Genomic DNA, 72,089 nt, shown 5'->3' with positions numbered 1-72,089 from the left:
TTAAAAGAAAGATGTTGGGGCAATACAAGAGAGGGTTTGGAAGGAGAAAAGGGAAGGGGGAAAGAATGTAGTTATATGATAATCTCCGAAATTTTAAATACACACACACACACACACACACACACATATATTTAAAAAAGAACAGAATATATATATATATATATAACAGATTAACTCTGAAAAGATAAAGATTTGGGGCCTGCTAGATGTCCCAGCAGGTAGAGGCACTGTGGGCATAGGCCTGATGATCTGCATCCCATCCTGAAACGCCCCACGTTAATAGGAAAGAACTGAATCACTAGAGTTGTCCTCAGCTACCACCTGCTCCCTGCTCACGTGTGCATCTGGACACACACACGCACAAAACTTAGTAAAATAAATAAAAAGATAAGATAGCATTCAGTTAACTCACAGGAAAGTATTCAAATCCAAACCTCTGTCTCAACAGAGTGGTTTGTTTCCTGAGCTTCATCTTTCTGCTACTAGAATGAAAATTCGCCTCTTTGAAGGAATTTCATACACCAGTAGACAGCTATTACAGGGAATAAACTATCTTTCCTTAACTCCTATATAAACATAGCCTGGCCTGACTAATGGGTAAAGAGAGTTTGAGGGGACATCACAAGTTATATTATAATCACAGTCACGATTGTCTGATAGCTTGCGTTTTAAATATGTACCAGTTGGGACCCACTCTCAGCTCAGATAGGTAGCATGGACTCTGAAATAACAGAAACCACACAGTAACTGCATCCTTTTCCTTTTCGGGACAAGTTTATCAAAACCTGGCAGGACATCAGCCCCAATTGAATAAACAAAACTAAGATCAGTGTCTTTTCCTCGGGGTATTCTGTCTTTGCCACAGGAAGCTGTCAAGCTGACACATTTATTCACAGTGCTGATAACCCAGCAACTTTCCTCAGCATCTGTGCCCCTCAGGGGAAAGATTATTTGACAGTGTCTCACTTCTTGTTTTCACTCTTGGTCCAGAACAAGCATCCTGAGATAGTCTACTCCTGTTATCTGTCTTGACCCCTCCTTGAGGGACCCTCACTGTCTGAAGGCTTGGCTGCAAGTTTTTTTTAATGGAACACCCCACCTGCAAGTCAGCCCCTGTTCATTCTTTTTCATGCAGGAAGTTTTGCCTCTGTAATTGCCTCAGGGACGAGAAAAGCTCCAAAAGGAAAAGAGACAGCACTTTGATCCTAAATGACTCTGCTGGGAAGTTTAAACATAATCTCCTCATTGAGAATTTCATTACATTTTACCTGGCTCCCTCCCAGGGAACATGCCAGGCCCAGCTGATATGTCACCTCTCTGGAAGTTTCCTGACCCTTAAGCAGCTACTAGGTTGCTCTTCTCCATGGTTCTGAACCCCCCACTCATTGTTGCTTTTATCTTCCTGGATTTTAATTTGCTGATTATCTGCCCTGTCGGATTGTAAGGTCTTGAGAGCAAGGACTGTGTCTGGATTACATATCCCTAGTATCTAACTCTGCTCAGCAAAGAACATCTCATTGAAAGAAAATAATAAATGGTGTATTTCTTTTTTTTTTTTTTTCGAGACAGGGTTTCTCTGTGTAGTTTTGCACCTTTCCTGGGACTCACTTGGTAGCCCAGGCTGGCCTCGAACTCACAGAGATCCGCCTGGCTCTGCCTCCCGAGTGCTGGGATTAAAGGCGTGCGCCACCACCGCCCGGCTAAATGGTGTATTTCTATCTCCCAACAGAATTCAGAAGGAAAGTCAGGTCAGGATAAGTGAGACCAGTTCATCCCCATCTTGACCTTAATATCTTTAAGTCATTTCTGGATCTGTTCTGAAACCTCAGTGATATCAGAGAGTATTTTAATTGCAGCACTTTTTTAAACTAAATCTTGATTATAGGATTTCTTATTCCCTTTAAGTCCTTGTTTCTTGAAAATAATACATTACCTCTAGATGTAACAGTGACCCAGAAGTAAAGAGAACAAAATTACAGTGTTTGTCTTTGGTTTTGCTTATAATCATAAATAATTCCATAATCACAACTAATTTTAAAACTCAAGTATAAGTTAAAGATAGGAAGAAGAAAAAAATCCTGCATCTTAGAATTTTCTTCTTTCTTTTGGTTAAAATTAAGAAGGGTATCTAACTAGTTCAACCAGATACCAACAAAGAAAGATGTATGTAATAACAAGTATACAAAGTAAAGGTCACAAGTTCTTTATGAGGAGTATGAGTACTGCTTCCAGTTGCAGCTCTTGACTGTTCCTTGTTGAGCTATGAGAACTCAGAAGCTACCTATAACACATAAACGTAGAACAAAAAGACAGGCATTGCTAGCTTTGAAAGAAAATTCAACACGGAACAAAGCACCGAATGAGTGATGGTAATGAACTCTCTGAAGTTAATAATGGGCAAAGGGGAGTGAAGGAAGCTGCAAATACAGCCAGGAATAGAATTCTAAGGAACTACTGGACATTGGCCTCATTAACTGTCAGATGGTCAAGTGTTCATAGTTGCAGAAGAGGTGGCTCCTGACATCTGTGACTGCCTAGCTCTACAGTGCCAGTGGCCGATGTCCTTGTAGTACCCCAGAAAAGAAAGCACACTACAGCATGAAGAGCCAGGATCACAAGCCAGTAGACTCTCAGATTAAGCCACAGAATCCACTTTCCTACAATCCAATTTTCAGCTTGAAAATGAAGTATTTTAAATAAATATACTACATGCAGGTCATGCACACGCACTACACAAAGTATGCAAGAAATACAAAATCTACCAAGAAAGAGGAGGAAGTTTGTTTAAATCAGGAATTTTCACGTGAAAACTATAGCAAGGTTAATAATCAGAAAATGATTAAACTTCTTAAGCTATCATGTTAAAATTATCAAATTTAATATCATGTACCAAAAGGGAAAGAATAGACATAACTTGAAGAAAAGGTTAGACTCACTTTGAACATATCTTGAAAAAGAAATTAATTCATCATCTTTGAAGTATAAGGTCATAAAAATACAATTATATAAAGTTATTACAGCATTCCTTTGATTCATAGCACTTTATTCATTCGCATTTTATTTTTTAGGATTAAGTGATTGCCAGCTCTAAAATTAGAGTGCTCATCTTCTATCATCTATCATTATAGTCCCCATTTTTAATTATAGTAGGACTGTTATAGTTTCAAAATTCATGATTGTGTATGGAAATGTCAACCCAAGTGGCTAAACAAATGCTCAAACTCAAAACCCTGATAGTGGCCTAAAAAACTTAGCCATTATTTGCTTGTACAATTTTTTTTTCTTTCAAGACAGGCTTTATCTGTGTAGTTTTGGTGCCTGTCTTGGATCTCACTCTATAGACCTGGCTGGCTTCAAACTCACAGAGGTCTGCCTGGCTCTTCCTCCTGAGTGCTGGGATTAAAGTTATGCACCACTACTGCATGGCTTGCATAATTTTAGCCTAATATTTTGTTGAGTAAATATGTTCCATGGACTTTGGATTATGTCTTAGAATCCTTGGTTTGTATTCCAACCAAACTGCAGGTGTTCAAATATAAATCTGCCACCTCAGAGTTGTAGAAAGGTGGACACACTAATTAATCTCAGTAAGCAATAGTTTCTTTCCCCTTCTACAAGATAGAAACAAGAAAGTACCTATGTAACTATTTCAGTCTAATTTTTCCTTGTTGTGACCACAACCTGACAAGAAGCACCTTGGAGAAGGATGCATTCTATGTCAAGTTTCAGAGCAAGGAAGGTATGGTAGTTGGCCCAGCTTCTATCCTGACTGATATGTTCTTGTCATTGTCTTGGCTACCTCTCCAAGGACCAGGAGGGAGAGAACTGAACTGAATGCCATGGGTTAGAACCCACAAGCTCTCCTCCCATAGCCTCTCTGTGAGTTTGGTTCCACAATCCCTCCCAAAAAGTTGCAGATCAGGTGTTCAAACACATGAGCCTGTGGCAATCATTCCACATTCAAATATTAGCAAGACTTCATTGGGTTTACGAAAAAAGTAAATGATATGACTTACATATATCTAGTACATAGCATAGTGTTAATAATAGTATGCAACAACCAACAACTATGTCTTTCTTGTTGTTATTTTAATAGTAATATTTTAAAACTTTTATTTATTTATTCATATGTGTGCATATGTTTCTGTGACTATAGTTACACATATGTACACTTGTATAGGCTCTCCCAAGGCCAGAGGAGGGTGTTAATTACCTCCTTTATTACTCAGCACCTAGTCTCTCAAAGGAGATTCTCTTCCTAGACCTAGAGCTTGGTTTTCCTCACCTCAGGTTATTTAGCAGGCCCTACTGAGCCACATGTTTATACCTTACTTGGAGTTTAGAGTCATAGACATACTTGCGATGCCCTGATTGTTATTACATGGGTGTAGACAAATTGCTAAATGGTCTTATTAAATAAAAAACATGGAGCCAGATATAGGGGTGAAAACCAGAGAGATCAGGGAAATAGGAAAAGCCACAAACTAACCTTACCTCATCGACACCTCAGCCACCAAAGAGAGCTACTTCCTGTATACTCATGCTTATATGCCTTTCTGTTCTATTCTCTCATTTGCTCTCTCAGCCCAGCTACATCACTTTCTCTTCCTGCCCAGTTCTGTTACTTTCTGTCTGTCTTTACAGAACTCCAGACCTCTATGGTTAGTGCTAGGATTCAAGGCATGTATCCCCATTCCTGGCTCTGTTCCCCAGTGTGGCCTTGAACTCACAGAGATCCAGACAGATCCCTGGCACCCAAGTGATAGGATTAAAGGCGTGTGCTACCATTGCCTGACTTCTTTGTTTACTATAGTAGCCTGCTTTTTCCTCTGATCCTCAGATAAATTTTATTGGGGGACACAGTATATTGGGGGACACAATACATCACCACACATGGGTACTAGAATCTGAACTCTAGTCTCCATGATTACACAGCAAGCATTCTTTACCACTGAACCATCTCTTCATCCTTTTTTCTTTTCATATGCTCTGTCCCCCTGTTTGTCCAATCTAACTTTCTAGAACATTTATTGCAAAGTAGAACTCAGTGGTTCTGATATCTGGGAGTATCAGAAAATTCCACTTTCTCAAACCCTCTATACTTAGCACAAGATCTTTTAGGAATCTCTTTGATACACTCTCAGCTGAGAAACATTTATTTGCCTTTAAGAACCTCTCCTTTTGACTTCTCTTTTATTCCACAGTCTTAAATCATGGCTTATCACACCAGGTCCTCTTTCACACTCTTCATGTCAGTATCCCCTCTAACCATTAATATGTTCAAAGAAGAATGGTACTATCAACATCATCTCAGCCCTCCACACCATCACCATTGCCATCATTTTCATTAATATAAGGATGACAGTGGAGAAAAAATTTATTGTATTTAGTATTTAAGCTTCGCTTTTTAATATACATATATATTTATTAAATCAATAATAGACCTGACTGGTTGTTTCCAGGGCTATTATATTATCTCCATATTAAAGCATGCAAAAGGAGGTACATGAATTTTTGGACTTGCCCCAAAGTATCCTACAGCAAAGATAAATAAAGATATGGTTTATTCCAGAACCAAATTTCTTAATACCATTGTGACTACAACAAAAACTCCAATGTTTTATAAATAGTGAGTATGTAACACCTAAGGTATTTTTAAGATATAAACAATATTTCTAAAGTATGTATTAGGGAAAAACATAAACCATGTAGCCCCACGGAGGAAAAAACTGAATTTCTACATAAGCTGAAGATACTTAAGCATCTCAGAACTTGCATGAAGAAACAATTTCAGTCTAGGCAGATGGCTTGGTGAGTACAGTGCTTGCCATACATGCATGCGGACTAGAATAGAACCCCAACACTCAAATACCAAAGCCAGAGGGGCACGATACATCAACAGTCTTGACACTGGGAATTGGAGAAAGGACAATCCTAGTAGACTTATTTATGCAAATCTGCATAAAATCGCAAGCTTCAGGGTCAGCATCTAAATTACTCAAAGAGCAAGATGATTGAGGGAACACCCCAAACATCCACCTCAGACTGCCACATGCATGTGCATGAGCTACTTCACATACAAAAACACATATTCACATATGCATGCACCATATACACACCCACATGGGACACACACAGAGGGAAAAGGAAAAAAGCCTAGTATATATGTAAAGAGTAGATGTTAGAGGTACACTGAAATGTAAACATTCAATGACTACCCAAGAATCTTGAGTATTCTGTTATTTTTAAAGGTGGACTAATGTGTTAAGCTCTACTTAAAAATTCTTCCCTGGTTCAAGGAGCAATGCTGTGTTCTCCAGTTTCTAGGAGGCAGAAAGATAGGCAAACTATTCAAACAGTTTCAAAAATCATTATCATGTCATGGAGTACAAGTTCTTGAAATAATTTTTATGTTTTGTCTTTGAGCATAAGTGGAGAATATAAACATTCTATCACTATTTAACAATATTTTTCTTGGGCTGTTGAGATAGCCAAATGGGTAAGGACGCTTGAATCCAAGTCCAATGACATGAGTTTGAACCTCAGTACTCATGTAAAGGTAAAAGGAAAGAACTCATTGTGCAAAGTTGCCTGTTGACCCCACATGTGCATACATACACAAACATGTATAACCTGTATATATTGAATAAATAAATAAATGAAGTAATAAAAATATACTGCCCTAGTTTCTTTTCTTTTGTTTTTTTGTGGGGGAGAGTTGTTTCTTTGTGTTGCCTTGGCTGTCTTGGAACTCACTCTGTAGACCAGATTGGCCTCGAACTCACAGAGATCTGCCTGCCTCTGCCTCCCGAGTGCTGGGATTAAAGGCGTGTACCAACACTACCCAGCTATTGCCCTAGTTTTGCAATGACTTACAGTGAAAATTTGCCTTTATTTGTGATGTTTTGTGATTTATTACCCATTACTTAAGCATCATAGATGTCATAAGAGGACTGTAATATGAGCATTCTAACCATGAGCATGTTAGGAATTTATATTTGGGTTGTTTCCTTCAATAGTTAATACAATGTTTAATATAGAAGAGCAAGAGAGAAATCTCAGAGAAAAATCATCTAATATGGTGATCCCAGTGAAGATTCTTTCAAATATGTCCAAGCCTTAGACTAGAGAGATGGTTCAATAAATAAAGATCCTTGTTGCTATTTCAGAGGACCTGAGTTTAGTTTCCAATATCTGCATCAGGAGGCTCACAGGGCAAGTTGCAACTGGCTGTAACATCAGCTCCAGAGATCTGAAACCATATTCTGACCTCTATGAGAGCCTAAACCTGGTCCTTACATACATGCACATATATACATAAATGCAGATATACAAATATAGGCATAATCTAAATTTAAAAATATTAAACTACCTATGATATGTAGTCCAAAATTGTATTATATATGTTCTATATTATACATATATTTTAATTACTTGAATTATAGGTCTCAGTGCAATTTTTAATTGGTTATATGGGATATACATCATATAAAATATATATGAATATTTTAAACAAGTAATCATGTTGCTACATATTAAGAGGAAATAAAGTTTTCAACCCACATTAAGAAGATTCTAAAAACAATTCTAACAAAACTGAAATGTTAAAACTGAGATAAAGAAAAGAGAGCCCTTAAATTTCTGACAATTTGTGTCATATTTTCCACCAGTCCTAGAGACAAATGATCATTCCCAAAGCACTGTATTTTTATTAGACCTAAATCAGAATTAAATATGACTATCCCATACTAAAAGTGGATAATTTAAAAGCTCACAATAATATCATAGTAAACAAATTCATACACATTTTTCTATTTCCTAGAATTACTGAAGCAAATCTTTTTTTGTTTGTTTGTTTGTTTTTTTTAGTTGTTGTTGTTAATCCTGACCAAACTCAATACTTTGTTCAAGTTCAGATCTCAGATAAGATGATGGACTTGAAATACATCTTAGCATGCTAAGAAAGTTTGCTATGTGGTTATCTTGTATGTGTGTCAATGTGTTTGAATTTCCATTTCTCCTGACTGACATATTATCTTCTGTTGTTCAGTTCTCAAATCAAATATTGATAGATACATTGGATTGACTAAATGAATTGTGTTGAAATTTCTATTGATAAATTAAGTATTTCCTTTAAAACTACATTTGAATATCAATTTTTCTGCACTATTCTTTCATGAGTAAAAGTGACAAGAGATGTGTTCATGGACGTTCTAAACTGAAGAATGAATTTTCATCTTGCAGCAGTGACAAATTTAAGCTGTTTCCTCTTTGAGTACCAGAAATAAGTCAGTGATGTTGAATTGAACACAAAAATAGAAAAGTGTCTACATCTGTATCATTTCAGTATTCCACAAATGAATTCAGTGAGTTCCAGGAGAGGCGCAAAGCTACACAGAGAAACCCTGTCTCGAAAAACCAAAAAAAAAAAAAAAAAAAAAAAAAAAAGTTGCAAAATCTATGAATGATATGTGTGCATGCATGTGCATATGTACTTGTCATTGAGTATTTGTGTATGTGTTGCATATCTACATGTGTATTTGTATGCATGCACATGTGTGTGCATTTGTACATCTATATGTATTTGCATGTATGTGTGTGTTCCTTTTGTGTGTGAAACAATGAACATAAAAATGAGAATATCAGAGAAAAGAGAAATATTCCCTTGAAAGAGTTGTCAAGATTAGAAAGTCTGGAAAATGAAATTTTAGGATTGGTTTTCTTGCAGGATACAACATGGTCTTGAGTTAGTTAGAAATCATAGATCAGTTTTAAAAGCTTTTCTCTTCTTTTTAAAATATGACTTATAATTTTTATTCACGCATTTATATGTGTGTTACTTGAGAAGGCCAGAATTGAGTGCTGGATTCCCTGGAGCTGGAGTTATGGGCAGTTGCATACTGCCTGATATGGGTTCTGGGAAACAAATTCCAATTTTGTAGAAGAACAAGACATTCTGAGAACCATTGAACCATTTCTCCTGCACCTCCCCCCAGTGCAAAAAAAAAAAAAAAAAAACTGTTTAACTAGAAAATATGGGCTGACTATTTTTAAAGTTAAATTTATTCATTTATTTTATATTCCAACTGCAGTTTCCCCTCCCTTTTTCTTCCCCCACCTCTACTGTAATTCCTCCCCCCATTATACCCCTCCACTGGGTATGTTCAGAGAGGGGCAGGCTTCTTATGGATGTCATCAAAGCATGGCATATTAAGTAGGACTAAGCTCCTCCTCTCATATTAAGGCTAAACTAGGCAACCCAGTATGAGCAGGCTTTTGGGCTTACTTTAATACCTCAACCTGATTACTGTTTGACTCAAAAAATATAGAGCACAAGAAGCAATCTGCATGACAGTGAGAAAGCAAGTGGATTAAATGAACTGACAGGTTATTAAAATAGTCAACCTTAAAAAATTGTCAATTATTGAATAAAAGAGGTAAACTTCTGCTAATCATTTTCCTTATTTTCTCTCTTATAGTCAATGTTCTTCAATGAGTCTTCATTGGTCTCTACTCACAGTATTATTTTTTCTTTATAAACAGTCATGAGATCAGGGAGGATGACAGAATCTCCCAAGAAAGGGGAAATAGGATAGAGAGTTATATAAAGAGGCAACTAGAGTAGGAGAATTAAATGAGTAAAGGAATGGGAGAGAAAGTTGAAAGAGAAAATACAGGGATGGATAACTAACACAAAAGGTCTTTTGATTGGACTCCCAGAGATCCACCTGGGGCCTAGTCATGGATCTCTGCATCCAGATCCCTCAGTAGTTGGATGAGGTTTCTAGCACGACAATTAGGGTGTTTGGCCATCCCATCACCAGAGTAGGTCAATTCAGACTGTCTCTCGACCATTGCCAGCAGTCTGTTGTGGGGGTATCTTTGTGGATTTCTGTGGGCCTCTCTAGCACTTTGTTTCTTCCTATTCTCACGTGGTCTTCATTTACCATGGTCTCCTATTCCTTGTTCTCCCTCTCTGTTGTTGATCCAGCTGGGAGTCCAATTAGTGAGAATGAGGAGGGTTTATATGAGAGAGAATTGTTGAGACCAAGGTCGGATAAAGCACAGAGACAAATAGCCAAACAAACGGAAACACATGAAATATGAACCAATGGCTGAGGGGTCACCAACTGGATCAGGCCCTCTGAGTGGGTGAGACAGTTGATTGGCCTGATCTGTTTGGGAGGCATCCAGGCAGTGGCACCGGGTCCTGTGCTCATTGCATGAGTCGGCTGTTTGAAACCTGGGGCCTATGCAGGGTCCCTTGGCTCGGCCTGGGAGGAGGGGACTGGACTTACCTGGACTGAGTCCACCAGGTTGATCTCAGTCTGTGGGGAAGGCTTTGCCCTGGAGGAGATTGGAATGGGGGGCGGGCTGGGGGGGAAGGTGAGGGGGGCGGGAGGGGGGAGAACAAGGGAATCTGTGCCTGTATGTAGAACTTAATTGTATTGCAAAATAAAAATTTTAAAAAAAAAAAAAAGGTCTTTTGAAATAATCATACAGCCGGGCGGTGGTGGCACACGCCTTTAATCCCAGCACTCAGGAGGCAGAGGCAGGTGGATCTCTGTGAGTTCGAGGCCAGCCTGGGCTACCAAGCAAGTTCCAGGAAAAGGCGCAAAGCTACACAGAGAAATCCTGTCTTGAAAAACCAAAAAAAAAAAAAAAAAAAAAAAAAAAAAAAAAAAAAAAAAAAAGAAAGAAAAAAAAAGAAAAAGAAATAATCATACAGAAAACTATGACTGCTGGACTGTGGTGGTGCATGCCTTTAATCCCAGCACTTGGGAGGCAGAGGGAGGTGGATCTCTGTGAGTTCAAGGGCAGCCTGGTCTACAGAATGAGTTCCAGGACAGGCTCCAAAGTTACACAGAGGAAACTCTTTCTTGAAAAAAACTAAATAAATAAATAAGAAACCTACTAATTGTGAAGATTCCTGTATTATACGAAAGCACTATAAATGGAGTTACCCCATAATAATAAAGACGATGCCCCAAATAGACATCTTATAGCACTAATTTAAACTTCCAGTGCCAGAAACAGGCTACATTTTATTGAGTCATTGGTTAAAGCCATACCATGAACCTCCCAAACATCACAGGCTATGGCAAAGTCTATTGCGTGCTCTCCAGAATCTGATCCTATTGCTGAAAAGATTACTTACTCATGAAACACAAAGAAGTTGAGCTGGTGTCAAACAAGAAGCTTCACCCCTACTAACTAGCATTCATTGTCCTGAAAGGTACTCTTCATACTACCAGAGGAGAAAGGTAATTGCCAGTATCACCAGCTTTAAATCCTGTGAACTGTAACAGTGACCTGCCTGCAAGATATACTCGTGCTACAGTGGCACCAGTTATGGGAATAATAAACCACCTTTTGATTGTATTTAAAGCCCACTTCATGAGATGAAATCCACATTTAATACTGTTAAAGTGGCCAGGAGCCTAAGATAAGACAGGTCATTGACCTAGGAGAAAATCTACTACTACTGTTCTGCTAAAGGAATTCTCTAAAACAAAATACTCCTAGTGATATATTGCTCAATCTTCATCAGAAAAGCTTCTGCAGTAGATGAGAATCAACACAAAAACCCACAACAGGAAGATGTTCAGAGATTTAGAAGCTTTGGAGCATTCAGTCCTAACTGGTATTTTCCATCCCCTCTTCTCAAGTCTCAGGAATCTACAAAGAAGAGAAGGCGTAACAGTTGCCAAGATCCAGAGAGATGGATGACTCCAAGGAAACATTGTCTCCCAGAGAACAGGATTGACACACTATGAGGTCACAGAGGCTATGGCAGCCCATACAAGACCTGGACGTGTTCACACAAGACAGGGTCTTAATACTGAGAGAGAAGTGGACACTCAGTTTCACCCAAACCAATGAGCTATCTGCAACTGTTAACTGCTGGGAAAGGAAAAAAATGTATTCAATCCAGTGGAGTGCCTGTGAGTATATCAACCACACTCTAAGGCAGCCTAGTTTTCAGGAGTAGTTGGCTAACACAGAACAAACTCTCTGATTTATGTTTAATATTTGTGAGGTCTTTTTTATGTAGATAGATAGACAGATAGATAGATAGGCAGACAGACAGATAGATAGATAGGTGATGGATGGATGGATGGGTGGGGGGTGGGCATAGAATATAATGTTGAGTGAATGGAAGACAGGAAGGACCTGGGAGGAGTTGGTGGAGGGGAAAACAAATATATGAAAAATATAAATAAAATAAAGTAATAACTAGAGAAGTAATGGATTCAAAAATATACAATAATTGAATCGGAATATAGCACAGTAGTAAAGTATTATACTAGTATTTAAAAGGTCTGCTGTTCAGTCCCCAGTATAATTAAATAAATAGTATTTTAAAAATAAAATAAGATTGTGAAGTTTCTATCAATTAAAGAATGTCCTAAAGAAAACTTAGGTTATGTTTTTCTATCTTAAATCACTAGCTCCACAAATAAGCCATCTTAGCATATTCTAAGATGATTAGATAGTTTTATTCAACAACTTGATCAAAATGGACCATATCAGATATCAGTTGTCTTAGAATCAAGCCCTAATTTATCATTTTATAAAGCAACTCATTGACAAAATATTTGGCTTCAACTGTCTGGCCCAATATTATTACTTGGAAGTTATTCGTTAAGCTACTTTTCTGTATTTAGAAAATAATTTTAAAACACATTAAGTGTAGCTAGAGTTTTCCTGCCTGGCCCACAGTCAGGACAAATCTCTCTCACCTGCCAGACCCACAGCCGCTCAGACCCGACCAAGTAAACACAGAGACTTATTTTGCTTACAAACTGTATGGCCGTGGCAGGCTTCTTGCTAACTGTTCTTACAGCTTAAATTAATCCATTTTCATTAATCTATACCTTGCCACATGGCTCGTGGCTTACCGGGATCTTCCCATGCGGCTTGTCATGGCGGTGGCTGGCAGTCTCTCTGACTCAGCCTTCCACTTCCCAGAATTCTTCTCCTTGTCCCGCCTATACTTCCTGCCTAGCCAATGGCCAATCAGTGATTTATTTACTGACCAATCAGCAACACACTTGACGTACAGACCATCCCACAGCAATTAAGTCTTTTCAGCATACTAGTTGCATCATTAATTTAAAGGTAGTGTAGCAATGACTTTATCTTTTTTGAATGAATAATTGAAATGATGGATCCATCACTAATAAAGACAGAAGTCCCATTGCTTAGTGACAAAGATACCAAGAATATTTTTAAGTCCATCTATAAACTGAGTCATCAATCCCTATAGCTATACAAAATGTCTACCTGTATTACTGTGAGAAGAAAAGACAAGGAAAACTGAGACCCAAACACATGTAATTTGCTTGATAGCAAATAAAGTATAAATGAGAGAGCCAAATTTGAAGTCTATATGATTTGGCTCTAAATACTAAGTTCTCAAAAACGCTAACAATATATTATATCAGCACCAACAGAACCAAAAAAAAATTGAAAGAACAAGTTTTAGAAAAATGAATCAGAAACCATAGAAACTAAAAAGAAAATATTTAAATATTTGTGCCTTCACCAAACACCATTGTAGAGAATAGTCAAGGAATTTAGGAAGAATGTAAGCGTGTCATGTTCATAACTTTTTATTAAACGTATTCAAATGTGTTGAGATAAAACTATCTTAAAAGGACTTTTTAGTGGTTTAGATATTAAGTAAAGAAGGCTGAAGATCAGATTAGTGAAAATACCAAGGAAGACATTTCTGTGTAGCAGAAGGTCACCGGGGCCACATCCAATGTGTTTATATATTGAGTCCTTGATTCATTCAATACCAGTTAAACAATTAAATATTTTCCCTCACTACAAATATTTTACAATCATTCTTTTACAGCACAGAAATGAAAACAATGGCACAAGAGAGCAACTTGTTCAAATTGGAACAACATTCCACGATGTAAATTAGACCTGTGAAGTTCTACATTTAAGATACTCTACTATCCTGATGAACTGCCTTTGGATTTTTCAGTGGGGTTCAAACCATTGTTAACAAACATTATGAGAAGTTGTTATTTTGGACTGAGCTCCTGTAATAAGCACCAACAGACTAGATCATTTTATATGCACATAACCAAACTGGCACATGGAGAATTGAAGAGACCCCTAGAGAGACAAAGTTTCCCATTAAAGCCATAAAACTCCAGTCTTCTTGAATACATTCAAGAAGTAAAGACTGTTTAACTCATAAAAAGCATTGTCTGACATACAGATCTCTTTCTTATTGTCCTGTTTTCTTGTTCTTGCACTACAAAGCCTACTATTCTGTCAATCCTAGCGAGTCTTTAGTATGTTTTATAGATATGAGATCGATGGGGTTCGTAAATCCCAAATGTAAACCAATTAGATTTATATATAAATTTGTTGTGATTCTTGGCAGTAATGATCTGCTGAGTGTTCTAACTTGCAGATGCTCTTTATGACTTAGATGCAACTGCTGACTCAGGGAAGGTTGACGAAGGAGTTCATTGACATCATGAGTTATTGGCCCATCATGTACACAGCCAGTGTGTCCCTAATGGTCAACAGTAACCTGGCATGGATTTATGAGAGGCCATTGATTCCCTTAACCTGACATTCCCTTGAGTTTTCTATAGATATAGAGCATCATGTCAAAGAAAAGATAAATTGATAGCCACTTTTAACACTAAAAGTAACACTTTTTCAGAGTAGTTTTAGACAGAATTTTGTTGATGGAAATGACCATTATTCTGAATAAATTTTGCATAAATATAACCCATGCAAACAGTAAAATAAGAAATGAAGAAAGGATAATGACAATGAAATAATAAAGGTCTCCTTCCTTTCTCTATTTTTTTAAAGGTTTCTTTACTTCTCAAGGCACTTCGAATACAATTTCTTTTACCTTATCATTTTTTTATATCCATATAAACAGGGCCCATTCTGCTTGATGTTAGGATCCAATACTTAGCTGTCAATCTGAAAAGATTGATTTTTAAGACAAAGGTGACAGAAAAAACAATATCATCTAACAGAAAAGCAGTAGATATTCTTCTCTTTGAAGAAGCTCCATGCAAGTCCCCTTATTCCACTTAGAGTAACTTGACTGCTTTATTCATGAAGGTGGCTTTTAAATTCCTCAAAGACCATCCTTTGTTTTCAGAGCTTCAGAGAAGCCTTCTAATACCCAGTGTCAAGGGCAAAGCAGAATCTGTGATCTGCAAGCAACCCAACTCATCAGCATTAATTATTTCTGAGCCAGACTTGTAAACAAATGCAATCAGATATTTCAAGCATCAGCCTCAGTGAGGATGCCACCTATTTTTCTGGCTGCTCATTCCCAGTCTGCCTACAGCTCTCTTCTCACCCATGAACGGTTGGCTTTCATGCTTCTAAGCACTTCTGATTTATATCTTGTGTTTTGCTTTCTCTCTGGGTGGGCACATCTGCTTCCCGGCTTTAGCTAAATTCTCTATTAAAATGAATTCTAATTAAACATTTCAGCTATCCTACACCTGTATTTCTGACTGCCACCAGTGAAACTAAAACCACCATTTGGATATGGGTTCATGCTCGTCTTCCTTCTGATTGATGTGTGCTACTACCCTCCAGCCCTCTTTCTGATTCTTGGCCAATGTCACCACATGACTTAACTGAAGTTTCTAAAAAGGAAACTTCAGGGGTAACCATGACTCTAGGAGCTCCCTTCTTTCCACACTATTCCACCACACACAGTCATCAAATCACCTCAACGTAGTCACAGAACTCTCTAGAAATTTTTTTCTAATTAGTTGACTACTACTTAATGTCAGCTTCTTCCAATGACTAACCTGAATGATTCCTACCCCTAATCAGTCTGTCCCTAACCTCGCTCAGCACATTCAAACAAGTGTTATCTTTTTAAACACCAAAATTTTCTGGGCAGGGAAGATGGCTTTTATCCTAAACTATTTGATGTAAGTGAATGAGACCCTGAGTTCTATCTGTAGAAGTCTTATTTTAAAAAAAAACCAGATGGCCATGCAAGCAGATCCCTGGGACTCCCTGGCCAACTAGCCTTGTCCACTTGGTGAAATGCAGGCCAGTGAGAGATATTGATTCAAAAAGCAAGGTAGACAGCTTGTGAGAGGACACTTATAATTGAACTCTGGTCTCTGAACATGAGCATGCATACACACTCACACACACACACACACACACACACACACACACACACACCACAAACTGAAAATTAAATACCTTACACCTTCATTTTCATAATCGTATTGAGTAATCAAGTTTTCATTTGGAATATTGACAAATTGCTTTTGTGAATGTAAGTTTGCTTGATGTTGATGTCGACTTAAAGAAGTTTAGCCTAGAATTCAAGAAAATGTTTAGGAACTACACAATAGATAATTTCTTATGATGTTATTCATAAATTTTACAATTTGGACTAACTGAAAATTATTCACTGCTCATGATGAGTGCCTCAACAATTATTGGCATAGAGCATGAGAGAAACACATGCAAAATAGGTGAATACATGAGATATTTCCTGCAGACTACACTTGCAAACATAAAGCATCCTTCTCACCTGCTTTTAGAGAAGCTTCTCTGTCTACTTGGTGTTGTGTTCTTGCTCTTCTGTGCCTGGCTAAGCCTTACTTCATTTTCTTCAAAATTCAGCTTGTTTGACCTTTGAATGTTCACTTGCTGCTCAGTAACTTGACAAATATACACTGAACAAATGCTCAAAACCTTGTTATGTAGCAGAGAGGGAACGCAATTTAATATGAACAATTGCATATTCCTATGTGTTTTTTCTTACATATTCACATACAGAAAACACGTAGTTTTCTGTCTCCTCCCAAGAATTTGGTCCATAATATTATCATAGACCACTTAGATTATTTGTATTAATTTGTTAAGTATTTTTACATTAGAATCTGCTTTGCTTCAAACCATATTATATTAAATTGTCTGTGTTAACTTAAAGGTAATACACTTCCCCAAGCAAATAGTGAATCACAAATAAATGGTGGTTATATGTTTATAATAAGTACAAAATAGAAAACTTTTCGCAATGTTTTCTGATCAGATCCTCAAGTTGAAATGATAACCTCATGTTATTTCAATGAAGTATATTAAATGAAGTATTTAACATCAGGGTACTTAAAAGAAGAGAGGGTTATTTGGGCCCATGGTTCTGAAGGTTCTAGTTCATTTGCTTTCGGCCTCTGGGTAATGTATCATTGGATAATGCTTGTCATAGAGTAAACAACTCACATTGATCTAGAAAGCAAAAGGAGAATGAGAACCTAGGGAAACACATTTTTTTAATGTCATGTCCTAGTAACATAGGCCAGTCACCAGATCTCACCTCCCAAAAGTTCTAATGCCGGCAAAGAGCCATAGGGAGCAAGTTTTTAGCACTTAGGCCTGTAGAAGGCATTTATACAAAATACATCAGTCTTTTACACAGTGATGGTGGCACTGACCTCAATGACATCTCTTTTCATCCAGAAGGACATAACCTGCTTTACAGAGTTGTTGTATTGTGTTATTAAGAATGCTTATGAATAACTGGATTTATGTTGAAGTCTTTGATCCACTTGGACTTAAGTTTTGTGCATGGTGACAGATATGGATCTATTTGCAGCCTTCTACCTGTTGACATTCAGTTATGTTATGCCAGCACCATTTATTGAAGATGCCTTCTTTTTTCCATTGTACAGTTTTGGCTTCTTTGTCAAAAATTATATGTTCATAGGTGTGCGGATTAATGTCAGGGTCTTCAATTCGATTCCGTTGGTCCACATGTCAGGTTTTTTTTTTTTGTTTTGTTTTGTTTTTGTTGTTGTTGTTTTTTTTTTTTTTTTTTTTTTTTTTTTTTTTTTTTTTTGCCAGCACCAAGCAGTTTGCATCATGAGGTTTGCAGGCAAATGGATGGATCTAGAAAAACTCATCCTGAGTGAGGTAATCCAGACTCAGAAAGACAAACATGGTATGTACTCACTCATAGGTGGATACTAGATGTAAAACAAAGGATGACTAGACTGCTGCTCACAACTCCAGGGAGGCTACCTAGTAAAGAGGACCCTAAGAAAGAAACAGGGATCGCCCAACGACAGAGAAATGAATGAGATCTACACGAGCAAACTGGACGTGAGAGGGGGTAAGGCAAGGGTCGGGGGAAAGAGAGCTTAGGGGAGTGGGAGATCCCAGCTGGATCAAGAACAGAGAGGGAGAACAAGGAAAGAAAGACCATGATAAATGAAGACCCCATGGGAATAGGAAGAAGCAAAGTACTAGAGAGGTCCCCAGAAATCCACAAAGATACCTCCACAATAGACTACTGGCAATGGTCGAGAGAAAGCCCGAACTGACCTACTCTGGTGATAGGATGGCTGAACACCCTAACTGTCATGGTAGAACTCTCATCCAGTGACTGATGGAAGCAGATGCAGAGATCCATGGCCAGGCCCCAAGTGGCGCTCCAGGAGTCCAATCGGCGAGAGAGAGGAGGGACTGTATGAGCGAGGGAAATTGAGACCATGATTGGAAAAAGCACAGGGACAAATAGCCAAAGTAGTGGAAACACATGAGCTGTGAACCAATAGCTGAGGAGCTCCCAACTGGATTAGGCCCTCTGGATAAGTGAGACAGCTGATTAGCTTGAACTGTTTGAGAGGCCCCCAGGCAGTGGGACCAGGACCTGTCCTTAGTGCATGAGCTGGCTTTTTGGAGACTGAGGCCTATGCAGGGACATTTTGCTCAGCCTGGGTGAAGGGAGGAGGGGACTGGACCTGCCTTGACTGAATCTACCAGGCTGAGCTGAATCCCCAGGGGAGTCCTTGCCCTGGAAGAGATGGGAATGTGGTTTGGATTGGGGGGAGGGCAGATGGGGAGCAGGAGGAGGGAGTACAGAGGAATCCATGGCTGGTATGCATAATTAAATTAAATTATAAACTTAAAAAATAATAATAAAATTTAAAAAGATCACTTATGAAATTGGTACATTTGGATGTATATTAGTTATTTTCCTGTTTTTCAGATTTAAAAGTGTAATAATGAAAATATTCAGAGTAGATTGGATAAACAAAGAGCAAAGACAGGTATGAACTAACAAAAGTCCTAAGGAAGGCTTTTCTGAGAAGTCTTTACCACATGAGCCACATGAATATGATCCCCAGCACCCATATAAAAGTGGAAGGAGTGAGCCAGTTCCAGAGTTACCCTATGATCTGCACATGTGCATCACGCCAAAAGGAGTCCTGCCTCATAAAACAAGACAGACAGCCCCTGAAAAACTGACACACAATTTTGACCTCTTGCCTCTACATGCAAGCACAGACATATAAAATTTAAATTTCAATTTTACCTTTAAGAAATTGGCAAAAATATATGAATACCTTTTTTCCACTCTTAGAAATGGAATCCTATACTGGGTGGTAAAGTGATAGTCTAAGATAATGCAAAGTGTCACCTGCCATTCCCATGTGGGTTCCATGTTCACAGTGTGTGATGGTGGGAATTATTCCTCATCATCCCTGCTGCCCCCTACCTGGGGGGTAATAGCTTATGACATTGAACTTGTGATTGATTATGCATTGCATAAGCAATGTTACCACTGTCTTCTTAAAAGATTTAGTAGCTTAGAGGACCAGGTAAAATTCAGTCAAAAGAGCCATTTATTGAGTTTAAAGTTGTGCTTTTGATCTTGGCCTACAATGCCTGCATAAGCATAGAGAAAACTCTACCCTCCTTTAACCCTGGAAAGTAGGTTTCTACTGTACTTATTTACCTGTCCTATGAAATAATTAGAACTGGTATGGTGGTCTACATCTGCATTCTCAGTGCTTGGGTGACAGAGGTAAGAGGTTACAAGTTCAAGACCACCTTGTGTTACATGTTGAGTCTAAAGCAAGACTGATACACCTAACTAGACTCTTGGTCTCAAAACAAACTTTTTTTCTTCCTTTATTTTCCTGATTGACATGTTAGCTTCATGAGTACAGGGACCATGACAGTTCTGAGATGAAAGGCTATGTAATGCTCATTGGGTATTACTATGTAGGCTTATCTTTTTCCTTTAGTGAAAATCTAATACATTCAATACAGTTGTGGCATAGTTTGTTACAAAGAAGGAGATGGGAAGAGAGAGAGAGAGAGAGAGAGAGAGAGAGAGAGAGAGAGAGAGAGAGAGAAAGGGAGAAAGAGACAGAGGGGGGGAAGGAGGGAGGGAGGGAGGGAGAGAGAGAAATGGAATCCTGTACTCATGAGTCATTTTAAAATTTCTTGTTTCATGATTTTATATACAAACATGGCATTGCTTTTGGCACTGTGTAAGTCCATCTTGTTTTCCCTTCATAAACTGAATGAAGTCATGGGGTAGCTCTTCTGGCCAGGTCATAACAATATAATTTACAACATATTAGTCTTTTCATATCATATTGATTTCTCATGCTGCAAAACTTCCAAAGCCACAAGAGAAGTTAATTCTGTGCTAGGGAACAAAAGTCTCCAATTAAGTGTTAAAGCATTAGTCAAGGCAAACACGGACCTGATATTTCAAAATAAACATCTCATACTTGAAAGCACTGAGTTCTTCAGGACTAGGGTTGTATATGATGAAAATATCTCAGAAACAATGATGGGAATCTACAGTCATGGCAGGTGCCAAAAATGAGAAATCTCATCAAGTATTGACCCTGAAGTGTATCATGATTAGAAAAATAATGACTTTAAATAACTCAAAAGAAAATTGATTTTATGAAGTAACATAAAGAAAAAATGTTTATGCTAAGATTCAAGAAATAGATTGAAATCATTCTTCCTTCGGAATTCTGAATCTTTCATCACAGAACATTATCAATGCTGACTCACATATGAGGACCCTTGCTCACATTATTAAAATAATTTTTCATAATTAGTTTTTGAACATTTCTATCATGAATATTGTATTTGAATCATTTCCACTGTCACAAGTATCTCTGCCAACTTCCTACTCCCTCTCAAATTCATAATCTTTGATTATTGTTCTCATTCACACATGCACACACACACACACGTGTATGTGTGTGCATGTGTGTGTGTGTGTGTGTGTGTGTATTTAAGGCCCACTACTTAGAGTTGGATAACTTTAGAGTATATTTTATGGAGAAGAGCTATTCTCAATATTATCAACAATTAATTGCTTATAGCTCTTTATCTTATAGTGTGACCTTATGAGATTTTCTTCATCCATGTTGGCATCCAGGTTTTGTTTAAGCAGCCATCCTGTTGAGATCTCATGAATGTAGCTTCCCTGTCCTATGTAGGTGAAACTCTCTCATAGCAGAGATGTATTGCAGCTAAAGTTTTCTTGGTTCTGTTCAGCTCCTGTGGCCATGCGGCCGGCTACTTGGACCCAAGTAAACACACAGAGACTTACATTACTTATAAACTGGCCATAACAGGCTTCTTGCTATCTAATTCCCACATCTTAAATTAACCCATTTCTATTAATCTATAAGTTGCCACATGGCTTGTAGCTTACTGGTACTTTTACATCTTGCTTCCTCTGTGTCTGGCTGACAACTCCTGACTCAGCCTTCCTCTTCCCAGAATTCTCTTCTCTGCTTGTCCTGCTTATGTTTCTTGTCTGGCTACTGGCCAATCAGCATTTTATTTATCAACCAATCAGAGCAACACATTCACAGCATACAGAACATGTCCACAGCAATGTATTGCTGATCTGGTTCTTACAGTCTATACTCACAAACTTCCACAATCTTCCCTGGGCCTCAGATGTAAGGATATGTTGTAGATATATCAACTGGAGCTGGGCAAAACATAGTCAGTTATTCTTTGCATTTTGACTATTTATGGGTTTTTGTCATAGTTTCCATTTGTTGTAAAAAGAAGCTTCTTTGATAAGAGTTGAGAGCTACACTTATTTGTGGGTATAAGGGTAAGTACTTAGAGTCAAAAATCATAATGATTTAGGAAAGTAACAGCAGTAAATTAATTAGATTAGAGTAAAAAATCATTATGATTTAGGAAAGTAACAGCAGTAAATTATCCTCTTCTCTATAGTTGATGACCTCACCAGCCATCAGTACTTATCTAGGTTTACTTGGGTACTTATCCAGACAAAGTATCCCCTCCTTTACACAGCTGCTGGCTAACACCAAGAAATCTTGTCAGGTTGTTCATTTTTATGGTTCATAGTCTATACAGGTAGATAGGTCTACTGGTTGCTCTTCACCCTTGGCATCTTGCATAATACCTCTAGATACTATACTTCCAGGTTAGTTCCAGATAGATTCTTTCAAGTCTTGTGACTGAAATGTGTGATGTCTTCAAAACTTTCAATTTTGAGAGGTAACCAAAGATAATGGCAATAGATTTTTTTGCTTACAGAGTTTCTTAAAGTCCCTTGACTAATATTTTAAAGAGAAGTTTCTATAAGATGGTCCCTGATATTTTAGGGGATCATTAGTTCATTTAATTAGTGAAATAGTGGGGTAATTTCAATTAAACTATGTACAACACACACGTTTCCCTATTTTTTTTAATCAAACATCGCTGGTATTATTTATACCTCTTCTCACCCTCTCTATTTCCCTCTTTCACCTAGTTTAAGTCCCTCTGTTATTGTTTCCAGATCTCCCCTTTGTTTCCATTTTAAATGCCCTTGGAGAAGTCTTAAATCAGTCCTTATATTAGGGTAAGCAGTAGAAACTTCTCAACACCCTACTTAAAGCCTTCAAACAACTCTTCAATTTTTAAAATAGAATAACATATTGAGACCAAAATAAAACAAAGAATTTTAATCTGTTTTATTACTCTGTCCTTCAAATCTATGCTTGTTTAGGTTTGTAAATTCCAAACAAAGTATAACCTTCAAGAGTGACTATTTTCTTTATTTATAAAAGCATTGTATTTTAAAGAAAACTTAGTTGTAAAATGTAGCCACAGCAAAAAGAAAGAACTCTTGTGCACCCTCAATCAGGCACATCAGCAGTTATTAAATTTTTATTCTAGTTTGCTCCTTTACAGAAAACATTCCATATTATTCCAGAGAAGGACTGAAGTGGTAGTCCATAGAGCTCATTTTCTCCATCAGTAAAGATTTAACTCTATTTCTAGGTGCTATCTACTGATTAAATTAGGTCTAGTTAGAGGACCTAAATTCTGTTTCCTTCCCTATAACAAAGCGGTTTTGGATTTCAAACACAGTTGTGAAATACTTTCACAGTAACATCTACCATACCATTTAAACACCAGGATACCACAGTATAGCCAGTTAACATACCAAAACAAAACAACAGCAGAAAAAACATAAGGTACTTCATAACAGAAAAGTTTGGTTTTCTACTTTCTATGTATTATGAAAAGTACTTCAGTAAACATTTTTTTCGGGTTTCCCTGGGCCCAATTTTTTTTTTTTTCATTTTGTTTGTTTGAATGTGCAACTGAGCACCTAAATACTGGCTAAGTAGAGAGCTCTATGTAAATAGTCTGAGGAAATGCCAATAGATTTGAAGTGCCAACAGCAGTTCGAGTAACCACCTTTGTAGGGAATGGCTATGAAAGTCCCAATTTCTCTACATCTTCATCTGCACACATTTCTTGCTCTTTGATTTCACAGAGCATAGAAGGGTATCTCATGGTGGGTTTAGTGTGCACTTATTTTGTGGCTAATGGTGTTAGGTACCTTTTCTGTGCTCATTTATGAATCTTGTGGTGTCTTTGCTTGCTTTGCCTACCAGGGTAACAATGGCTCCAGGGACCAAGTGGAGAAAATTCCCTCCTTTGTTACATTTTCCAAGGGGGTTGGTGAGAAAGGAAGTTGATGAAAAAAGATACTAACAGTTTTTTTTAAGTATTTGGTAGAATAAACCAGGAAAGTTATAATTAATTTTCTTTTGCCAGATGAGGTTTTTAATTTGTTACTTTCTTCAGTTTATGTTTGGCTTTATGTATTTTTCTACTTCACTTATTTTGGTACTACCCTTGGTTATATCTTCTTTTTTATTTGCTTTGAATGCAGCTGATTTTATATTTCTACTATATTAGATTAAAATTTAGGTTGTTGATTTTTGTTCATTTTTAAAGTATGTGTATGTTCATAGTTATAAATAATTTTTATAACTCTACCTAATCAGAATTCAATTATTTTGCTATGTTGAGTCAACTTTTTATTCTTTATGAGATATTTTCCAATTTCATTGTGGTTTCTTCTTCAACTTCTTGATCTTTACAAGTTTCATTGAAATATCTTTGAGAATTTATCAATGAAAGTGTGGTAGTCGTTAATATTTTCCTGGTCAGTCAAAGTTTGTCAATAAGAACGAAATGTCAAAAGATGTGTGTGTGTGTGTGTGTGTGTGTGTGTGTGTGTGTGTGTGTGTTTCCTGATCACAGTGGAATTAAATTTAAGCATTTTCTTTTTATTAATTTAGCACTCTACTTTATAACAGAACATGAGGTCTCTGTAGAAAAAAAAAAGAATGTGCACTTGAAATTCAGGTATACTCACTGTCATCAAGTAGACCGTTCTTTGGATGTTTGTCACATCTACTATCAAGCACTTCTGGTAGACTCTTCATTTTGTTTATTGAAAATATTTTGTTCATATTTCATGTTGCATAGTTCTTTCTGTCTTGATATGTTCTATTTGATGAGGCACTACTATGCTTCCAGGTACTTTGTGTGCCATCTCTACTGCTTTGGATACATTTATGTGGGGGATTTAAAAGTCACCGTCCCCCAATCAAGTACCTAAGTCCCTTAAAAAATCATTTTTGTGTATTTCATACTAATCCTCATGTCCACCCACACATGCTATATTTCTTTGAATATACATTCAGTTTTGTTTACATTTTAAAACAGTATGTTGTAGAAACTCTATTTCTTTCTTTTCCAGATTGATAGTGCCTGCTGGGCTGCATATCTAATTACTACTGATCACGAGAATTGCTTCTGAGAAGTTTTCATCTCCTGTAATGTGCAGCCACTGAACAATGAAACACCAGTAGATATATAATTGTTTTCATCTTTTAGTCTGTCTACCTAGGGATTTGGGTCATCACAATCAACTTTCTGAATAAAATCATTCTTAAGTTCTTTGTTTACCTTTGGACATCTGGCTGACCTGAGACTGCTGTTCTACTTTGACAATTTATATCTCTTCCTTACATTGAAGAATAACTAATCACTTTAATCTTTCCTCATTCCATGTTTTAACCATTCTATATTTATCACTGGGCATATACAGACTATGTGACTCTTCAGTTGTATGCCTACATTGAAGATGAATTGCTCCTGGGTCATAGAAAAGTATTTTTCAGCTAGTAGGTGGAAAACGGTCATTTGGAACTTCTTTTGTCAATAATGTCCAATCAACGGTCATGCTTGTAAGTTTGTGTCTTCATGTATGTCCCATGATTGTTACTGAGCAGATTCAGTCTAGTGTATATGTACCACCTTCTCAATCTCCAGCACTGAGAGTCATTCCTGCACCCTTCAAGTTCTTTTTTCTGTGGTTTGTGTGTGTGTGTGTGTGTGTGTGTGTGTGTGTGTGTGTGTGTGTGTGCTTGTTTGCTTGTTTTTTATACCACCTGTCATGAAATTAAGCAGTCTCTCTAAATAAAGATAGTTCCCTGGTGTCCCACCAAGGAGTTAATTCTGTTTAAGGTTTTTGTTTCTGAGATGCAAGAGCTCTGTACTATTGCCTGGAGGTACAGGAAATGTGCTTCTTCTGAAGTGACACTTTGTAAGTGGGTACAAGGAAGAGGTTAACCTTAAATTTTTCTAGCTTGCCTCTCTTAGTGTAGGAGTTCTCATCATAGGACCAGTGAACCAGCATTTCAGAATAATGATGTCAGTATTCTCTGCCTGCCATCCTGGAATAGGGTTGGATGAGGAAGACAGAAATGGACTCCCCTGCTGTACCTGTCTAACACAAAGTTTCTGCAGTGTGCTTCAGCAGATGGGAAGAGATATTTATTGTCTGATCCTTCTTAGGAGAAATATCTCTAAACTGAACAATCTGGCAAGGAGGGAGCCATCTCATCAATAACATGAAGACCTGGTGCGTTCTATAAAACAGACCTAGAGTTAGGAGAGTAGTCATAGGTGAGAGTTCAGAGATACATATTGTTCTTAACAAAATTTACTTGAATGAATGTCTCCCTTTGCTGTAGCCAGAGGCTGCACTTTCGGGGACTGATGTTTTTAAAGTAGATTTTTTTCTATTTACATGATGAGTTGTTGAAGAAAGAGCTTATTGCACCCTTGCCTCTCTCTTACAGAAATCCATCTGAAAACCTGTTATTAATATAATACCTGTTCTCAGATCTCAGTTACGAAGTTTATATTCTGGCATTTCAAATATCCAACTTGGAAAGTAGATTTTTGTTCTTGAAACACTGTTAAATAGTAACTGCACACAAAAGTTTGGTTCTAACATATGCTATGCAAGGTTACTCTTTAACACATCTCTCTAAAACATATATGTAAACTTATATATATAATTTATAAATAAGAATAACAGATACTATTTAATATTAAATATAATAAGTACTATTACTATTAGGTATTATTTGTTACAAAGATGAATAAAATATAGGTTCTGACTTGAAGGGACTTGTAGTGTAATGAAAAAAGTTCAAAGAGAAAATTTGAAGGAAATATATAATACGTATGGTCATTTAAAACATCAAAGACAGATACAGTAATAAAATAAATAAAACAAAAACACCACTAAACATAAATGAAAGCCAATCAGCTTTTTATAAGTTAATAATTCACTTGGATCAATTATTCAGTAGACATTTGTTATGTGTTTTGGATATTCATCACACTCTTTATCATTCCTTCCAAGTTTAGATCAACTGAAAACAAAACATAAAATCAGACAGATGGAGAGTAAAATGAAAATTTTATTACTGATAAAGCTGGGCTAGCTGGTACAAATTAAATATGTGGGCACAATCATATTTCCTGTTACTTTAACTTTTAGGCACTGAGAACTGCTCAATGTCCTATACTTACTTCCTAAATGGTTGGAGACTGACTACAAGCTTAATGCATGAAAGAACAAAAAGGACAGAACCATGTGGGATTGATGGACAGGCTGCTACAGAACAGAAAGCCTAAGAGATTAGGCACATTTACTCATGCTTTGAATCTTAGCAACAAAAATGATTAGAAAGGCATAGGAAGTTTAAATCCCAGTGTGTGAAGTTATATGTGTTCATGTTAGGGTCTAAGTGGTCAATAGTGAGCAATATAAGCCCAAATTCCCTGACCTCAAGGAGCACAAAGTCTTGTGACACTCCATTAAAAACTACTATCCTCCCTGTATACAGGCACACCATTACAATCTGGTAATATCGGCTTATATTTCCCTAATACATTTAGTTTCTGTAGTACTCATATTGTTAATGTGTAAGTAAAACCTGCATAACATAAAAAATCTTTATTTCTAATTATTTTAAAATACCCTTCTGAGTTATAGAAATGAGAATTCTCATGGAATAAACAGTCTTTTGTTCCTATGGACCCTTCCAGGATATTGTACTATGTAATATGTAGTAATGATATCCCTATACATTACATTATTTTGTGCATTGGCCATATATCACTCTATTTAAAATGAAACCTGCTACTTCCATAATAGACAGAACATGATCTTGTTTATCTCTCCTCTGCCCATTAGATGTTCAGAAGGTTACCACCTGATTTATGGTATTATGGTGAAGTTTTAAGTTTATCAACCAACTCTCCACTAGTATTTTATGGAGAGAGGGTATTTTGTCTCCATCTAAATTAAATCACAGTATCTTTGGAGCAAGTATGTCTTCTTTGTCTGTATGCTTTACTAAGGCCCATGCACAGTTAACATACTCCATAAATATTCTTAGATAATATTTATAACAAAATTTTACATGGAAGCAATTTCATCAGGGTCACTGTACCGTGTAGATTTAAAGCTACATAAATTACAATAGCTACTCACTTTGTGATATTTTACCTACAAAAATCTGAGATCCAAAGCAGTTTTCCAAGTCTACTCAATGTTTTTGGCTTTCTTGAAAAATATTCAGGAATGACCTAATGTCATTTCTAAATCTATGGATGTGAAACAGGACTGTTACAAATTCAAAGTAAAATTACTCTGAGTTAAAATCTATATAAATGGGACATCTAACCTCAAGTCTAATTTTGATACTATCTGTTTAACTTTGGACTTCTATAAATCTTAGTTCTATCATTTATAGAATGGATATCATAACATTAATTATACCTAATCCCAACTAAGACTAGAAATTTAGTTTATGTTCAGTATTTCTTAGCTGGAAGAAATTGTAGAAGAAAAATAGGAATTGGAATGTCTGGAATGGGAGTATTCTCAGTTTCAGGAGTTATAAAGTCCATGCAGATAGATCTGGAAAACAATATAGAAGTTGTGAACAGAGGGAGGAGAAAGAAAGGGTGTTTGGAATACCAAAACGTAAGTGCAAGTTTATGGACTTTGGACACTGGATTGAATGTGACTGCCATTGCACCAACACTCAATTATGTATTCTCAGTTTGAAGAAAGATTTTGTTGATGTAGTTTCTTTGAAATCTAGATAAATAAAAAGCTACCAGTCAGAAATATGCATGCCTCTTCTGTATTAACTAAAAGAAGTTATCTCGATCTTTTGGCAAGAAGGTGGACCTTGTTCCAATTTGTCAAGTCTACTCTTTCGCAGGAGGTTGGCTCTTCACATTGTCAAATTGAGCAGCTTCTGGGATCTTCCAGCTATCTCCCCCTTGCCACAACGTCATGTTCTTGAGTACAGTTCTGTTGTGCATTTGGCAGTCAATGACCATTTCCTTTTAGGAAGAGACTATTTGGCTGGCTTTCATCCATAGTTTTATTTCTAATTAACAAGTGGGCATTTTCACTTGCATAGCTGCCTTTTATAAATTGAGTGATCAGTTGCAGAGACATTGTTTAACTCAAATTGCTCTCACACAGCAGGGTTCCAGGAACTGAGAAGCTTAGAAGCAGATCTGGGAATATCGTAATTGTACAAGATATACCCAAAGCTGTGCTTTCTGTCTGGTCACCCACTGACCTCATGAGGTGGTACCTTTCAGTCCTCACTGTAGCACAACCCAAAAAATATGAGCACAGAAAATCTCACTCAATTCTAGCCTCAGAGAAAAATACCAATGATACAATCACAACATTTGAGTCTAGTTAAAACCATGCTTCTGTTTCCTATAAGAAAATTATATCTCTGATGTATTACATTGTCATAGAGTAAAGCATTAGGAAGTAATGGAGATTTGGAGGAAAGAGAGGAGTCAAAGGAGAAAATAAAATATGAAAGCTGAAATAGACATACTTAACATTAACAACAAACCATGCCAATGAGTACATCTTTCCTTTTATTCCATATGCTAATTGGAAAATGTATGACAGAGGGATGACTGGTTTGAACTTAATAGGCTATATAAAGACTTTGGAGTAGTCTATGGATTTAGTTTTTGTTCTGTAAAAAATGTATTTTACTTTATGTCCAGACACAGATTCTCCTTTGTCAAAGACCTGAAGTAAAGAGTACTTTTAACATATTCAAACTAGAAAGTCTTTGGTACTTTCTGTTCAGCAGGGATAACCTCATTATGGTAAACTCTATGCTTCCAGACACTGCAATGGATGAACACCAGGACACACATTAATTTCTATCATGGTGATGTCCTATGGAACCATGATTTCATTTATAAGTAATGTGAACAACCTCGATTTCCTATGTTTAAAAAGCCACATTGTATAGATGATCTGAAAATTCAATTTTCTCTATTACAAGCTTTGTTATTTGTGGCTATGATCTGCTTCACAACTAAAGGTGGAATTTCCCACACATGAAAAAAAAATAGTTTATGTGTAAAATTTCAGAGAATTTCTTCCTTTATGTTCAGCTAACACTAAGTAAGGCATTTAAGCTTAACTTCTAAAAAAAAAGAAAAAAAGGCATTTGCACTGATTTAAATGCAAATACTCACCAACTATAGTTCTTATTCCTATATCTGAGAAGGGTTACAGGAAGCAACTATTCACAACTGAGTCATTACCTTTACAGAATCTCGTAGGACAATCTTCTGGTCAATAGGTCTTCTTTGGATATTAAATAAGACTGAATTAAAATTACTTTAGTTGAATGCAATGAGGCACAGTCTCGAATAGGGCTTGTGTTTTACTTTAACCACAGAATGCTTATATACTCTAGAATTAGAAACCAAATTTAAGATTTCCTTCTATTTTTAGTGGATCGCTGCTCAGATATCTTGCTTCTCAGGGGTTGTAAGTTATCCATCAGTATACTTATTCAGATCTATGCCTGAATCTCATATGGCAAAGACATGTTCTTCAAACTGATTGTGACAATAGATACTGAGAATGCAACAAAAGAAAATCCATTTAAAAATGGTTTGGTTGGATAAATGCAATATTATATTTTTTATGAACTACTTTCACTTCTGTATAATTTTCATGCAGTGAAATAATTGGAAATATAATTGTACATGTGACACTTCAGTTTATGTAAGTTGCACTTGATTGTATCATCAAAAGTCTGTTCATTTGGTTATGTATACATCATTTTTCATAGGTTATTGCTCTTGTATCAAGGCCATCTGCTCTCAAATTTCAAAAATTGGAAGCAAAAATAGTGGCCATATTACAACAAGGAATAAAATGCTCTACAAAGTGAAAACTAAAAAAAATACAGAAACAGTAAAATTGTAGGACCCAAGTGAGGAATGCCAGTAATTCCATCTTAGAAAGTCTGTTATTTTTGTTATCATTTTATATTCTAATTTGTTTGTTTGTTTGTTCGCTTCAAACATGGGCTTCCTGTAGTTCCCAACACAATCTAGAACTCACAGAAATCCACCCCTCTCAGTCAGTTGAATGCTGTGATTATAGGCATATACCACTGTACCCAGATTTTAAAGTTATTTTATAAATAAGCAAAAATTATTCATTTTTTATTTTAATAAGGTCTTTGATGTGGTTAAAGACTAGATAGTTGTAATTTCCTCAGTTATGATAAAAGATAAGTTAGATATAAAACCTTAAACTCACCAATATAAGATAGATGGGATATCTTCTTTAATATTGTAACTGTAATTCTTGCTCGATAATTGTTTTGTTATATGTAATTTTACTATGTTAAAGTTAAAACTTTCCTTTTTTAAAAAAAAGAAGAAAAGGGGAAGTGGTGTGGATATTGCTCTATATAAATAAAACACTGATTGGCCAGTGACCAGGCAGGAAGTATAGGCGGGACAAGGAGAGAGGAGAATTGAGGGAACAGGAAGAAGGAGGGGGAGACACTTCCTGGAGCCGCCGCCAGGACAAGGAAGATGTAAAGTACCCGTAAGCCACGAGCCACGTGGCAAAGTAAAGATTAATAGAAATGGGCTAAATATAAGAGTAAGAGCTAGACAATGACAGGCCTGAGCTAATGGCCAAGAAGTTTAAATAATGTAAGCGTCTGTATGTTTATTTTATAAGTGGGCTCCAGGACTGGCAGGACTTGGTGGGACCCAGAGAGAAAAGCTCTCCAGCTACAAATAAGCATGAACCATTCTCATCTAAAATACACTACAGCAATTGTAAATATTCATTCAAAAATTTAGAGGCTGCAACAAAATAATCCTTGACTCTTCTCTTTTTCTCAAGATAGTGAGTTTTAGTTTGGTCAAAAAGAAACCATGCTGAGTACAAAGTGTTAAGTTCATTCATTGCAATTAATAAAATTGCTTGAGCCGCTGATTGTAGGCATGTTCTGATAATCATAGAATTCTATATCATAGGAACAAATTTGTTCATGTATTTTACTTCATTTACTATATATTTATTTAATATTTTAAAATATCCAGTCAGGCAGGCACTATTGTGTTTTCTGGGGACATGATTGAAAATCAGATTCAAAATATACTCTCAAGAGTTTTCTGTCATAATGATAGGACTACAGACTCTATAAACTCTCTTGGGATAGAGTTCAAAGAGGTATGAAAGTATACATGTTTTGTATATATGTTGAAAACAGAGCTTCATGAGCCCATGTGTTAGCACATACCTATAACCCCAGTACTTAGAAAGCTAAAGTCAGAGGATTAACCATGAGATTAAGGCTGGCCTGAGCTACAAGCAAAACTTTGTGTTAAAAGACAAAAATACAGTTACTACACCAGTTTGCTGTGAGGAAACTATCCCACAGCTGTGAGAAAGTTATCCCACAGTTGTGAGGAAGTGCTCACCTTTCCCCATATCCACACTAGCGTTTGTCATCAATTGTATATTTGAGCTTAGTCATTCTGATTGAAGTAAGATGCAATCTTAAATTGGTTTTAATGTACATTTCCATGACAGTTAAGAATTTTTAAAATATTCTTAAACCTTTGTATTTCATCTTTTGAGAAGTCTCTGTTTAGTTCTATTCTGAAAATTCTGAGTTGTAACCTCATTCACTCACTCACTCAAGCTCTCTACCTTTCTATATCCAAACTTGACTAACTTTACTAAACTTGATTCTTCTGTATATCTGTCACTTTGAACAGTACCTAAGAGAAGACTCTTAACTTCTCTTCTAAAATGTCAGCAAGTCCTTCTGGGCCCATTAACTAAAGCATCAATATATTCTTCTTAGGCTCAGCATCACTCAAGGCTACATGGTGTCATCCTGGTTTATCTGTTATAGTGACTTCTGGGTATCCCTCCATCTTTCTTAGTTTAGTAGATCATTCTCAGTACTGTCAGTTTAAAACTTATCCAAACATAAATTCGATTGTGTATTATGTGCACAACATGTCTCCAAAGGTATCCATTACTGAAAGGCGGAAATCAAGGAGACTTAACCATGTTCTGCACGACTCATTAAAAGTAGAATGCTGTGTGCACATCAAGAACTCCCACATTATTGTCTTCGCCTACTCTCTCTTTCTGGGTGCGCTGTATACACAACCAGCTTATTGACTTATCCCGACTTTTGTGAAAATACCCTATTTCATGCCTCAGTACTCTCTTAGATATAGTGGATCCTGTCTGAAATGTCTTCTCTCTTCTTTTATTTGAGTACAGTTTTCTCTGAAGGTTTTCCTATAAAACATACAGGTTTTCTGCTTCATCTATTTAGGGAATTATTGAGCTTATCACATTGCATCTTGTTTTTAAGCTTTTCTAGTTCTCCCCATAGGCCACAGTCCACTTAGGAGTAAGCTTAACATTTCCTTTCATCTTGTGCTTCCACACAAAGCACATATAACACCCCAGTGCATGCTTCATAATGCTACAGTGAGTTGTTTTTTTAACTGCAGGATCACAAAGCCCAGTGTATTTCTAAGATCATGGTGCACTTTGATTGTTTCTGTATATAATAGTTAAGACTTCTAGGGAAAGAGAAAATTCAAAATGGCCTTGGTATGATTAGTAAAATGTCAAAAGATGAGGAATGGTTGCAAAGTCACCCTAAGTATGGAAAAGGATGATATGGAGATTACAGTGAAAAAGGGAAATTCAGAGACAGATTTCTAAAGACTAAAACCACACATCGTTCATATATGTGAGGATCTTGAAATTCACCCTATTCAAAAGATAAAGTTTTAAAAACTGATTGAAGTTGGACACAAAATATATGCAGGAAATCAGAGGAAGCACCTTGAACATACACCACAATCTGCTCCTCATTTCTGGGATAGTTTATTTTATATGTGAATTGTTCTCAAGATACATTATAAACATTCTGTGCATAAAAAAAAAACCATACATCTCACTGGAGCTACTAATTTGGCATCATTCATTATAGCAGGTTGCTATTGATTTTAAAAGCTAATAGAATTAATTAATTTAATTATTAACAACTTAATTAGTAATTTAATTTAAAAATAATTTTAATCATATTTAGAGGGAAAAGAAAGTATTAGGTAAACATCACAACTCAGGTATAAAAACGAAAATTTCCTCAACCTAAAAAAGTCATCAAGAGGTTTCCTACAGCTATTGATGGGAACAGATAATAGACCCACAGCCAAACATTAGGTGGAGCTCGGGGAACCCCACAAAAGATGCAGAAGAAGAACTGTAGGAGTTAGAGATTTAGAGGACATCAGGAAATCATGGCCCACAGAATCAACTAAGCAGGGCCCATGGGGGCTCACAGACACTGAAATAATAATAATGAAGCCTGCGTGGGTCTCTGCTAGGCCTTCTACATACATGTTGTGGTTGTTTAGCTTGGGATTTTTGTTGGACTCCTAACAGAGGAGAGCGGTGTCTCCCCTTGCCTACTCATGGATCCCTTTTCTCCCTACTTGCTTGCCTCATTCAGGCTTTATAGAAGGGTTTATCCATAATCTTATTGCATCTTGTTTGTGGCAAGTTTGGTTAATATCCCTTGGAGGCCTGCTCTTTTCTGAAGGGAAATAGAGGACTGGTGCGTCTGAACAGGGGTGGGGAGTTGGAAGGAGTGGAGGGAGGAGAGGATGTGGTCGGGATGTATTGTATAAGAGAAGAATGAAGAAAGAAGAAGTCAACCCACCTTAGCCGACAAATGCATCAATTCTACAGGAAAACAATGCAGAAGCCTTCTCTAATTGACGTATTTGATGAAGGGAATGGGGGCCTGGGAAGACGGCTCAGTGAGTAAATGGCGTGCACACACAAGCATGAGGACCTCAGTTCAGATCCCCCGCATCCAAATCAAGTGCTAGATATGAGAGGCAGGTGGATCTCTGTGAGTTTGAGACCATCCTGGTCTACAGAGCTCGTTCCAGGACAGCTAAGATTACACAGAGTAACCCTGTTTCAAATAAAAAGCCCACTAGATATGACATTGCAGTTCTGTGATTCCAGCACCGTTCGGCGCAGACAGGAGGATCCCTGGAGCTCACTGGACAGACAGTCCAGTCAGTGAGTGATCTGCAGTTCCCAGTTCCATAGATAAGAGATCCTGCCTCAAAAAAAAAAAAAAAAAAAAAAGAAGAAGAAGAAGAAGAAGAAGAAGAAGAAGAAGAAGAAGAAGAAGAAGAAGATAGAATTACAATAGAGGAAGACATTTGACATTAACCTCTAGCTCCCAGTGCACAAGAATACATACCCACACCGCCCAGCCCACACAGAGAAATATGTAAATTTGCTATTGCTCCTTATAAGATTTAATGTGACTGGTTAATACTACCTGTAGTTAGTATGATTTATTGCAAAGATATCAAGTCAATCTAAATGAGCCAATAAAATCAAATCCAATTTCAATTAAAATTACATTTATAAGATGATGGAGAAATAAAATGAGTCCAGGTTTGGATAGAAAAAAAAAAAAACGCTTAATATATTGATAATATGTATTTTCCAAAGAACAAAAAGGAAAAGCTTTCTATATCATACATTAATTCATATTACAAATTTATACATTTTAAATTACCGTTAGGAAAAATAATTGATGAACAGAATATGGAGATATAGAAAAGAATGCAGATGCAGAAGCTCTTATCTGAGAATTTAGTGTATATTAATTTATAAAGGAAAAGTTATTTAATAAATTATGTTGGGAAAACTAGCTCAGTTTATAGAAGAATAAGATTCCTCTGTTATATAAATTAATAAGACCAAATAAATCTGAAACACAGACATGAAAGAAAAAAATTTTAAATGTATTAGAAGATAGTGTAGGCACCACCAGCTTCACCAACAATTTTAAAATATGCAAATACAAATATATATATATATATGTGTGTGTGTGTGTGTGTGTGTGTGTGTGTGTGTGTTTGTGTGTGTGTATTCCCATATTCCCCTTTAAATATGACAGTTTGCGAACAAATACAAATTCAGGTAAAATGTTATCCAACATTGAATAGAACGATAGGAAATATGAATCTTCCTGTCATTGTGAATGATTCAGTGCAGCCATTTTGGGGAGCAATCTGTACTTGTTGAAAACTGTATATGGAAACATCATTGGTAGGAGTACTAGTAGTTATGAGGAAAAAACACATATTAAGAAGTCAGCAAACAAAATGAAATTTCCTCCTTCCTTTCTGCACCAGCCACAGTCAGCCTCCCTCATTTGGCCATTTGGCCATTTGGCCATTCGGTGATACTTTGAAATGTGTTTTAGAACCAAGTCTCTTGCATTGTACCATTGTTTTCTCCTTCTCACTAGGTTCCCAAGGTCGCCCAGGGCCCTCAGAACCATTCCAGGAAAAAGGAAGGACTGGAGAGAAAAATAACATGGAAGTGACTCACATTATTACTCATTTCCAGTTGGTTTGTGCTAAGTCACGTGGGCACTCTGACCAGCAAAGGAAGCTGGGAAGCAAAGTCAACGTTCCCTCAGAAAAAAAGGGAGAGAACACTGTCTCTGTCAACCAAGACAATGACACATTGGCTCTATTCTGATATAAACATACAGAAAAAAATAAAGACAGCAAGATGAGGAAGGAAACATAAAATTGACAAATTGTGTGTGTTCTGACTATAAAAAAAGATAGCAGAAAAAAATAGAGTATCCTTCAATAGACAGTAGATAAGCAGAATGGATCATATGGAAGGTTGTAATGTACTCACTATCAGAAAAGACAGTTTGGTGTTACACACAACCACATGGTTATACCTGAAAAACAAAGAATACCCTAGACATTGCACAAGATTACTGGCATGGTCATTTTCATGCCTGTTTTTAAAACTATCAAAGCAATACTAGATATTTAGTGTAAGTGTATATGTATATAAAGGTAGAGGAAGTTGGAAAGGAAAAATGAGGTGGTATTGTGTTCCCCGAAATATTGTGCACCCTAATAAACTTATCTAGGGTCAGAGACAGAACAGCCACAATATTAAACATAGAGGATAGGCAGTGGTAGCACACGCCTTTAATCCTAGCTTTCCAGAGGCAGAAATCCATCTGTTCAAGGATACAGCCAAGGATGGTGACTCACGCCTTTAATTCCAGAAAGTGAGCCTTTAATCCCAGGGAGTGGGGCAGAAAGCAAAAAGATATATAAGGTGTGAGGACCAGAAACTAGAAGCATTTGGCTGGTTAAGCTTTCAGGCTTCTAGCAGCACAGTTCAGTTGAGAGCCATTCGGATATGAGGACACAGAGGCTTCCAGTCTGAGGAAACAAGACCAGCTGAGAAGTTGGCCAGGTGAGGTTAGCTGTGGCTTGTTCAGTCTCTCTGACCATCCAGCATTTCACCCCAATAACTGGCCCTGGGTTTGATTTCATGAATAAGAACTTTTAAGATTCATGCTACAGAAAAAAGCATGTCAAGAAATGTGTGAGTACTCATTAAAGGGAGACCTTAGGAAAAAGGCATAAAAACAGTAAGACAATGGAGAGAAAGTACACACTGAATTTTGGTAACAACACATCATGCAGTTTGAAATATCATCAATTCTGTTCTGTTCATGTGAGGCTCTCCTCAAGACAAAACAGTTAAACCAAATCAATCACATGCACATACACTGCTCAGGATGTATCACAGAATGCCAACTGCCCAAGAGCACTAGAGTACCCCAGGCCATGGCAAATTCAAGATCTAAGAATCAAGAACATATTCAGTGAACCATTGGCCTATGTAAAAACAATGCTACTACTCACAGAATGCTATAGAGGGAGGAACAAGGGACTGATAGACTTTGGTAAGAGCTTTAAAATGGGCAAAGTAGAAACATTCAATTAATTTATAATAGTTATCCAGCCTGAATCAGTTACAGGAAAGATTTCTGGAAAAACTTAACATTTCTGAAGTATGGGCATGTAAATTGAACTCCAAGGGAAAATCGGAATTTGCAAGAAAAAGCTGTATTCTAAGAGGATTTGAAGCATGTGGGAAAAGCCAAAAGCACTGACAATTTGAGGAATTAACGGCATGATTTGAACGGATAAGCCAAACAGAATTGCTTCAGCTTTACAAAAGATGGAGACATTAAAAAATTTGGACTTTGTCATTCTTGAATTTTCCCCCCAAATCTTTCAAATCCTAAACTTGTTTATTTTAATTGTGAGTTTAGTGAATTCTCATTCATCTACCTGGGGTCATATGCAAAGCATATTAATTGTACTGACTGTAGGAGTGACAATTTTTTTCTTTCTTCCTTCCTTCCTTCCTTCCTTTCTTTCTTTTTTTTTTTTGAGGAAGAGTAGGAAAGGATTTATTTGTCCTACACATCCAGCTGCTTCGCTGACTACTAGGTTTCATTGTCCCTAAGGGGGACATACAAACTTTCAAAGAATAGAAGCAACCAATAGTCCTACCCAGCTACAATGACCATGAACTATAAAAACAACAAGTAGGATGGGATAATCATCATAAGGTTATAATAGTAGCACTCATACCTTGACAGTAACCAATAATTCTCTAATTATACTCAAGGTCTGATCAACAAGAGGGAAATCATGTCTGTACTAGAAACCTAAGCATATTAAAATAAATACGAGAAAAACACATACTGACAGTAAGAATTCTTAAAATGGAACAATATTGAGAAGAGGTGTGTGTTGCTTATTATTGATGCTACAGTAATCAAAGAGAAATGCCACCTTTCAATATAAATTTTGCAAATTGGATCAATCTATAAAATTTGTTCACAGATAAGAAAAGACAGATAATGATGTCAACAATGGAATCCATCTTCCAGGACTGGAGACTCCATGAAATAAGATTGTGAAGTCATGAGCAGAACGTAGTGGAAAGAAAAAAATATCAAGTGTTTGTTTCAAATTCTATTAAATTCCAGAAGTTTTTACTTATATTAGTTAGTATATCAAGGAGGCAACTAAAGTTTCTAGAACAGAGGCCTAATCAAGTGTTCAGAATAAAGGAAAAGCTAGATTTTAGATGTTGGAAGCCACTGACCCATACATAGTTCATGAAGTACATCGTCTTGCTGTATTTGTTATTTAGTAAAGGCATTTTTCCACTAATAATGTTATTTCAGCCCTTATTATTACCAGTGATTAAGAAATAGTGTTTATTTTCCTATACTAAATTTTTATGGGTTTGTGCTTGAATGTGTGTTTAAGAATCAAGAAACTTCCTTAGTTTAATGCTAGAAAACATCTGGCTATAAAGAAACACAGAGTTGTTTGGAAAAAGAATGCTAACAAAGACAGTCAAAAATTTTAAGGAAAAAAGAGTTGAAAAAAAAAGTTAACAACTGAGATCATTCCTATCATTTACATTAGTGAGTATTTTTTTCCTATGTGTGACTGTGTATAAAAGTGATTCTCCAAATAGTATCCCAAATCAGCATCAATAATGACACTTGATATGGTGATATTTTATTTGTACTGAAACGTGGTTTTATTTGTATGTTAATAAATAAAGTTGCCTAGGGGTCAGAGCTAATAGCAAGCCATAGCAGAGCCAGGCATTGGTGGTGCATGCCTTTAATCCCAGCTCTTGGGAGGCAGAGCTAGGCGGATCTCTGTGTGTTCAAGGATACAGCCAACATGGAGACACATGCCTTTAATCACAATACCAACCATAGAAGACCTGGAGGTTTGTACAGGTGGGCAGTGATGAGCAGGTCATGTGGTTGGGTTTACAACCAATGAGAAGGCAGAATAGAAAGTCAATAAAAAGCACAAACACACAGGAAGTAGGTCTCTTGCGGAAAGGTAGGACAGCAGCGGCAGTGAAGTGTAAGGCTTTTAATCTCAGCTCTTAGCTATTGCTCTGACCTCTTGGCTTTTATCTCTGAATCAGCTCTGTGTTTCTTATTTAATAAGACAGTTATACCTACAACTTGAGAATTTATTTATTTCTAAGTCCTAACTCTCATCCTCTCACAAATACAGGGAAACATTCCATGTACCTATTTGAACATGTGTTCCTCATCAATATAATCTACCATCATCTTTGACAACTAGTGGTTGAGAAGATGCATTAATATGCATTAATATGCCTTCTCTGGTTTCACAAAATGACAGTAGACTGGGAACAAATTGGTAAAGTTATAGAGAACTTAGGTACAAACCCTTGGATTAGCAATGGTTTCCTGCATGCAAATTTCACTAGGGCAATGGTAGAACAAAGCTTGAAGGAGTAACCAACCAATATCTGTCTTGACTTAAAGCCAACTGCACAATATGGAACTCATACCTAACACTGCTGGGGTGACCAAGAAACAGAGACTATATAGCCAAAAGACCAATGGCAAAAACAGATAGAGCTGTTCTAAAAAATATTATAGCAATAAAATGACTCCTAATGACATTCTGCTATGCTTATAGATCAGCAGTCCTCCTGCAGCAGATGGGAACAAATACATAGACCCACAGTCTAACACTATGAAGAGAGTGAGAGGCATTGAAACACTCAACCCAAAAAAGGTGTGTCTCCATCAAATTCCTCCCCTTGGGATTATGAGAAGAACACTGTGGAAGAGGAGCCAGAAAGAGTGTAATAGCCAGAGGGCATGAAGACACCAAGAAAATAAGGCTCTCTAAATCAACATGGTCAAAGTTCATATGAGTTCACATAAACTGAGGCAGCATGCACAGGGTTGACATGGGCTGCACCAGATCCTTTGCATGTATATTATGGCTTTCAGTTTAGAGTTTTTATTGGATTCCTGAGTATGTGAATGAGTGAGTCTCTAATTCTTGTACCCTCTTTTGGTATCTTTTCCTTCTGTTTATCCAATTCCAATGTGTTAGTCTTTGTTTTATCTTAATATATATGTATATATAATTATAATGTATTATTATACCTTAGAATCCTGCTTATCTTCTAATAAGAGATAAAAAGGGAACAAATCTGCATGGGACAGGAGGTGGGGAAAAACTGGTAGGAGTAGAGGGATGGAAAACTATACTCAGGATATATTATGTCACAAAGAAATTTATTTTCAATAAAAGGGGGGGGGAAGACAAAAAAGCCAAGTTATTTCATGAAAGTTTGGGCAGAAGTTAACTTGCGTTCTGCATATGACTTTTGATTGGCACTAGTACTGACCTTTTGGAAATTTGAGGTTCATGGCACACATGCTATTAATCCAGTACAGATACTTGACCTCATCATTGACAGAAAGTTGGCATTTCTGATACTCAAAGACAAGACTATCTGACCTTTTGCACTACAACAATTGTCATGATTGGCAGGTCTTGGCCTCTCTTTTGAAAGGATGTGGCACTTGGCACCTTCTACTCATATAAAGCAACTGCATCCTGTCTGCTACAGGTTGAGCAATGACAGATTGCCCCATCTGGTGATATCCTGAGATTCTGCTGTTTCAATGAGTCTATGGATGGCTACCAGCTTCTTGATAGTGACAGACAGTATATAGGTTGGCAACTGTCATTGTGATACTCTTAGCTCTCAGGGATACTGCATTGACAGCCAAGACCTTTTCTTAAACAGTGGCAAGAGTTGATTACATCTTGGCAAGGAGATCACATTGAAATTCTTCATCTGACTGCACAGGTCTTATTAGCAGAGGCATCTTGCTAAGGAAATAAGGCATGCAAGAAACATTGTAGGCTATAATGCCTTGATTCACTGTGAAATCCAAATAGGATTAAAGATAGACTTTGTTCCATCTGAAAAATCATCATTATCATTTTCAGTGAAGACCATATTGTGAGATATCAGAAGGGAAAAATAATATTCCTTTTATGGTTCTTGTGGTCTTATGGTAAATTTGGACAAATATGCACGGTGTGTGTGTGTGTGTGTGTGTGTGTGTGTGTGTGTGTGTGTGTGTGTGTACAGACAAATGAGCAGTTGCACTCAGCTTTTGTCTTATAGAAATGACCAAATGCACTTATTTGAGCTTGAGGTAAATAGCATCGAACTTTCAATGTTATTTTACCAATTCTTTCCTGAAAAAAAAAGCCCAGATCCATCCCAGGAGAAAACAGAGTGTGTGTGTTGGATGCAGCACTCTATGGACAAGTTTTTGATCTCAAGAATAAGATTTGAACTTCTGAATATCTTACCATCTCAGGCTGTTCTCTTTTAAAACTCAATATCCTCTCACAGTCAAAATAATCCAAATACATTTGTAGCAATTATTATAAGAAGAATAGGAGGCTAAAAGTCCATTTCAACTCAAATTATAGAAGTCTTTGTGTTAAAAAAAAAATGACTTTCCTTTCAGATTCAACTCATCCACAACTCATGGAGCCATCAGCAACTGGAAATGTCCTCATTGGGAATCTCATATCCACAACATTATCACAGCTATGTTTCCATCAAAATTCATTGTCTGCCAAAATTAACTCCCTAAATTGCCAAAAATAAATCTGAAGTGTGTGTACGTGGAGTGGTGGGGATTCAGAATTCCAGACAACACAAGTTCACAGATGTATAAACATAACATGTTGGGCAGTTATGCAAATAGCATTGTACTTTGCAGCAGAACATAACGAGGATTACCAAAGACACTGCCCTAGTATTAATGGTTCTTAAGTTTGCTGCATATAATGAATCATCTGAGAATCAGCTGAAGATCCTGTTACTAGCACACAACTCTATCAAAAAACAAAAACAAAACAAAACAAACAAAAAAAAACCCCACAGCCTTTCATGACAAAACTCAGGCATTGATGACTCCCTGTGCCATCACTATTGAGAACACTGTTATAAGTAACCATACGAACCATACTATCAAATGATACTGAAATGCAGATTCACGAGAGGAGGGGCTAAGAAGAAAAATATAATTTTCCAAAGAATACAGGCATTCTCCATATAAAGACATTCCTTTGCCGACTCATTCAAATATCACCATTTTTTCCAATTAGTATTATCCCTCTGATCACAACATTAAACCCATAATGTGCTTTTTCCTGGACCACTGAAATATTTTCCCAAATTAACCTGTATCTATCATCTTTTTAGATGTTCTTGCATACTTACTCTTGCTTTCTCTAACCATTATCATGTTTCATCTCCATTCAAACTTTAAGCTGCTTCTGTATCCTAAGGCATTTCTGATCTGTCCACACTTACCCTATTAATTTTGTTTAACAGACATGAACATTGTATTGACCATAGAAGGTCTTGAACACAACGTATTCATACACTTTAGAATATTCATTAATTTCATGTATTAATGAAGGATTTGGACTATGTGAGAGCCTATATCCTACAGGCTCTCACATAGTCCACATAATCAATAGTTTTTTTTTTTTCTCTAATGGCAATGGTTATGAACCACAAATAGTAGAATGCCTGTAAACACTGGGAAATAACAGAAGGGAAGGTAAGAAAAGACTCAAAAGTCAAAACAAGTGAGATAGAAACAGAAAAACAGTTATATGTCAGCTATTTGTGTATTGATCAACACTTGCTTCTACAAAAGCATGATTTTGCATTGAAGGGATTATTAATTGTCTAGCCTATTTTATAATTACCAGGGTCAGCGGAGATAGCTTTATAAAAATAGATACATAAACAGTATTAACTGTTGGTAGAATTTTAGAAAATAAACAAGCACACCTGAGTTCAAGAGAAGTGGTTCCCAGTTTCGTGTCCACATGGGGAGAAATAAATTAGTTTCCTAATATCCTGAAGTGATTTGTTCAAGACTGAACCCAATTAATTACAAGACTCAAAGAAGAATATGGGACTATTGCCTGGAGTTAACTTCTTGATATAAACACTGGGATACTTTTTGATTATAAAATAAAATTATAGCCAATTCTAATCCTAAATAATTCTGGCCAAATAGATTTTACATGTGATATTTATGACTCCTGTACTCTATTCTGTAAGACTTCCCCAAAGACTCATTAAATCTGTTTTATGTGTATTTTTCCCAGTCTTGCACTTTCATTAACTGGGAGAAAATAAAACCCACTTTCAATGCCACCAGACCCATGCCAGAGCCCTTGTTTGGCTGGTGTCTTCCTAATGAATTATATGTATTATAAACAAGCACTACATGCCAACTCAAGGCTTTCATTAATTTTTCATTAATGAAATGCACCACTTAGCTTGTTTGACATTTAAGCAGGCCACATAAATTTAAAATAGAGGTCACTATGTAAAAAGCATTTGCAAATGTCACTAAAGGAACATGCTAGCAGCTGCTTCACCTCTTAACTTCAAATCCTGCCCCAAATCATGTTCAAATTTACCACCATCAGATTAATACAACACAGAACAAGCAAAGGATACTGTAATTAGTTGCTAAGGGCTGATGTGAAATTTGGTTGTCTATGTTACATTTAAAGAACATTGTTTCTTCTTAATAGTTTGAATTTTATTTTGGGTAACAAATGGATCAACTGTCAGTGTGTGCCATGAAGCCACTTCTCCCAGAGTGTCTTAGTATAATGTTTCTAATGTATCTTTCAAGTTTCAAACAATTATGTGAATAAGGTAGCAGCAGAAAAATACGCCAAGGTATTGTGTTAAAATACTCTGAAAAGAGAATTACTAAATGTTTGTAAGAACTGAAAAGCCCAAAACGTACATACCAAACAATCCCTAGAAAGCTAAAAAATAAGGTTTGAGATAGAAGGCTTTGAAAAAGAATCCTCTTTCCCTTCATGTTTTATCAACCTGGAAATAATGCTCCCTTGAAAGACAGAAATTCAAAAGCCACTGAAGTCATACTAGACCAGCAGTTCTCAACCTGTGGGATGTGACCCCTTTGGGAGTTGAATGATCCTTTCAAAGGAGTCACCTAAGACCATCAAAAACCACAGATATTTACATGATGATTCACAATAGTACCAAAATTACAGTTATGTATTAACAATGATAATAATTGATGCTTGGGGTTCACCACAATATGAAGAACTGTATTAAAAGGTCACAGCATTAGGATGCATTGGAATCATTGCTCTAGATTCTTCTAGATGATGCATACTTGATCTTGGTTGCCTTCAGATAGAGCTTCATTTATACAGATCTTACGTTAGATATGATACAGCTCTTTTACCCCAGGCAAGGAAGAAACTACAGAAAATGACTTATTTTCTTTCTTAAAATAAATGTGGAGCTTGGGGTCTAATTCAGTGGTAGAGCATCTTCCTGGAATGTAGTAAGTCCCTTTTTGGTATCAAAATGCCTAACTGAATAAAAAGAAAACAAAAGCTTAAGTGATATTTTCATTTTATCTGTAGTGGTCAGGAGGACATGCACACCTGCATTTCTCAGACATTTATGATATTTACAGTCTGTGTCTTATATTGAGCTAACCGTAGATACAAAGCTGTATATTAGCCATTCCTAATCTCAGAGAGTTCACATTGGTAGTAGTAACAAGTGGGATCTGACCATGTTAGTGAGATCTTGTATGATAGAGGGAAAAAAATATCGTATTTCCATCCCGTTCCCTCATACTGTAAGATTAAACTAAATCCACTTCTTGTCATAAAGTAGCTGTTGGCTGTCACCTCTTTGAAAGGTTCTCAATTTAATCACATTTCAACAAATCCAAGACATTGGAAAAGTTGTTCCCAGATGTACTAGCACACTTCTTCATAAAATCTTTTAATAATAAATAAAGGAAATGACGATGACTAATCCTCATCTGAAAGGAGCAATACCCCTCTCATAATTCTATTGTGAGCTCTGTGGTTGAGCTGTACTCTTCATTTTTCTCATACTCTCATCATCAATCTTCCATCCTGGGAGTGTTTCTCTTTTCTCGTGATTCTCCAGGGATCCATTCTGCCTTCCTGCCCTCTTTCAATCTGTCACCATTCACATGGTGACTTGGAGTTTATTACCTCACCTCCACGCACTCTTCAGCAACACAACTGTGAAGAAATCTTCATTTCCCCAGTCTCTCCTTTCCTTTCCTCTTCAGGAGAAGAGCACAGAATGTGTTCTGTGTTTAGAGTACTTTTCGTCAGCATTTAGTGCAGCAGACCTGATGACAATTGCAATAAACCTGCCATGAAGCAATGAGAGGAGAGAATACAAAGTCAGGTGTGTACTGATGATACTACCAAGAGGGCTGTCATTTAAATACAATTTAAATACAGACCTTAAAGCTGGGTTTCATAAAGCCCTGGCCTTTCCCCTAAATTTCTCTGTACAGTCTACTATTTTTCTCATGACACAGTATACTACTGATGTATGTAGCTTGTCTTTTAACTTAGAGAAAGAAAAGACACACACACTCACACACACACACACACACACACACACACACACACACACACACAGGAGGAGAGAGAGAGAGAGAGAGAGAGAGAGAGAGAGAGAGAGAGAGAGAGAGAGAGAAGAGACTGAGTCAGATTCTAGGCTACCCGTGTTCTTCTCAATCACCTCTCTTCTTACCTAACAACTTATTGTTCTCATGTGAACTTTTGTTAAACAGGTCTTGCTCTTGATCCTTGTACTCATTGCCACAATGTCATCTATTTAAATAATAATCAAGGCCATCATCAAAAATATGATGGTATGTATTCCCCTATATGAGAATGATTGCCAGCAGTCTTTGATAAGCAGGCTACAATCTGTATAATCACGGAGGTTGGTTATAGATAAGTGACTAGAAATGATGAAAGGATCTCCCTGGGAAGGGGAAATAGAATAGATAGATATGAATGGCTGGGGGATCAAATGGGAAGGGAGGAAGAAGCTAAAATTAAGGGTCATTTGAGGGGTCTTATGGAAACATAATATAGTAGAAGCTCCTTAAAATTGACCTATATATGGAATAAATCTAAATGGAATCACTAAATAATGGGGAAGACAAAACCCCAACTTGGCATTTCTCTCCACTAAATGAAAGCCACAAAGTTGGGAATGGGTTTCATATAATTAAATTGTTAGCCAAAGGGGGCCCACGGAGGCCCCAAATAGCGCATACTATTGTCAAAGCTATTGGTTTCTCTCCACAAAACTGGTGGTAAGGCCGTATTGCTAAAGAAAACAACTATATAGCCATTTAACATGGAGACATTGAGCTGGTGCCTACTTTGAACCTTTACCCCTACTGACTAGTGTTCATAGTACAGAAAAGTACTGTGCATGCTACCAGAGGAGAAATGTAAGTACTAACTTGGTTACAAACCTTTTAGCCTATAGTGTTGTCCTGCCTGCAAAACACAAAAGTTGCACAAAAGTTGGAGGGGGGGGACAATCAACCAATATCAGATAGGACCTGAGACCCATTCCAGGAGTCAGGCAGAAACCTGGTGCAAGGGAAACGTCCATGAATCTGTAAGGATGATGCCAGCTAAGACTCCTAACAACAGGGGATACATAGCCAGAAGTGGCCATCTCCTATGACCAGATTGATAACTACCTCCACTGTCATCACAGAGCCTTCATCCAGTAATTGATGGATACAGATGCAGGGACCCACAGCCAAACATTAGGCCATATTCGGGGAATCTTGCTGAAGAGAAGGAGGAAGGATTGTATGAGTCAGAGGGGTCAAGGACATCACAAGAACACTCAAAGAAACAACTAACCTGGGCTCATAGGAGCTCACAGAGTCTGAACCAACAACAGGGAGCCTGCATGTGTCTGACCTATGCCCTCTACATATATGTGACAGTTGTGTAGCTTGATCTAATTGTGGGACTCCTAAAAATGGGAGCAAAGGTTCTCTCTAATGCTTTGGCTGGTCTTGGAAACATATTCTTCATACTGAATTGCCTTCCCAGCCTTAATACCAGGGGAAGTGCTTAGTCTTACCACAACTTGATATGCCATGCTTTGTTGGTGATACCTATGGGAAGCCTGTCCCTTTCTGAACAGAAACAGGAGGAGCAGATTGAAGGAAGTGAAGGGGAAGTTTGGGGGCGGGGGAGAAAGAGGATGGATAGAGGGGAAACTGTGGTCAGAATGTAAAATAAATAAGTAAATAGATAAATAAAAATTACTAATTAAAAAAAATAAAAGATCCATTGAGATGGAACCCATGCCCAACATAGCCTGGGTGGACTGGAACCTGAGACTAAATAGGTCAAGGGCATAGGGGAAAACCAAATACTACCATTCTACTAAAAGAACTTAGTAACAAAATGAATCCTAATGCCATTCTGCTATACTCAAAAGTCAGTATCTTGCTCAGACATCACCGAAGAGATGTCCTTCTGCAATTGATGGGAGAAAATACAAAGACCCCCAACAGGTCAAAGTGCAGAGAGTGAGGGAACTTGTAACACTTAGTTCTCAACAGGATATCTCCATTAAATTCCTCCCCTCAGGGCTCAGGAAGCTCTGAGGAAAAGGTGGAAAAATTGTAAAAGCAAGAGAGGACAGAAGACACCAAGGACACAAGATCTTCTAGACACAGCAGTGCTGATACATACATGAATCACAGACTTTGTGTTCAAGGGGACTGCACAGGGCTAAGCCAGATGGGGTTCCAGCTCTGAGAGGGAAACTGTTCACAAGCCCCCATCCCTAACCCAGAAGCTATCTCCAATTGATAACTGCTTGAGCTCATAAGTGCATTTACCATGTCATTCATACCCATAAGGCAACATTTCATGCCAGTCATCTCTGTTCTTCAGCTCTTAGGTTCTTCCTGTCACCTTTTCTGTGATACTCCTTGATGGAGGAGGTGTGATGAAAGGGGTGTCCTATTTAGGACTGAGAACTCAGTCTCTTGTCCTCAGTATTTTGATCAATTATATGTCTTTGCATTTACAACGTCCTACTATAAATACAAATGAGAGCAGCCCTGGTTTAAGGGTATAAATATAAATTTTTAGAAGGCAACTTGATGGCATGATCATGAAGCAAAATAACAATTGCAGGTTCAAACACTAGGACCTATGACCTTCTTGTCACAGGTTTTTTTTGTTTGTTTGTTTGTTTTTACCAAAATTACAAAACAAAGCATGAAATTACCCTTACGGACTAGGCCTCAAATATAATCACAAATCTTTGCACAGGATAGTCATGCCACCACTGTACAGTGGGCACATCATTCCTGGCAAGCTGATTTTGTAACATGTACTATTCAGTGCTGGGTAATATGACTGATGTCTTTTCTTCTTCTAGCAGCCTATAGAGAGTCTCCTGAACTGCATCAGTGGTCAACAGGGTGAAAAGTTCCCCATTGTGTTTGAGATTGAGTTTTCAATATTTCGCAGGCAAAACATAGGCTACATTCAGCAATAGGGCCTTATCATTTAACTATGGTGGACTACTAGGGGTGACTGCAATAGCTTGGTCATTTTGAAGACCTTTTGGGCTCCTCTCACTAATAACTCTTAAGGAGGTATCCCATCTCTTTCTATCTTGCACCATAACTTGAATTTAATAACTCATGTCTTCTAGAAGTGGCACTGTCTGCCACAAAGGGGAATTTCATTCCAAATCTTTTGTTGTTGGTGGTGCTATTTTTAGAAATTATCTTATTCACTAATGGCTTCCCAAAAAGAATTTTTAGATATCCATGGCTTTACTTAAACTGCTCACTATCTCTCTTCTCCCTCATTTGTCAGCCCACACCCCTGCTTAATTCTTTAATCCTCGGTATCACCCCCTCTTCTTTTATATCAATGCATTCTACTCTGCCTCCAATTATATGTTTTAACTGAGTTGTAACATAGAAGGCTTCCATATGCCTTTTCATACATTCTTTTGAGTAATTCCTCCCTTTTGCATTCACTCCTATTTCTCTAAGTACTCCCATGCAACTCCTTTCTTAAGCCTTCCCCCCATACTATTGCGGGGCATTTACTGACCAACCCCACAGTTCCCCAGAGTTTTCTTGAGTGCAAGCAGCAGGAATATTAGATAGAAGGATTTAAATTGTGGAGATAAACAGATAGAAAATAAAGGATAGCCTTGAGAGGGACTGGAACCTATTCCAAGGAGCCCTGACTGTCTCTGCCCCAGGGTATTTATAGAGATGCCAAGGGGTGGAGCAAAAGACCTCCCCACAGCACAGCCAAGTGAAGACCATCTCAGACACCTGTACTCAGGTCTGTGGTCTTAATCATCCTCTCTATGCAGACCTGCTGGGTAAAGCCACGAGGAACCTGAAAACGGGCTCCCACAAACTATCCCCTTCTACTCTCATTACCTAGAATTTACCACCTTTCCCTGAACCTGTCTCCTGTCCCCAAAGCTTCTTCCTAATTTCTTGCTTCCACTTGTGCTCTAAGTTAAATGCACAAAGGGCAAATTTTGAAGCTGGGATCTGTGTATGAAAAAAATCTGTCTATACAGGACTGAGTTACTTTACTCAAAATACCATTCCCAGTTTAGTCAATCTACCTGCAAATTTCATGACTTCAGTTTTCTTTACAATTGAGTCAAGAAAAGCACGATGTTTGTATACCCCATTTTTCTTGTCTGTCTATTGATAAACAACCAGGTTGATTCAATTGCATATCCATTGTGAAGAGTGGAAATGAACATGGATGTGTAAGTGGCTCTGTAGTAGGATATGAAGTCCCTTGGGTATATGCTCAGAAGTGGTATATCTGAGTCATAAGGCAGTTCTATTTCTAGTGTTTAAGAAACCTCCAGGCTGATTTCAAATGGAATTAATACACATTTTTTCAGTAATAATCATCAGTATAATTTTCTCAATTCTCCAATAAAAGGACAAAAAGTAGGATCTATCATAAAGGTAACCAACCACACTACTCTTGGGCACCTAGATGGTAATACATGGGAAGTCCTATGTGGTTGTCATTAATGGAGAACCATTATCTATCATGGTGAGGTATTCTATTTACTAGAAGGAAAACAAATTTACCAATGGGGCTGAAGTCAATCAGAATATTGGAGCTAAATAGGCAACACATTAATTTTTATAAAGAATCTTTCCAATGAGACATAAAGGCGGTTGGCTACGAATATTTCACTTTAAGGAAGCACTCTAACATAGAATTTATTAAAATTCAACTCATTTCTTAATTAAGTCACATCAGTAAAATATATGCAAATTTATGGGCTTTCAATGAGTTTGGCAGTAGAGGTCTGATACATCATTTATATAAGCAACAGGGTTGTGGACACACTTTCTCATCTCAGTCTGATCGTTGTACAGAATGACTTTAGATGAAAGTCTTGGCCTTTTGAGGTAATATAAATGAAGTGTGGCAGCAGAACGGGAAAGTAAGGCAAGCCAACCCTTGGACAGGAATATCTGGAACAAACTCAGTGTGGCTGTCAGAGAGTTCTTTAGATGTTTATTTAATAAAAATGAGTAATTCGTCTTGAACAAATCTATGAATGACATTTTGAGAATCTACATGCAAAAGAGAAATTATTATAACAACAATCAAATCTCTTTTATGCTTGACTTTTTCACACATGATCTTTGATAGACACTTTATATATATATATATATATATATATATATATATATATATATATATATATGATCATGTGGGTCTCATTGTGGAGCATTTAAAATGCTATGCTTAACCTATGTCTCTCCTTATAGGCAGAGAAGGTATGTCCAAATTCTCTTATGATGATAAAGAAAGAGAAAGAAAGCCTAAGTGGTAAGAGTGGAGGGAGTCATGGTAAAATGGTATGGATTATTTCTAAGAAGAAACCAGAAGTAAATTCTGTCAACCACAAAGGGACTTGGATTGTAGCTGCCACAGAAGATATAGGACTTCCACAAAGAAAAGTAAATAGAAGGGTTTGGATTTTGATGTATATTTCCTGTGGGTAAGCACAAGTGAGAAGAGGAAGCCAGGTTACAAAATGATGGCAGCTGGGAGGTGGTGGCGGCACACGCCTTTAATCCCAGCACTCCGGAGGCAAAGCCAGGCGGATCTCTGTGAGTTTAAGGCCAACCTGGTCTCCAGAGTGAGATCCAGGACAGGCAACAAAACTACATGGAGAAACTCTGTCTCAAAAAATAAATAAATAAATAAATACATACATACATACATACATACATACATACATACATAAATAATGGCGTTAGTCCTGACTTGGCTAGGCATTGCTGATTTCATGCAAAGGCAGAGTTGATAAAGCTCTCTCACCTAACAGAAGGATGCATCAGTGTCCTGACTCACACTGTTTATATGATAGTGATTTCTATAATATCTACCTGAATGCTGTATAGCAATTTCTGCCCAATTAGAAGATTCCCTCCTGGAAGGAAGAAGGAAACAGAAAGTAAATAAATCTCACAAAACTTGGAAAACTGGAATGTCTAAGATTCACAAGGCCCCTTCCTAAATTTAAATAATCATTTGTAATTCCTGGGGAAAGGGGACTCTCCAACTTGTGGAAATTCATGAAGCCATGCTTGGTGTGCCATAGATATGGCTCCTACAAGTGAGTCATCACCTAGGTAGAGATGGGCATTTGGTGATTTGTTTTTGAGTCTCTCATCCTTCTGCAAGTTAAGTCCTCATCCCCTGTAAATAAGTGAGTAAACTTAGGGGTTCACCAACCTGGACTTCGGTGGCATCGTTGTGTTACTTCACACTGTCATTGCCTCTCTCTCTGTGGTAAGTAGATGGTTATTCACACCTTTCCAGGAAAAGCCCCACAGTGCTACATAAACTGGGTCAAGATCCATGGCTGGGAGGTCATAGGCACTGGAGTAAACCAATTGCATTTGTTTTCCTAAATGGATGTGCAGTCAAAGTGTACCTTAAATATTTATGTTTGTATGCATAGACTAGTACAATGATCAACCTTCCTCACAGAAACTTCTCTTTTTAGTGAACAGCAGTGAAAATAGAGACATATGACTCGTTAAACGGACACTCATAGCAGTGCCAAGGCTTGAAGAACTCCATAGAGGGGAGAGAAATGTAACAGTGGGAAGATAAAAAGAGAAGCCATGAAGCTGTTTAATGGGTATGTTGTGGCTGCAGCATTCCTGAACTCAGAGTACTGCACAAGAAAGAGGCACTGAACAATCAGTCATAGACAGGAGGGAGGTTCATGGGTCCCTACCTTGTCCAAAGTTGCCAGTCAGAGTGCAGGCTTCTGGGAGGAAAAAAGTCATTGTCTTTAGTGATGTAACCATTGCTGGTTTACTCATATTTCATGGGATAGCTTACCACTCGTATCCATGCCAGTAGTTCTCGTTGTGCCAACTATTTCTCAAAGCAAAACAAAACAAAATAAAACAAAAATTTGTAAGAGTTGGATGGAAATTTTGTCAGATAGAAAAGATAAAGTTGGTGTTTTTGCAAATAGCATATATATCAACATTATTATTTTACATATTACTGTGACCTTAGTGACTAAAAATACCCCAGAAATTTATTTTCCTACAATTCAATTGACAATATTGACAAAGTCCAGTTGTCCCTAGTGTTCTTTGCCATCAGTGTTTTGAGGGAGATTGAGTTCCTTGGCAGAAGCTGAACGAGCAAAAAATCTGAGTGTCCTCAGATTCCAGGAATTAGAATATAGACCTATGGCACAAAACTTGTAGAAGTAACCAACAAACATCTTATTTGACTTAAGACTCAATCCACAAGGTGGAACCCATAACCAACATTGCTTGGTGATCAAGAAACAGAGACTGAATAGCCCAAGACATAGTGTAAAACAAAATAATATTGGTCTTTTAAAAAGTGGCAAAATGACTCCTTATGACACTCTGCTATACTCAGAGATCAGGGCCTTGCTCAGGCATCATCAGAGAAGCTTTCTGCTGCAAATGAGACAAATAGAGACACAGCCACATATTATAAAAGGAGAGAGGAGACATAGAGAGAGAGAAAGAGAGGGACAGAGAAAGGGAGGGGGAGAGAGAGAGGAGAGAGAGACAGAGAGAGAGAGAGAGAGAGAGAGAGAGAGAGAGAGAGAGAGAGAGAGAGAGAGAGAGAGAGACTTTGGAACACAGAACTCTAAGTAAGATGGCTCCATCAAATCCCTTCCTTCAGAGCTTAGAGGACCCCATGGAAGAGGAGGCAGAAAGTGTAATAGCCAGCAGGGACGGAGGACACCAGGAGAACAAGGCTCCTCTAAATCAACTGACCATAGCTCATATGAACTCACAGAGACTGAAGCAGCATGCACATGGCCTGTATAGGTCTGCTTCCAGCCTTCTGCATAAATATCATAGCTTTCAGTTTAGTTCTTTAATGGGACTCCTGTGTGTGTGTGTGTGTGAATGAGTGAGTCTCTGATTCTAGTGCCTTTTTTAGACTCTTTACCTTTTGTTGATTTTACTTGTCTAACTTCATTGTGATTTTTTTATTTTATTTTTTACTTTGTTAGGTTTGTTGTTATTTCTTAGAAGTCTGCTCTTTTCTAATGAGAGACAGAAAGGGAATTGATCTGAATGGGAGAGGAGGTGGGGAGGAACTAGAAAGAGCAGAGTGAGGGGAAACTGCAATTGGGATATATTGAATGAGAAAAGAATCTATTTTCAATAAAGGAGGACAAGAATTTAGAACTAAGCTCCAAAAAACTTTTCAACATGTTACATGTATTTTCCTATAAATTAGAAATATAGCCATTGAACTTTTTAAATTTTATCACAGTTGTATTAATTAAGTGATAGTTTTATCATGTTTACCCTTAATTTTCCAGTTTTACTTCTTCAATCAAGTATACATTTGACAAAAAAAATCACTATTTTCTGTTAGTACAATGCTAGATGCTTATTTGGGAAATATCCATATTATATATGGGCGGCAATTGGAAATCATGAAACTAGTATGCATTATATACTGTGTGCTTTTTTTTTTCTGGCACAGGCCTCTGAACCCTGAAAGTTGATGGTTTAGAAAGGTGAAGGACTTATAGCAAGGATGGCTAATTCCTTTATTGCAGTTTTATCCAACAAAAGCCATCAATTGTTCTATCCACCTCTAATTTATCCTAGATCCAGAGCTGGCAGACCCACACTATTATGAGCTCACTGATCATGTGTAAGAGGAAAGGAAAGAGCAGACTTGCAGAGTGACTCTAAAACTTGATACCTGATTTTCTAAAATACATAGTTTTTTTTATTTCGTTTTAAGACAGAGTCTAACTTTATAGTTTAGACTGGCTTCCAATTTGTGATTTTTCTGTCTTCACCATAAAAGGGATAAGAATATTGTCACACCTGGTCTCAGAACTGTTTCTTGGAAGCTGCACAAGTATCACATCCTCTTTGCTTCCACTTTATTAAGTAATGTGTCCAATGGAGAAGTCAATAAGGGAATTGGATTAGCTTACCTATGGAGAGTAGTCCAGGGATTACTCCACTGAGTGACACATACTACAAATATTTTGAAAATAACTCATTGAACCATATATACACCACTCAGCTATTCTTTTATATTGTATATAAATTGGAGATACTAATTTGCCACAAACAACCCTGCTGACATATTTTTGCTCTTAAAAGTGTAATTTCACACAAAGCCTTGACTCATAAAAATTAGGCCATTAACTAAGGAGCAGCCCTTGGTAGGTTACAGTCATGATGATGGAAGCTGTAATTAAAGAAATAATAATTCAGGTTGATGTTACACGGGTAGAAATCTATTTCTCTTGGATACCAGCTTACTGCAGATCAATAAATGTTCACCAGGCACATGGGAGTGTACATTGCAGAGATGCATTAAACTTCTAAACATTGGAAACATCACAGCAGGGTTGCTTAATGGAGTAGCTTTCTCTAAGTCTCTACCCTGTAGCGCAGCAGGTAAAGTTAGACCAGCTAAGAATTAAGTAGAATAAATTGCAAAATACACTATTAAACTCCACTGACCGTAAGTTTCTGGTTAAAAAAAGACAAATTAAGCTAAATGTTCTTTAACTCAAAGATGGTAATTCTTAGCAAAGTAGCTGTTTCATTTCTGACACTGAATTAATTCTCTGTGCAGAAAAGCACGCTGGGTCTTTAAAAGGAATAAGTAAATTGAAACATCTTCAGTTTATGTTTCTGTACAGTACCATTATGTAGTAGAAATGGAATTAATTATGAAACAACTTATTTATCAATAGAAAATGTACTTATAGGTTTAATTAATTTTAGAACATTTCTAAACATTAACTTAAGACAGGCTCCCATATACTACTCTTATAAGGTGGTAGAACTGTGGGGAAAAAAAACAGGTTCTTAGGGGAAGATATAAGGGCTGATGGAGTTGAGCTCAATTTGCAGTTACTGTGGTATGTGCTGGCTGAAACTAATGAGATATTCAGTCCCAATAAGAATAGCATAAATTGTATGACAATGAATCGCATCCTTTTCTTCTACTATAGTACAGCTAGACAAAAACAGCTGGAATATAATGCATCATTCTGAATGTGAATTCAGTGACATAATATTATAATATTGTATGAGATCCAGAAGAAAGAAAGAAATGAAAGATGATTCAAAGCCATATTTAGTCCCTGAGAAAACAAGTGATGAGAACATACACGAAGGGAGGAGTATGTCAACAGGGAAATAGTATATTTGCATATAGAATGAAGATGTGATTTCTGATAAAGTATTTTTCACCTGCAAGGAAAAGACAAATTCATTATATCCTATGTGATTTCATAGGCAAAATAAAGACCGAGGTAGTGGCTACAGAGAAACAGATTTGGACATTTGTGTTAAACCAGAGGAATATTTAGCAATTAAATAAATCTGAAATAAGAGAAATCAACACCTGTTTTATAATAGCTGTGTTAGAATGAGAAAGTAACCTCTCTCATCTTCTGACATGTGCAGAAAAACAAACTAGTTCTTTAGCTAAAACATTGAACTAAAATGGCCTTGATAGCCTTTTCCAGTAATTAGTGTCATGAATCTAGGTGAAGGTATTTTAGTAGCTCTTACATCCCACAAAATAACAACAGGAAGAAAAATCTGGAGGCAGAGGGCCTTCACTAGGGACAGCAAAGGGAGGTCATGGCAGCAAAATGACTCAGGCTTGAGTTTGTAGTTCAGTCAAGCTCCTCAGGGATTTCCACTTAACATGTGCTCCTAGGAAGGAGGAAATGCTCCTGCTGAATTAAAGGCCAACAGTCAGAAAGTTTAAAAGACATGGTGGTTTGAATGAGAATGGCCCACACAGGCTCATAGATTTGAGTGCTTAGTCAACAGGGAGTGGCACTATTTGAAAAGATTAGGAGGTGTGGCCTTGTTGGAAGAAGTGTGTCACTGGGGTAGGCTTTGAGGTTTTCAAAAGCCCATGCCAGGCCCAGTGGCTCTCTCTTTTCCCGATGCCTCTGCATTCAGATGTAGAACTCTCAGCTACTTCTCCAGCACCATGCCATCCTGTATGCAGCCATGTATCCTGCCATGATGGTAATTGACTAAACTTCTGAAACTGTAATCGAGCCCCAATTAAATGCTTTCTTTTATAAGCATTTCCGTGGTCATGGTGTCTCTTCACAGCAATAGACTACTGACTAAAACAGAAGTCTTCATCAAAGTTTTGAGCTTTTAGCTTATTGTGACATAGTACAATTGTTCTGTCTTAGTTAATTCTCAAATTACTACAAGGAAAATCATACTAGAGATGATAAACAACCGTTGTGCACTTACAAATTTGCTTTCAAATGTAGTCTAATGGAATATAGACCTGTACAATGTTGGAAAGACTGGTTATAGAAAAGGAAGCCCACAAGATAATTGTGCTTTATATGTCCTTAGCACCATTATTAGTCTCCGTATATCGTAGTAATTTGCTTTTTGTGTATCTTGCTTTAGATGATCTGATATGGTTTTACTTGATTCTGAATTTGTAGTCTTTCCCTGCTTGTACCTCCACCAGACTGGATGCCTGAGTCATCTATCTTCAGATGTGCTTGATGTCCTCACATCTCCAGTTTAACATCTGCTTTCCTCTGTTCTTGCCTATACCCTTTCATTCTCAGCTCCACTTTCATATCACATGTTCTGTGACTTCTGCCATGACTCTCCCTTAAGCCTCTTTTTTCCTCTCTAATAGGACCCTTTCTATTTGCAGAATGTCTGTATCCACTCAATCTCACATAAACAATACAACACACGTGTGTGTGTGTGTGTGTGTGTGTGTGTGTGTGTGTGTGTATGTGTAAGTTAGGAAACATAGCACTTTATAATTTAATTAAGTATCAAAATTTATAAGAGAATGATGATTGAAGGATCTAACTCAAAGGAATATAGCATGAAATTCAGCGAGCACATAGTAATGAAAAGAGTTAGCCATCGTGTCTTCTTATTAATTGTTTAGTTGAGTAAAATATAGGAAGAAAAAAAGGGATGAACTTGGAGGGGTACAGATGTTGGATACAAAGAATGCTAAGTGCAGATAAAATCCACCAAACATCATGAAATTAGAATGGTTACAGTAAAACTCTTATTACAGTTTTTTCTTAAAAAACTAAAAGCTTATTGATTCCTTTATGGTAATGACTTCAGACTTATTGGTATTTATTCACAATCAAGATTTTAGAGACATAGCCTTGATTTTCAAATTCCCAGATTTCTTGGGAAAGATACTTAGGCTTTCTGGTTCTCAATATTGTCACTTATAAAATCAAGATATTTTGAATCTGGAAAAGTACAATGTAAATGAATCTAGGCATAATCAGAACATTTCTATAAAGATTCCAAACTGTACTATGGCTGTAACTGCAAACTCGATACTGACCAGAAATTCCTCCTGGTAATCACATATAATATTATTATTGCAAACCTTTCAGTGGAATGTCCACAGGGGTAAGGAGAATTTGCTTAATGGTAAAATTGTCAGTTGGAATCTAACAATGACATTTCAAATGGCAAATTAGGCGTTTTCAAGAAACGTGTTTGACTTCTCTGCCGTTAACATTGGAACCACTTTCCAAAGTTAGCCCATGTAAACAATTGAACTCATTGAATATTCAGTTAGGTCTCTTTATTCCTGAAATATTCTATGTCATTCATTTCTCCTTTAAAAATGTCACTGTAAAAATGAACCAGAAAGTCTAACTTCAGATTTAAATTTGATATCTAATTAAAGTAGGTCAATTTTACTCAAATTGGGGGTATTTTAGATGTTTTATCATTAATTGAAGAAGGTCTAGGATGACAGAACATCCTTCTCAGTAATAAAGTGAAGTGTGTGAAAATTGTCAATACCTGGTACTACCTCATTCACATTCAACTCATAATTGGATTACATGTATCTACAGTCATAGAAACTTCTGCTTCTCTAATGTTAAACTGATCATAATGCAGTGTTTATAATCTGCTAAATATTTCCCTTAGAAGGTTTAGCAGAGGCCAGTCTAAGTTCAGGAACATTTCCTAAAAGCTTCTACAGCATATTTTTTTAAAGCAGCAGATAAACTTTTCTGATGAACTTATCTTTCTGAAAGAATGTTTCTCAGACCAAATTACTGCCCTAAAATGGATATGCCCTCTTTCATGTAAAGAAGGAATTGTCAATTCCCTTTCACAAACAAACAAACACAAAAAAATAAACACTTAAGAGTACGTACGGTATCCACCAGTCCTAAATGCAATGTGAAAGTAAAGCATCTTGCCCATCTGCAATTTTTTTTCACATAAGAAAGCTGATCTTGCATTAACTTTCTGTCTGTTTCCCAGCATTTAAACTACTACTTTATGCTCAGACACACACTGTCCTATTTAAGGTTACTATTGCTGTAATGAAACACCATGACCAAAAGTAACTCAGGAAGGAAAGGATTTATTTGGCTTATGCTTCCAAATCACTGTTCATCATCAAAGGAAGTCAGGACAGGAACTCAAGCAGGATAATGGCCTGAAGGCAGGAGCTGATGCAGAGGTCATGGAGGGGTGCTTATTGGCTTGCTCCCTCTAGTTTGATCAGCCTGCATTCTTATAGAACCCAGGACCACCAGCCCAGAGATGTCACCACTCACAATGGACTGGATCATCCCCCATAAATCACTAATTAAGAAAATGGATCTTATGAAGGCATGTTTTCCAATGGAGGTTCCTTCCTTTCATATGGTTCTAGCCTGTGTCTAGTGGACATAAAACTAACCAGCACTCATACCTACATATGTAGATGATTTTGCTATGTGTGCTTGAAGTGACAACCATTATCAGTCTTTTTTCTCTCCAATTTTGATACATTAACTCTCAATAAGATACTAGGAGCTAAACTGAGGCTCCAGTCATTTATTCTCTTCTCTCCAGCCATCATAATCCTGGTTTACACTAACATCTGAAACTTGATTTATTGTTATCTAATCAAAGACCTGCCAAGCATTTGAAAACCAGAAAATAAATATTTTAGGTTTGGGGAATCCAATAGTCCCTATCAAAACTACTCAACTCTGCCATTTTATCAAAAAATACCTATAGATTATGCATAAGCAACATGCACTGAAGCATTTTCACAAAAACCAATTTAAAAAGTGAAACAGAAAGCCAAATTTAATCCATATGACATAGTTTGCTGATGCCAGGTGTACCAGAGAGGAGAGGAGAGGAGAGGAGAGGAGAGGAGAGGAGAGGAGAGGAGAGGAGAGGAGAGGGGAGGGGAGGGGAGGGGAGGGGAGGGGAGGGAAAGGAGAGGAGAGAGGGAAGGAAGGGGAGGGAAAAAAAAGGAGAGAGGAGAGAGAGAGAGAGAGAGAGAGAGAGAGAGAGAGAGAGAGAGAGAGAGGGAGGGAGAGAGAGAGAGAGAGAGAGAGAGAGAGAGAGAGAGAGAGAGAGAGAGAGATATCCTGCAATGTACATCAAGCACTTGGGCACTCATGAATTAATTTCCCCTGGAAATCTACTTAGCAAAAAATTACATGAGGTTTGTCTCTTTTGTCTACTGGCATTTTCTGTAATATCTAAAACCAGAGACACAATCCTCATTGAAATACATTAATAATTTTAAGTAATAAAAATAAATATCTACCAATCCCATAATTAGTGGACAGATTGCAAATAATGTTTGGACCTTATTGGCAGTATTAATCCACAGAGGTAAAATAATCACAGACACAGAGTCACACAAACACATTGGCAACATTTTTCTTTCTTGTAGCTAGAAAAAAAGACTCAAGATTTGTTGATTCTGATAATATTCTCTGAATATTAGGAGCAGCTATATATTGCTAATTTCTCCATAGACTGAGACCCATGTGGAATCATCCTATGAACACAGAACTTTCCACATAGCATGGACACAGATTCCTCCACATACCATTAATACAGAATCCTGAACATTCCATAGACACATGACCTTCCATTCTCCACAGAAACAGAACCTTCCACATTCACAAAACCAGAACATTACATATCACACAAACACAGAACCCACCACATTCCTTGGTTACAAAAGAGCCCATATTCACAGCATAGAGCTTTCCACCAAATTATTTGGAATATTCTATTGCTACATATTGTCTTCTGTTGAAACTATAAACTTAATCTCAAATAATGCTTAACTACTTGGCTGTTTAGTAAGAGCCTATGCAAGGAAGGCTACATATACATTCAGTTACTCTTTTAAAAGTTGAAGTTGGAGGAGAAAACCATAATTCTTGGCTGACAGGAACCATCCACTACTTCCCTCACTCACATCCAAATCTCAATCAGAAATACATTTCTCCTCCTCCACTTCATCTTTCAATAGGCTCTACTGATTGTTATATATTAATCACATACCTGAACTACAGTCCTGTTCAATTTCCATACCCCTCATCTGTATGTATATTATGTGCTTAATTAGGGGAGAAATAAGTTTAAAACAACATAGAGACTACACAGTTTTCATATTATTCCTCCAGGTGAAATGTGATATTTTATTTTGTGTGTGTGTGTGTGTGTGTGTGTGTGTGTGTGTGTGTGTGCATGTACATTGTACATGTGAGTATTGGATGCATGCAGCTATACACTCATATGCAGGAACCAGAAGAAGATATTAGGTATCATCTTTAATTGTATTCTTTCATATTGCCTTGAGATAGACCCTCCAATTAATTACATACTACTTTCCCTAGGCTAGCTGGCCAGTGTGCTATCAAGATCTTCCTGTCTCTCTCAAGCTGGGGTTACAAGTATACACAGCCATGTACCACTTCATTTTTATTTTCTTATGTGGATACAGGGTATTCAAACTTAGGTTCGTTTGGTTTCATAACAAGCACTTTTATTCACTGAGTCATACCCCAAGGGTTTACTAAAGTAGGAAAGTAATGTGGAAAGAAAAAAGAAAATAGAACACATAGATTATGTACCAACCATGAAAGCTGGAAGATATGTATGAATTTCATGAGACCTAAAACCAAAACAATAATTTTTCAAAATCATTCTTAAATATTTTCTAAGAGACAAGAAATAAAAAATTAAAAAGGTGAAAAATAACACAAAAATAAATAAAATGCAGAGATTCTTTAACTGATCAATTCTAGTGTTCTAATAAATAGAAGAGAATGATAAACTCAGTGACCAACACCTGGGGTTAATGATGAATTCACAAATAAGAAAAAAAATTTTAAATCTCAATAAAATAAAAATGCTCCATTTACTGATTTCAACTGTTAAGTAATATGCTTTCATGTCTTCTTAAAAGAAAGAACTAAAAGAAAATTGGTATTATTAATAATTAAATTGAGACTAAAGTTTTAAGCATGATGACACATAGCTACCAGTTGTTAATAGAAACAAACTTACCACCAACGCTGCCTATGAGAAATGCAATTAAGAGCAATCAGAGTCATCAAGAGACTAAGTGTGTATGAAATATAAATGTACTACAAAGATTTACAACAAATGTAGTCCTACAGAGGGAGTCTTGTCGCATGAAAACTATCAAAACTCTACCTTTAAATGACTTCTAAGTTTTGTCAGAACCCTAATATGGAACTCATTCCATGCAAATTAATCCAAAGTATCTATTTTGTCATATAACTTTGAGAATAGACAACTAAATAGGAGAGACTTTTTTATTAAAACATTTACAACAACCAAAGCATTAATTATTGGTGGGATCATGCTAATAATTATTAAAATCATCCTAGTATGCCAACTGTAGGTCTACAGATGATGCAATTGTCAGTCAGGGATGCATGACTTGTAGGACTTCAGTAATTTCCTAGAATGAAACATACAAATATGATCACATTACTGTTTATTCCTCCAAATAATTTTATTTTTAGCTGCACACAACAGCCTCCAAGAAATGGAATGCTAAAGTGATCTTTTCTTAAAGTCTGGTTGCTTGAATAAAATTCACCCCATAAGCTCATAGGGTGTGGCATTATTAGGAGGTGTGGCTTTGCTGGAGTATGGATGGCCTTGTTGGAGGAAGTGTGTCACTGAGGGGGTGGGCTTTGAGGTTTCCTATGCTCAAGATACACTCAATGTCTCAGACTACTGAGAGTCTGTATGTATACCACCATGTCATACCATGATGATAATGGACTAAACCTCTGAAAGCAAGCAATCCCAATTAAATGTTTTTCCTTTGTTAGAATTGCCATAGTCATGGTGTCTCTTCACAGCAATAGAAACTCTAAGACAGAGTTTCTATTGCTGTGATAGAACACCATCACCAAATGCAACTTGGGGAAGAAAAGATTTATTTTGCTTACACTTCCCCATCACTGTTCAACCTAGAGGGAAGTCAGGGCAGAAACTCAAGGCATGAACATGAGGGCAAAAACTGATGAGGAGTTTCTGCAAAGTGTTGCTTACTGGCCTGCTCATTATGGCTTTTTTATCTTGCTTTCTAATAACACCAGTACCACTATGTAACTGATGTTTTCCCTGTGTCCCACCTGGTCCTGCAACTGCTCAGATCCAAGTAAACATGCAGAGACTTATATTAATTATAACTGCTTGACCATTAGCTCAGGCTTATTACTGACTAGCTTTTATACTTAAATTAGCCCTTAATTCTTATTTATGTGTAGCTGTGTGTCTTGGTAACTTTTCTCAGTTCTGCCTTGTCATCTTGCTTCCTCTGTGTCTGACTGGCAACTCCTGACTCAGCCTTTCTCTTCCCAGAATTCCCTTGTCTGCTTATTCCCCTTATACTTCCTGCCTGGTTAATGGCCAATCAGCATTTTATTAAACCAATGTACAAAATCATTATCCCACAGCATTTCCCTTTTTTCTGTCTAAACAAAATGGAAGACAAGGCAGAACAGAGAAAAAGTACCAAGCCAAATGGCTAAACATAAATAAGAAGTATGTGTTAGTTTAAGTGTAAGCACTGGTCAGTAATAAGCTTGAGCTAATGGCCAAGCAGTTATAATTAATATAAGCCCCTGTGTGTTTACTTGGGTCTGAGCAGCTGCAGAAAGCCCAGGCAGGACACAGGAAAACCTTCAGCTACATTTGGCTGCCCAACATGGAACAAGAGTTTCTACCTAAAACCTGAGAAAGCTTTAAAAAAAAAAAAAGATTCTAAAACAGAGCTAAACACAGCTTCCTAGTTGTGTCTCTTAGACAAACTGTGAGCTACACTATGAAGAATTCCCAGTAAGTAGACTTGACCTGCAGCATAATGGATTCCCACCACAGTACACAGAAGCATCTCCAAGTGGCACAGTATGCAGCATGGTAGATTTAAGTTCTGCTAGTACAAAAAAAAAAGTTTCTGGGCTACATGCTGCATTGAAGGAAGCATAGACTCACTGCTTCCCAGAGTCAGCAATGAGCATGGTTCCCCCAGAGCTGGCAGGAAACATAGTTCTGCCATATTTGGAAGCTGAGTTGTATGGAATCAACAGTCAAGGCTGCTGCTATTCGTAGTAGCCACACAGTTTAGCAGTTTAAAATCTCTCCTGGTCAGAGAAGGATTACAGGTTCACAATAAGGCAGATTCAGATGGAATAAGACTTTAAACATTTTACGATGTGTGTAAAAATGTACACAGGCTTGAAAGAAGGAGAAAAAGGAGGATAGACAGTTAAATAAATAAATAGTTTTAAAAAATAAAATCTTGAAAGAGACAGTTGTAGCTGGAGAACTTTTCTCCAGCTCCCGCCACCAAGTCTCGCCAGTCCCAGAGCCCACTTATAAAATAAACACACAAACTCTTACATTATTTAAACTGCTTGGCCATTAGCGTAGGCCTGTCATTGTCTAGCTCTTACTCTTATATTTAGCCCATTTCTATTAATCTTTATTTTGCCTCATGGCTCATGGCTTACTGGTACCTTACATCTTCCTTGTCCTGGCAGCGGCTCCAGCCAGTCTCTCTCCTCCCTTCCTGTTCCCTCAATTCTCTTCTCTGTTAGTCCCGCCTATACTTCCTGTCTGGCTATTGGCCAATCAGAGTTTATTTACATATAGCGATATCCACAGCACTTCCCCTTTTCTTCTTTTTTTTAAAAAGGAAGGTTTTAACTTTAACATAGTAAAATTATATATAACAAAACAATTATCAAGCAAGAATTATAGTTACAATATTAAAGAAGAGATCCTATCTATCTTATATTTGTGAGTTTAAGGTTTTATATCTAACTTATCTTTTATTATAACTAAGGAAAATTGTAAGTATCTAGTCTTTAACCACATCAAAGACCTCAGAAGGATATAATAGTGCCTGAGAAATGGGAGAAGGATGCAAGCAACTTTTGGGAGTCTTGCAGGGTAGACAGAGACAGCTGAGCCTGGACAGTCATCCAAAGTTTTCTTGTTAAGTTGGGGCATCTGTCTTATAAAAATAAGCTATGTAAAGATGGAAATCACACAGAGAGTTTGGATTATACTGTCTTTGCAACTTTTAACTACAGAGAGAAATTTGATTGTAAAAGCTGCTGAGTTAAATCAATATGTATATTTTAAAGATATCTTGATTTCAAAATCTATGTCTAAAGATACATTGCTTTGGAAAAGAGATTCTGCTTTTGTTTCCACAGAAGATGAGAAGCTATGGTTTGCTTCTAGGTTAATATGGTTTGACCAGCCAAGATGCCCTGAAAGGTCTCCAATGACACTTTGGCCCAGATCATCCAATATGCAAAATCAACTTCAACCTGGCTCAAAAAATACAATATCAAAGACTATTCCAGTCAGGACTTGACCATAATTCTTAATTTTCTCAGGATCCCCATAAGCATACAGCATCCTTTGTTAGCCGGAAATAACCTAGAAAACTACTCTCAGATACCCAAAAATGGATTATGGAAGTTTGTCTTTTTTTAGGTTGTTGGTCACAAATTGTTATTGGCCAAAGTCAATATCTTTCTAAAAAAAAGAAAAGGGGGATATGATATAGAAATATAGGATATAGATATGATAGGATAAAAGGATAGATTGTTGAACCTAATTATAAAGAGCAATTTGTTTAAAATATTTTACATTGGTATAGATTTTAGTTTATTGATACAAATTTAATTTTGTTATAATGTATATATATTTCTACTCTTGTTTAAGATATTGTTTGTGCAGCTCATTTAAATTGTAATGGATAATTAAGAAATACAGATTAATAATTAGTTTTCTATGATAGTCAAATTTATAGTCGTGTTAAGTTTTCTAGGTATACATAGATATAATTCAGTTAGGTAGGTAATTTCCAAATGCTTCAAAGACCTACAGAATATGGCATTTAAAATGTTTTAAGAACTTTGACTTTTTGCACATTGAGACATGTCTGCTCCTGGCAACACCAGTCTACTTCAGAGAAGATAATGGGCATTGAAGAACCTCATTATGGAGTTTGATTTCTTTGTGGCAAAAGTTAGCCACTGGCAGAAAAAAATGCCCTTACTTGATAATATGTTGTATATAAACTGGACATTCAGGACCCAAAGGAAGATGACCACTGAAGTTTGCAAGGCAAGATGGTCTTTCAGGTTTTTGCTTCACAGAAGAAACTGCCAGACATCCTACAGGACACAGAGAGAAGCAACTGAGAAACTCTAGGCCTGTAGGCTGAAGAATGGATGCCCTAACATTGCAGAAGAACTTTGGGTAATTATCCAGGTAGCCAGCTGTCTCTGTCATTCTAAATTTTTGGAAGTTGCTTACAATGCTCTTCCTGTTTACTTAGGTAATATTATATCCTTCTGAGGTCTTTAATGTAGTTGAAGACTAGATAGTCATAATTTTCCTTGGTTATGATAAAAGATAAATTAGATATGAAACTTTATACTCACAGATATAGGATAGATAGGATATCTTCTTTAATTTTGCCAAATACAAATAGACTAGATATTACTATAATTCTTGCTTGATAACTATTTTGTTATGTAATTTTACTATGTTGAATTTAAAACCTTCCTTTTAAATAGAAAGAAAGGGGGAAGTGATGGGTGATGTGGTTCTGTATGCTGTGAATATGAATTGCTCTGATTGGTTGATAAATAAATCTGTTTGGCCAATGGTAAGGCAGAATAGTGTTAGGCAGGACATTCTAACTAGAGAGAAGTAAGGAGAAAGACAGAACAGAGCAGACGCTGCCAGCTGCCACCATGAGAAACAAGATGTAAAGGTACCGGTAAGCCATGAGCCACATGGCAGAGTATAGATTTATAGAAATGCATTGATTTAGGATACAGGAACTAGCTAGCAAGAAGCCTGCCATGGCCATATTTTAAAAATAAAATAAGCCTGTATGTGTTTATTTGGGTCTAAGTGGCTGTGGATCGAGTGGAACACAGGAAAATTTTCAGCTATCCCACTAGCCCAGGAGTGGATCTGCCCACAGTGGGCTCCTCCCAAATAAATCATAAATCAAGAAAATGTGCTACAGGCTTGTCAACAGGTCAATGTGGTGGGGGCATATCCTCAATTGAGGTCATCTTCCAAAATGACTCTAGCTTGTGTTAAATTGATATAAAACTAACCAGCACAGCCCCTAAGAGAATAATAATTCATAATTTTGTAAAATCAAGTGATTTTTTTCCATAAAAGTCCCCAGTTGCAGGATTTCAGGCTTAATTCTGAAAGATACAGAGAAAGGAGATGAAGTACAGTAGGTTTCTAGACCACTGTTACAAAAATACTACTCAACAACCAAAATTCATGTTCCCCTTTCTGGAAGTCTAAAATTTGAAGTTGGTATATTTGCTTTCTCTTTATCTGTTTTTGATTTACACTGTCTCACTGGGTTCTCACATTAGACTTTTCTCTGTTCTCTGCATATCCTGAATCCCTTCCATATACTGTCATTATTTCCCTTTCATAAAATCACTAGATGTGTTAGTTACATTCGTTGCTGTGATAAAACACCATCACCCAGACATCTTATAAAAGGAAGGGTTTATTTGAATCTTATGGTTCCAGAGGGAGAGTCCCTAATGGTAGCAGGCAGGCAGAGCAGAAGCTGAGAGATCTTAACTCCAACCACAAACACAAAGCAGAGAGGGTAAACTGAAAGTGGAATGCAGTTATGACTCTCAAAGGCCACCCTCAGTGATGTACTTCATCCATCAAGGTTGCACCACCTCCCAAAAAGTATCACAAATTTAGAACCAAGTTTTCCAATAGCTGAATCTAATGGGAAACATTTCACCTTGGAACCACAACAATGGTTAGATTAGATTAAGGCCTACCCTAAGGGAATTTCTTTTAAGTTAATTTCTACCTGAAGAGCCCTACCTCAATTATAGACATATTTTGTGGTGCTGGAGACAGTAGCTTCAATAACTGAAGGAATACATAAGAGGCGATATATAGTTGAATGTGCATGTAATGGCATAATTCCATGCATGAAATGGCATAACATATAGCATGAAACTGAAGCCACTACAAAGAATGCACTATTCATATTTATGTGAATTACTATATTATTACTAAAATGAACAAACATTGGCCAGAATAATTCCTTTATGATGGATATGACTAATTAATTTAGCAGCTTGCATACTGGATATTTCTTTTTTATTAGAAGTCCAAAATTTTAGTATGGTAAATTAAGATATTATCTTTAATTATCTCTTACTATTCCTCATTCTTCCTTAAATTTAAACTACACTGAAGTTCTTTTCATTCTCTGAATGGGCATTACTTCTTCAATGAAACTTTGCAAGTGTCATTCATTTTATTATACATGTTAATATTTATTTATCAATCACAATTTTATGATTGGGAATTGAATTTAGGCCCTAAAACTTGTTATGCAAGGCTCCGCCACTGAGTGACATCCCTAAATCAATCACTGCTGGAGAGATTCCTAGCAATCTCTCCCTCCCTCCTTGACTAGTTCATGTTATTTAGCTATATTCTTAAAAGGCCAATGGCATTTTATTAAATGAATTGTCGTTGCAACTATACTTACTTTTCTATATATAAACATGTGAATTTACATATGTACATACATACAATCAAGGAGAAATAAGTTTTTCCAACTCAGGAAAGTGCACTATTACTAAAAACTAAGCACAGACATGGCACCTATTCTATGGAAGAAGACATTAACGTTATATATGTTAATTACTTAATTCAAATAATTCTAGAAGGCAATTTACACAGACAACAATATAACTTTGACAGTTTATAAATAGGAAATCAAGGCACAATCTCTTTGAATTTTTAAAAACAAATTGCTTATGTTTTTATCTAAAAGAGTGTAGAGACTTTCTTAGGGTCCTCTTTACTAGGTAGCCTCCCTGGAGTTGTACATTGCAGTCTGGTTATCCTTTGCTTTACATCTAGTATCTACTTATGAGTGAGTACATACCATGTTTGTCTTTCTGAGTATGGGTTACCTCACTCAGGATGATATTTTCTAGTACCATCCATTTGCCTGCAAACCTCATGATATCATTGTTTTTCTCTGCTCCATTGTATATATGTACCACATTTTATTTATCCATTCTTCGGTCGAAGGGCACCTAGGTTGTTTCCAGGTTCTGGCTATTACAAATAATGCTGCACTTTGCTCAGCCTTGGTGCAGGAAGGAGGAGACTGGACCTGCTTCAGCTGAATCTACCAGGCTGGGCTGAATCCCCAGGGGAGTCCTTGCCTTAGAGGAGGTGAGAATGGGGGGGTGGATTCAGAGGGAAAGCTGGAAGTGGCAGAAGGGAGGGCAGGGGAATCCGTGGCTGATATATTAAATTAATTATAAAATAAAAATATTTATTAAAAAAGAGTGTAGAGCCTTGACATAGGTAACTGTGAATAAATTGTTTTCCATGTAGTGTACCCATTATCAGTTAGTTGTTAAATAATTTCCACTACATTTCAAGAGGTTTGATTATAATGTTGTAGAAAGCAGTGTAATCAAAAGAAAGCTCCAATGAGTTAGATTAATCAATGTGGAGTAGAAGAAATTACTTTACTTTTACCTTAGCGAGACTGGGGCAAGACCTAACTTTTCTAACAACATAAAAGAGTAAGGTGGGTGAACAGTAAATGCAACATCCAGAACTCCCACAAGTTTTACATTGGTGAAAATGAATTAAGGTCAAATTTCTGCTAAATTATTACAGCTAAGGAATTAAAGAGGGGCTTCATATCAGCATGTGAGTGATTGATGGTAGAGTTTTGACGTCTTGTAAAACAAAACACACACACATACACCACTGAACTGTAAACACTTGCCAATCTCTTTTATCTTTGGCAGAGAATCAGAGGGTGTTCTTCAGAATAGAAAATGTAAGGGTAATTAATACTTTAGGACTCTTACTATTACATACTCAGAGGAAGCCATGTCAGTGATAAAGGATTAGATTCTGGGGCCAGAATTTTATAGATTCAAATAAATAACTGCTTCTGTGACCTCAAGAAAATTAATTAGCCTCCAAAACAGAGAACATCAAAATTGTACAATGTTATAGTAGAATCTAATCAAATTCGTGTATGTGCAATACTTAGAAGAGTCCCTGGCACATAGGACGTTCTAGGAGTCTATGGTCTGATCAGAGTTTTATTCCGAGTATATTACCAAAGTCAGTCTAGATTATTCCCTTGTACCTTACATAATTAATAATTAATAAATTAAGGCCGGGCGGTGGTGGCGCACGCCTTTAATCCCAGCACTCGGGAGGCAGAGCCAGGCGGATCTCTGTGAGTTTGAGGCTAGCCTGGGCTACCAAGTGAGTTCCAGGAAAAGGCGCAAAGCTACACAGAGAAACCCTGTCTCGAAGAAACCAAAAAAAAAAAAAAAAAAAAAGAAAATGTCTAGATCTTAAGTTTGAAGTTTTAGAGAGGAGTATGTGGTCCAGATCTCAATTGTATCTCAAAATTATGTAAAAATAGCATTTGTTCAACCTATTAATTTATTTACCTCTCTGTACCCCACTTTCTGTGATCCACAATCCACCACAAACTTCCACAGGGATAAAAACCAGTAAAAATATGCATTAAAGAATACAATTCCCTACAGAAGCCAAAATTCTTTCAACCATTAGGTGATCAGAAAGCCTTTAATCAACAGTTGTTATGATGTCCAACTAATAACTTTGGACAATTGCCAATTATATTTCATCTTCATCACAATATATTTTTATTATGTCAGAGTAAGTATGTACTAAATTTGGTGTCTTGGATAGTAAAGGAATAATCAAGTTGGGCAAATTGACTGAAAGAGAACTAATTTAAAGGAACCAAGACAGAAAGGAAACAATACCAGTAAAAATCTCAGAAGCTTAAGAAAGTTTAGAAGCCTGATACCACTAGGAAGAGAATGCAAAACTGAATATACTAGTGTCCAGTAAATGTTATTATCAGCATGAATGTTAACTACAAATATGCAGATTTCAGCACACGAAAGTTTGTCTTGCTTCCTAGACTAATTTTCTACATATGTATTTAAATAATATGATACTTTATATATAAAGCATCATCAAGTAACCATTGGTATAAATTCTTTTTGTAATTAAACAAATTACTTGTATTTTACGTCTCAGATGCAACTTCCTCTTCTTCCTCTCTGCCTAGTTTCTTCCTCAACAACCCTCTGTTCCCACCCATCAATCCACTTCCCCCTAAACTTTCTGTTTAGGAAAGGGCAAGTCTCCCATGAGTATCAATGATTTGGCTTATCAAGTTGCAGTAAAACAAAGCATCTCTCCATGTATTAAGGCTGGGGAAGGAGACCCAGTATAAGGAATAGAGTCCCAAAAGCCAGTAAAAGAGTTGAGTATAAACTCTTAATCACAAAAAGTTACAAAGAAAAATAACAAATTCAATCCAAAGTAATCAGAAAAATACAAAAATTAAAGCAAGTAATAATAAAACTGAAAATAGAAATCAATAAATAAAACAAAATAATTACTAACCAGGGTAAGTAAGAAAAACTGAGAAAGGACATAAATTACTAATGTCAGAAGTTAAAGCAACATCACTGCAGATGCTTTGAGCATTGACTGATAATGAGAGAAAAGGAAGAAGAAATAATGTTGTAA

General features: G+C 37.0%; 2 long non-coding RNA genes across 2 annotated transcripts; both read left to right on the top strand.

The window, feature by feature from the left end:
- Positions 1–11,678: 11,678 nt before the first annotated feature.
- LOC131923907 (uncharacterized) lies at positions 11,679–14,234 on the top strand. Its single transcript, XR_009382744.1, has 2 exons — positions 11,679–11,945; positions 13,865–14,234. It is a non-coding gene; the product is annotated as an uncharacterized LOC131923907 (long non-coding RNA).
- Positions 14,235–17,880: 3,646 nt separating this feature from the next.
- LOC131923908 (uncharacterized) lies at positions 17,881–40,608 on the top strand. The gene is made up of 2 exons (XR_009382745.1): positions 17,881–17,974; positions 40,255–40,608. It is a non-coding gene; the product is annotated as an uncharacterized LOC131923908 (long non-coding RNA).
- Positions 40,609–72,089: the final 31,481 nt, after the last annotated feature.

The sequence above is a fragment of the Peromyscus eremicus genome, chromosome 14 (assembly GCF_949786415.1).
Source record: "Peromyscus eremicus chromosome 14, PerEre_H2_v1, whole genome shotgun sequence".
NCBI classification, from domain to species: domain Eukaryota; kingdom Metazoa; phylum Chordata; class Mammalia; order Rodentia; family Cricetidae; genus Peromyscus; species Peromyscus eremicus.
This window is presented reverse-complemented; position numbering and strand designations above follow the sequence as displayed.